At 34.9% G+C, this 72,089-nt stretch overlaps 3 protein-coding genes and 1 long non-coding RNA gene across 5 annotated transcripts; 3 read left to right on the top strand and 1 right to left on the bottom strand.

The window, feature by feature from the left end:
- The first annotated feature begins 8,341 nt into the window (after positions 1–8,341).
- Positions 8,342–10,528, top strand: LOC117342947. Its single transcript, XM_033905251.1, has one exon. It carries the CDS (start codon positions 8,344–8,346, stop codon positions 9,913–9,915), a length of 1,572 nt encoding a protein of 523 aa, XP_033761142.1. The 5' UTR covers positions 8,342–8,343; the 3' UTR covers positions 9,916–10,528.
- Positions 10,529–16,741: 6,213 nt separating this feature from the next.
- Positions 16,742–19,748, top strand: LOC117341651. Its single transcript, XR_004535685.1, has 2 exons — positions 16,742–18,242; positions 18,519–19,748. It is a non-coding gene; the product is annotated as an uncharacterized LOC117341651 (long non-coding RNA).
- LOC117341650 (putative uncharacterized protein CXorf58) lies at positions 18,559–46,947 on the bottom strand. Of its 2 annotated transcripts, XM_033903512.1 has the most exons (11): positions 46,828–46,947; positions 44,960–45,286; positions 40,791–40,890; positions 40,551–40,645; positions 38,418–38,529; positions 38,069–38,200; positions 37,318–37,393; positions 36,809–36,962; positions 34,399–34,549; positions 33,753–33,773; positions 18,559–20,734 (listed from the first exon to the last, which is right to left on the bottom strand). In XM_033903512.1, exons 2-11 carry the CDS (start codon positions 45,238–45,240, stop codon positions 20,516–20,518), a joined length of 1,341 nt encoding a protein of 446 aa, XP_033759403.1. In that variant the 5' UTR covers positions 45,241–45,286; positions 46,828–46,947; the 3' UTR covers positions 18,559–20,515. The 2 variants fall into 2 exon arrangements, with proteins under 2 accessions (XP_033759403.1, XP_033759404.1); XM_033903513.1 differs by lacking the exon at positions 33,753–33,773.
- A 33-nt stretch (positions 46,948–46,980) lies between these two features.
- LOC117341648 (intraflagellar transport protein 80 homolog) lies at positions 46,981–67,454 on the top strand. Its single transcript, XM_033903511.1, has 19 exons — positions 46,981–47,105; positions 47,709–47,930; positions 49,459–49,569; positions 50,772–50,840; positions 51,282–51,391; positions 51,976–52,065; positions 52,222–52,359; positions 52,583–52,707; positions 53,010–53,183; positions 55,246–55,320; positions 57,569–57,732; positions 57,972–58,036; positions 58,272–58,407; positions 59,606–59,753; positions 60,082–60,253; positions 61,912–62,001; positions 63,430–63,602; positions 64,513–64,636; positions 64,971–67,454. The coding sequence occupies exons 1-19, from the start codon at positions 47,069–47,071 to the stop codon at positions 65,094–65,096; spliced, it is 2,349 nt and encodes a 782-aa protein (XP_033759402.1). The 5' UTR covers positions 46,981–47,068; the 3' UTR covers positions 65,097–67,454.
- Positions 67,455–72,089: the final 4,635 nt, after the last annotated feature.

Raw genomic sequence — 72,089 nt, 5'->3', positions numbered from 1 at the left:
TGTTGAATATTTGCGTCTGTGGCCTCCTCGTCCGCCCTTTACCAGACTGTACGCCACACGCATCCACCCAGCAGTCAGACACACGAGGGAGAACTTTGGAGAATGATACGACTATCATAAAGCAAGTTTTGCGTGGTGTCATTGATTTAGAATGGCAGCTTCTCAAACAATGGAACAGCGTTCTTTTATTTCTTTTAGTATTTTTCGCAATGTTTGGATATAATAGTTTATTTAATATTATTCCTCCATTCATTAACGATATTGGCTTGTCCAAAGAAGATGGAGCATTCGTACTTTTTGTATTTGGGTTTACAGATCTAATTGGGAGGATTCTATTCGGATGTATCATGCATGTATTTCCAACACATCGTCACTGCTTATTTACCATGACGATCTTTCTGTTTGGATCCGGTATCCTTTGTACATCGTTTATTCGAAAGAAGCTCGACCTATGTGTGTTGATGGGGTGTTATGGTTTGTTTGCCGGTGGGTACAATGGTACATTGATGGTCATGGCTGTGGAGTATGTCGGCCTTGACCGCTTTCCTAGTACCTGGGGCTTCATCTGCTTGTTTGCCGCCATAGCATTCTTGATGAATCCAGTAACAACAGGTAGCCACTTAAATGTTTCGATTAACTATAGATGTAATGAATATATAAGAATATTTTCATCACTGACAGTTTTGCTTTGGAATTGTTTATTTGTTGTCTGATGTGATACTTAAAAACAAGCGTCGATACCTTCATATACATCTTTTTATTTGTGATTTAAGGTTACATTTTTTGTCATATGGTAATTTATTTTAATAGCAGTATTTCAAGCGTTCCAACAAAGATAGAATATACATGTTTGTATGTATGTCCCTGTTTCCATACTGATTGTGTGTATATAGTTAACGCCCTCGGATATGTTATCTTTACAGGCGCCATTAGGGACAGTACGGGAACCTGGACACATGCATTTCAGTTATCGGGGGCGATGGCATTGACAGCAGTTCTTATCCTGGTGTTTAAATGTCTAAAAGACAGAAAAAAGTCTAATCATGAATAAAGACTTTTTCTGTGAAGCAATATACGCAGCAAGGAAAGGAGACAAATTAACTAGACCTCAAATTATTTATCACGAATATTTACACTATGATCGGTATACTATGAACATCATAACTGGATTAGTTAGAGTACACTTTAATTGTTAAACAGCAAAAGTTTTGTCGAATAGCATGGCAGACGAATTGATATCCTTTTTCAAATAAGTTATAAGTATACACATGTAATCAGAGACTTGGTATATATGTCTCTGATGTAATCTTCTTGAAAATAGATTTAATATCGACAATCTCTTATTTCTGTAATATAATACTAATTCTAGCTTTTTCAGTTTTGAAATCTTTTTATTCATCCTTTTGCATATTGTGAGTACATTAAAAACATAGAAAAAGGACCAGTTATAGATACAGTTTTACAGCAACACAAGAATTAGATCGGTTTTTTGTGTGTGTTTTTTTTGTGAAGAGCATCAAGGGTGTCAGTGATAAGGGTGTCACATTTTAGAAAATGTGTACATGTATATATATTGAACAATGTTTAATGACTAATAAATTTACAGTATTGATCAATTAAGATAAAGATGAAATGGAGTACAATTAGTTTGAAAATAAATGGTCTTTATAAAATTGATTTTTTTTCTCAAACTTTTAATACACCACTTATTTGTAAAAGTATATATATATATATGCATTGAGTAAACGTGTGAAAGTGAGTGTAAAAGCTATATTAAATGTTGTAACCAATAAGGGGAAAAAAAACTTTCATTACTTGCCATATACATGTACATGCCATAAATTCAATAATTAACAATAGCTACTTTAAATACCTTTTTATATTATATGCAGCTCTAGATGTAGCTATTAAGCAAAGGGAGATAAGTCTCAAAAAATAGTACTCGGGAAGCTTGCATTTCTGCCGTTTCTTAAAAACCATTATTCTATGCTATACAATCATGCAATATCGTCAGCTTATGCAAGGGATGGTCAACTATACATATATATGTCATAACTCTTCAATACTATATATGTACAATTATCAACTTCTGTCAGCTATATATAATTCAACATTGGTATATCGTTATCTTAATTGTTCAATTCTAACTTATTGATCAAAAAGAGATTGCTGAATTGGTGCCCCCTTCCACACCCAGTCAATTTGAAACAATGTCTGTTTGTAGTAGCTGATCGCTAGCTGAACAAACAGGAAGCTTGTCGTATGTCTGACACAAAGACGCAACGAGAAATATATTAACATAATTTGTTTTAGACTTCTATTTCATATTGGCCTAATGACATCGGCTTTCAAGCTTAACAAAGGGTAGAGAACAGAACAAATTGATGGCGACATCCAATGATCAGTTTTTTATGTATCCAGTTTTATATATACTTAAACAGAAACATTAGTTTGGATTGGACGTTGTTGAACTTGTATAAAATATCTTCTTGTGTTCAGGTTATGTATCAAACGAGTTTGAATTTTTAAAATGAGTTTTAATACAGTAACAACAATAGCTCAGTCAAACTAATTCATAATCCATTTGAAACAAATTGCTTTTCATATCTAATATCATACCATACAGAATAAACAAAGACGTTTATCATTGCTAATGACTGCACAAAGAAGCTTGTTATTTCATTTAATATAATATGGTACTGTTATTATAAGGGGGAAAGTAGGTGAAATGAAAGAAAGAGAAGCTGATGATCAGATCGAGAGAATTGATACAGAAGAGGAGAAAAGTTACGGACAGACATCAGAACAAACATGCTATGATAGGATTTGTTTGTTTGTTTGTTTGTTTGTTTTTGTTGTTGTTGTTGTTGTTGTTGTTAACGTCCTATTAACAGCCATGGTCATTTTAGGACGTGTCAGGTTTTGGAGGTGGAGGGAAGCCGGAGTACCCAGAGAAAAACCACCGGCCTACGGTCAGTACCTGGCAACTGCCCCACGTAGGTTTCGAACTCGCAACCCAGAGGTGGAGGGCTAGTGTTAAAGTGTCGGAACACCTTAACCACTCGGCCACCGCGGCCCCCTATGATAGGAACTCCAAACAGTACTAGGTACTAATGTGGGTTATATCACAGGATAGTTACTGAATAATTACATCATAGTTGAGTTTACCTATCCACATACTGCGAAAGAGGATTTTATCAACATGTATGCTTTATACATAAGAGTAAATACTGTACACGCATAAATACCTTTGTTATAACAAGGCTCCATTGAAATGTTTGAGGCTCATTGGTATACATGGTGGCTCAGGTACCGCTAATATTTAGGGAAAAAATTAGGGTAATATTACATAGACTTTACTTGGTGTTACATTGTTATTTTGAATACATTATCTCAATTTGTTAAAAAAAAAATTTTCAAATTGTATCCGCGCGGGGGGATGTTTAAGTTGACAAACTCAAAAACATAGTGAATACAATATTTCATAGATTAACAACGTTTAACGAAAAACAAAATGTTTGACATCCAAAGCATACCTTTCCTTATTTGCGTTATTAGCTATCACTCAACATGTAAACTTGTGTACATGTAACTTAATGCGTGAATACTTACACATTTTAATTCTCCTTCTGTTAAAAAGAATATTTGTATCGATTAAACTTTACGAGAATATTAATATATCAAGATGAATGTAAGGTAACTGATCCACTCCCATAAGGCTGAAAGCTAAGCAGCAGTAGCAGACAGACCCCGAGATTTCCTAACGGGCTGTACGTTCACCCATCTAAATGGGCTCAAAATGAGACAGTGTCAAGGGAGACATAAGGAAGAAGAAAATTGTTTAGAAAGAAGAAGAAAAGATAAGATCCCAAATTTAGTCAACTCTTATTATCAAGCAATTAGTTTCTGTTTATTATCATTATTTGTGTTTTTGAGTCACGAGGCACAAAATGTCACAATTTTGGTGGTCATTTACATACCATAGTGTGGCCTGAGTTTTCTTGTTATGAGTGTAGAGCATATACGTTATATAACGATATTGAAAATAATTAGAATAATACATTGTATAACTCGAATGTACATTAAGTCTTACAATATTATATCATGCTAAATGAAATGGCTCTGTTAATATAAAAAAAAACCGTCTCGTTTGTTCGGGTGTCTTCATGTTTCTATATATTACAGAAGATTGTGACGTCATTATTTTATTTGGAAAGTAACTTGTTTCACTCTAGTTCTTCTTTTAATCCAGTGACACTGTTCAGAATATACATAGGCACTTAATGTGCTTAAAAAAAGCAACATTGAAAATTATCAATTATAAAACTCATTAAATGATCCATTTGATCTATTTCAAATTTTTGATTAGAGTTACCTCCTATCATCATCACTTCTAAGCCCTTTACTTCAAAGACGAGTCCTGGAAGAGTGAAGCAGCTGTATGATGTCCCTGGTATCACAGACGAGTCCTGGAAGAGTGAAACAGCTGTATGATGTCCCTGGTATCACAGACGAGTCCTGGAAGAGTGAAACAGCTGTATGATGTCCCTGGTATCACAGACGAGTCCTGGAAGAGTGAAGCAGCTGTATGATGTCCCTGGTATCACAGACGAGTCCTGGAAGAGTGAAGCAGCTGTATGATGTCCCTGGTATCACAGACGAGTCCTGGAAGAGTGAAACAGCTGTATGATGTCCCTGGTATCACAGACCAGTCCTGGAAGAGTGAAACAGCTGTATGATGTCCCTGGTATCACAGACCAGTCCTGGAAGAGTGAAACAGCTGTATGATGTCCAAAGTATCACTGACCAGTCCTGGAAGAGTGAAACAGCTGTATGATGTCCCTAGTATCACTGACCAGTCCTGGAAGAGTGAAACAGCTGTATGATGTCCCTGGTATCACAGACCAGTCCTGGAAGAGTGAAACAGCTGTATGATGTCCCTAGTATCACTGACCAGTCCTGGAAGAGTGAAACAGCTGTATGATGTCCCTAGTATCACTGACCAGTCCTGAAAGAGTGAAACAGCTGTATGATGTCCCTAGTATCACTGACCAGTCCTGGAAGAGTGAAACAGCTGTATGATGTCCCTAGTATCACTGACCAGTCCTGGAAGAGTGAAACAGCTGTATGATGTCCCTGGTATCACAGACCAGTCCTGGAAGAGTGAAACAGCTGTATGATGTCCCTGGTATCACAGACCAGTCCTGGAAGAGTGAAACAGCTGTATGATGTCCCTGGTATCACAGACCAGTCCTGGAAGAGTGAAACAGCTGTATGATGTCCCTGGTATCACAGACCAGTCCTGGAAGAGTAAAACAGCTGTATGATGTCCCTAGTATTACTGACGAGTCCTAGAAGAACGAAACAATTGTATGATATCCCTAGTATCACTGACGAGTTTAGAAGAATGAAACAACCGTATGATGTCCCTAGTATCACTGACGAGTCCTAGAAGAACGGAACAGCTATATGATCCCTACTATCACTGAAGAGTCATGCGGATTTTCACGGATATTTTTTTATGTGGCTTTGGACTTGCCCTAAAATTATCAGCAGGGACAGCCTACAATTTATAGATAGTACCACATTTCTGCTACCACTTTGGATGGTCGGGTGGTAGAGTGGTAACACACTTACCTTCCACCGAGACTGCCGGGGTTCGATTCCCCAATCGGACGTGACAAGGTATGGGGTCACCTGCCCGACCGCGTTTGGTTTTGTCCGGGAACTCCGGTTTCCTCCCACAGCACGATCCCCCGTGCGCTTCAATCCGGGCAAACCAGGTTGGTTAAAAATAATTGTTTTGTATATATTGTAAAATAAACTTAAGTTTTGCATTTATTTTCTACTTCCATAACATACGGTATTTACATGTCTCAATAAATCCAGTGTTCAATGATATCACGATTTCTCTGAGAAATATGCTATTTCGCTGTGAGATATGAAGTTATACTTAAACGATACTCATGTAATGGTTCCGATGACATCACCCTATACTAGGTCATATTTTGAGGATGTAACATATTCAACATTTTACCAAAATTTGCCCGGCGAGTTTTGCCGACAAAGCACAGGACAGTTGATAAATCTATATTTTGTTCATATTTTGAGTTTGATTTATAGTTTCGTTTGAATGTCGCTGTTCTTTGTTTGTCCCTGAAATCCAGATGGTTGTAATGGTCATTTGAGAACAAACTCTTCGCATTTCCAGTTTCGGGAAACATATTGTAAGGATATGCAAATGTCAAGGCAAACACCCTTTAATGTCAAACTTTGTCTCGACGTATATTAGAAGATTTTGTTTATTCTATTTTATTTTTTTATTTATTCATTTTATTTTCATTTTTGAGGATCGGACATAGGACAATATTTACATTTGCTCCGTTGCTGCCATATCGACAATAACAACACCGCTGTTCATTGCTTAAATGACACTGTTGTACCGACAGTCAATGTTTCTACATGTTACCAAGGTATTCAGTGTATTTTAACCCCGCCTAAAACAGAATGATCTGTGCATTGCATTATCGTGGTTATTACATATCAGCAAAAATAGTTGTTAATAATAAAGGCTAAGTTCATGGTATACCCAATATTGGATGAATCCGCAGGCACTGCTTGATGACAGTTACAGGCTAGGGCTTGCTTTGATATGATGGGGACTGGCTGCCGTAGGACGTTACTAATCCATACTCTCTTTTGGCTAATATCTCTCCCATATCGCTGATAATGGTAGACCAAGAGATGCACAAATTGCATCTTGATGTTGGTGATGGCAGGCAATTTGATAAATTATGGACTTCTCTTTATTGTGCAGTTTTATATACATTATTCAGTGTGTTTAATATTCAAAATTAGCTATTCAACTGTGTGTTTTGTACAGTCTCTTGCGAATGCTGGGTGGTAAGCTGATTTAAACTTTCATGGTATATTTTATTTCCTTTACTTCCTGGTTAGAAAATATCAACAACCTATATAGGATATGAAAATAAAAATAAAAACGAAGAAATCAAGATACTTACAATCCAGATATTTAGCCATGATATTACGGTTTTTATTAACGTAAAAAAAATAGCCCGATGATGACACTTTATTTAAGACTATTTTTAGATTTTTTATATCGTGTCAGATCTAGAGGTGTGCTTATATGTAGCTTCCTGTGTTACACCGCAAACTACTATTGTGTGTGTGCCGCCCTGCAAATAGAATACCTTGTCATATCTAAGTTTAAACCTTGATCTACATAAGTTGTGGTTTTTCCAGACTCGTATCCCTGGTTCTCGTAGTTGTTGACATTGTATTTGGATGTCTACACAGGGAGGACCATAGTATTCTGACAAAGAATGGAAAACGAAACGATCAAAGGTAATGATTTAGATATACAATAACACTTATTTATGGTCGGTTTTAATTCATTTCTAATGAAGACAGTAAATGATAAATAGATGACGTCATATTGCACATATACAATGTCATTTTACACTACAGAAACACACGTGTATGGGTAAGGTAATAAAGCGTCGAGAACAATGATCAAACAGTTAACAAGTGATACTATTATACCATGTTTGACATTGTTTGTTCCTGTAATACTATACATAGTGTGCTTGCTGTAATACTATGAATATATTTTACATAGGTTGTTGCTGTTATACTATAAATATGTTTGACATAGGTTGTTGCTGTATACTATAAATGTGTTTGACATAGGTTGTTGATGTTATACTTTAAAGTAATACTATAAATATGTTTTTACATAGGTTGTTGGTGTAATACTATAAATATGTTTTACATAGGTTGTTGTAATACTATAAAGTAATACTATAAATATGTTTTACATAGGTTGCTGGTGTAATACTATAAATATGTTTGACATACTTTGTTGCTGTTGTACTATAAATATGTTTGACATTGATTGTTACTGTTATACTATAAATGTGTTTGACATAGGTTGTTGATGTTATACTATAAAGTAATACTGTAGATATGTTTTACATAGGTTGTTGCTGTATACTATAAATATGTTTTACATAGGTTGTTGCTGTATACTATAAATATGTTTTACATAGGTTGTTGTAATACTATAAATATGTTTTACAAAGGTTGTTGCTGTAATACTATAAATATGTTTTACATAGGTTGTTGTAATACTATAAATATGTTTTACAAAGGTTGTTGCTCTAATACTGTAAATATGTTTTACATAGGTTGTTGCTGTAATAATATAAATATTTTTTATGTCTTACATATGTTGTGGCTGTATCACAATTCTCGTTAAATATTCATATAGTTATTTCTTTTTTACTTATTTCTTAGGTTGTAGATTATAAGATAATCCCATTCATGGCTACAGAAACTAGCAGTGATAAGTGTGACGTGTGTGCGGTGTTTGACGAATGTTACCTGGCTAAAGTGGAAGAGGTCATCCTGACTCCTATAAAAGACAGAGGGATCACTTGTTGTGATATTGAACGGGACATATCTCCGGGACAGCCTCGTCTGGAAGGAATATATAATCTGTTAGCACGCTCAGAGTCCGTCCTCGTCATACATCCAATTCCAGAAGAACTCCTCAATATGTTGAAACATGTTCAGTCACGTGGTATCATGTTCAAACATTGCATTTCTCTCACATTTGGGAGAAAACACAAAAGTTACCAAGAAGGTATAATAGATATTTCCAGAACGCCAAACTGGCTGGACGAGGTCTTGCATCGCATGTCGTCACCTACCCCCACAATCGGTGAAAATAATACTGCTGCGATACTCTGCAGGAGCCCGCCAACAACACGTTTCCTGGACGTCCTCTTCACAACTGGATGCTTAAGCATCAGTTCAACAGACATGAACATTCTAGGAATACAAATACTGCCCTCAAAGAAAGAAGTTAAGTTGGATTTGAACTACTGTATGCAAAATATCGAGAGTCATGAAAAGTACAAAACTCACCAAGTAATAGAAATGCTCCGATCCATCCGGTCATTGAGCACAGAGGTGGAATTGAGAATCGATGCTGAAGAAAAAGACATGATTAACATTGTCAGCCGAAGTGTTGACAAAATATTTTCGACAATCTGCAGTTGCGTGTTTGACGTAAGAGACCGGAAACTGCACGAGTGGATAGTAGCATACAGACTAAGCGGGCCCCTAGTGTTCGACAGGCAATTCATTGCTAGGATTTACCATTCATCTAGACACGCTATCATAGGAAGCAGCTTTCCTGACAAAGTTCAATATCCAGACTTTTCTGATGAAGAAAAGCGAAAGGAGACCTTCAGTTCAACAATTTTTCACAATAAGGCGACGTTGATGGCCGAGGCGGGTTTCTTCTTTGATGGTCTAACTGACCGTGCGCGATGTTACCACTGTGGCGGAGCTCGGATTGGCTGGAAAAAATCAGATGACCCATGGGTCATGCACGCGGAAGGATTCCCAAAATGCCCTTTGGTCAAGGAAAACATGTCCGAAGATGTTATTGAGAAGATTGTCAAATCAGAGTTTGAAAAAACTCTTGCAGGCAATCTTGACTACGAGTCCGTAGACAAAAGAAAGTCAACACTTGACGATATGTTGATTATGTCTGCGTGTAAGAAAAACAATGTCTGTATTGAAAAGTATAGGCGTGATGTTGCCGAGGCCGGATTTTATTACGTCGGTCCTGAGGACAGGGTGCGTTGTTTTTCCTGTGGAATAATGATATCCGGAATACGTTCCCGTACTTTTCAAGAACTCCTAGTTGAGCATGCGTGTGTGTCACCGTCCTGTGCGCATGTGAGGAGTAAGCTTCCCCCAGATAAACTCCAGTTTGTCTTTGATACGAGGGCAGTCTCCAGCGAGTTCTTGTCTGTTATATTCTTCGTTAAGACTTATGACAGAATCCAATCAAATTGGCCGTCCAATATGTTGTGCTCATGATTTAATTTTTTATTGTACCTTAGTTGAACTTTGAGCTGGTCTCATTAAATTTGTAAAGGTCCTTTCTTTAGCTCCCACGGCACGAGAGCTGGTCTCATTAAATGTGTAAAGGTCCTTTCTTTAGCTCCCATGGCACGAAGTGCCAGTGAGCTTATATATGGTATGGTACATGAGTGGGCGTCCGTCGTCGTCAACATTTCCGTTGACTTTTAACTTCCTCTAGAAAACTAATAAGCAACAGAGAAGTGATGTTTAACCAGGAAGTTGATGGAGAAGAGTACATTCAATTTCCTCATATAAATCACCTAGGTCTATTTTCAAAGTCACATGTGTCCAATATATTCAAAACTTAAAGAATATTCTTCGTAAGTTCCAGAAGACCCAGAGGCCTGATATTTTCACAGCATGTACCAAGGACAGAATGGTATCAAGCTTCTTCATATAAATGACATTTACCCTGTAGATATTTTGCCAGTAAGTACCTATAGGACAGAGTGATATAATGTTTTCCTCATATAAATAAACATGACCTATTTTCAAGATCACAGGGGCCAAATCTTAAAAAACTGATTTGCGAATCTTATTTTCAAGTTCTAAAAGACCCAGGGTACTCGTCTTATAGGCCAGTAGGTTTCTGCTGTGGATTGATATCAGATTTACTCATATCAATGATGTTGACCCATTTTCAAAGTCCCTGGGATAAGATATTTTAAATGAAGACCCATATGCATTTTGCCAACAGGTAACGAGGATAGAGTGAAATAAAGATTCAGCATACAAATGACCTTTATTTTCAAGGTCACCATTGCAAAAATAAAAAATGTGATCATCTACGCTACGTATACTACACAGGATCAACAACATGCTTCACGTCACATTTCACCTTGCTTCACGTAATGGGTTTCGCATTGGTCATGCTTGATTTAATAAAAAGACAAACAGAGGTATCTTTCGGTATTTCAATACCATTAACTGAGGACTTGGACAATGCTTCGACATGAAAATTGAAAATAGCAATTTTGCCATAATTCCTAAATGGCCATGTGAGCGATTCAGGCCCTCTTGTTTTAGTTACATGTATATATTTTTTGTTTACGGTGATAATGCTGTTGTTGCCATTGTTTGTTTTTTTGGGGATTTTTTTAAAGTTTTTTTTTTTAAACCTTTTTTCAATATTCTGATAATGTTTGATGTAATTGTGACATTCCTTTTAATATGTAATACCATGCTGATCTAAATGAGATTTGGAGGCAGTGTATACTGAAAGATCGTGCAGCAGTTTCATTCTTCCGTGGCTTTTCAGTAAGGATAGCGGCCAAAATAACACTGGAGGCACAGGGACATGTCTAGCCTCATATTATAAAATTAGCCAGACATGCTTAAAAACCAGGTATATCTGGCTCATTTTATAGTACAAGACCAGCCATCGTTCCTGTGGTTGAGATTTGGGGAAATTATCACGTGATCTCACAGATATCTTCCACATTTTTAACCATGTCGAAAGCGAATTGCATTTCTTTTTCGATATTTTTGTTTTCATCTTTACTTTGTCTTAGAAAAACTCCGGATATTCGTTGTTTGCTGAATTACACTTTGGTTTTATCATTGTCTTAGTTTTCGACATTGTCTTTTTATGTAGATATTATGGTGTAATTTATATCTGTCTCGAGATGTAACTACATATGCATATCAATAATGTATTGTTGCAGCTAAATACATGTACATTTGTATGTATATGTATATGTACATTTACATTATATGTATTGGCAATGAATTTATTTCTGATAGTACACCTTTATTATATATTGGTAACCTTACTATTGATGAATTAATACGATTTCTGACAGTACTCCTTCGTTATATTTTAGTAACCTTACTATTTATGAATTTGTTTTAAGTTCTGATGATACTCCGAAATTATATTTTGGTAACCTTACCATTGATGAATTAATACGATTTCTGAAAGCACTCCTTCAATATATTTTGGTAACCTTACTATTTATAAATTAATACGATTTCTGACAGCCCTCCTTCATTATATTTTGGTAACCTTACTATTGATGAATTAATACGATTTCTGACAGTTATCCTTCATTATATTTTGGTAACCTTACTATTGATGAATTAATACGATTTCTGGCAGTACTCCTTCGTTATATTTTGGTAACCTTACTATTGATGAATTAATACGATTTCTGACAGTTATCCTTCATTATATTTTAGTAACCTTACTATTGATGAATTAATACGATTTCTGACAGTTATCCTTCATTATATCTTGGTTAAATTACTATTGATGAATTGATATGATTTCTGACAGTTATCCTTCATTATATCTTGGTTAAATTACTATTGATGAATTAATACGATTTCTGACAGTACTCGTTCATTATATTTTGGTAACCTTACTATTTATGAATTAATACGATTTCTGACAGTTATCCTTCATTATATTTTGGTAACCTTACTATTGATGAATTTGTTAAGAAATTTGACAGTTCTCCATCATCTATATTTAGTTAGCTTTTACTGTTTTTCCCCGTTTTTTGTTTTGTTTAAATTATTTTTGATCTAACATCAGTTTTGAGACAAACACTTTCTTCTACAAACCTGGAGCCAGTTCCATCAACATTTCTTAATTTGCAGGAATTCCTTAACTACATAAAATTTCCCAAAGGAAAGCATTTCAAAGCTTAAGGAAAGTTCATTTAATTTTATATTGTTTTTGATACACCATAATAAAACAAAACACTTCCACCCTTCATTGATAATGACAATCCCAAAACAAATTCTCCATATCAGCATGTACCTGAATGAAATACCTTCAATTTAGCCACACAGGGTCAGGCCAAAGGATGGAAATGATGAATGTAGGTTTGGTGAGGGGATTACTAGAAATCAAATTAATTGGGTTTTTTTTCCTTTTTTTTGGTGTGTATTATTTTCAATGGAAATATGGGTGGGTTAACTGTAATATTTTTTTTACGTTATTGAGCAATATAACACAAAAAACTGGAGTGTACTCTGAATAAACCGCGAAGTGAAGCGTGAACGATAACTCCGCTGACGTCACAGTTTATTTTTTTTATGTTATGAGATGATAACATAATTTTTTGAGCCAATGAAAATGCTTGTTACAAGCAAAATTAAATTATTCACATTTTCATCATAGACATGTCCCTTGTGGGCTAATATACAAGAGGCCCAATGGGCCTGTATCGCTCACCTGGCTCTATAGCAACTTTGAAGTTGGTTGAGGTCATTTCTACAGATACTATGCTGATTACTTCTTTATTCAAATATCAGAGTAGGCTAAGGTTATTCATATTAATAAATTTTCTAGTCCTTTATTCCAGCATTCTATTGGCCTAATATCAGGTCTCAAAGGCTCTTGGCTATCGCAAAATTATTATTTACAGATCTAAGCCGATTTCACCCCTGTGACCTTGAATGTAGGTCAAGGTCATTCATTTGAACAAACTTGGTAGCCCTTCACCTCAGCATGCTTAAAGCCCAATATCAAGTCCCTGGGCCTCTTGGTTATTGCGAAGAAGTTGTTTGAAGATTATAGCCTATTTCACCCATGTGACCTTGAATGAAGGTCAAGGTCATTTATTTGAACAAACTTGGTAGCCCTTCACCCCAGCATGCTACAGGCCCAATATCAAGTCCCTGGGCCTCTTGGTTATTGAGAAGAAGTTGTTTGAAGATTACAGCCTATTTGCCCAATGTGACCTTGAATGAAGGTCAAGGTCATTTATTTGAACAAACTTGGTAGCCCTTCACCCCAGCATGCTACAGGCCCAATATCAAGTCCCTGGGCTTCTTGGTTATTACGAAGAAGTTGTTTGAAGATTTTAGCCTATTTCACCCATGTGACCTTGAATGAAGGTCAAGGTCATTTCTTTGAACAAACTTGGTAGCCCTTCAACCCAGCATGCTACAGGCCAAATATCAAGTCCCTGGGCCTCTTGGTTATTGAGAAGAAGTCATTTGAAGATTATAGCCTATTTCACCTCTGTGACCTTGAATGAAGGTCAAGGTCATTTATTTGAACAAACTTGGTAGCCCTTCACCCCAGCATGCTACAGGCCCAATATCAAGTCCCTGGGCCTCTTGGTTATTGAGAAGAAGTCGTTTGAAGATTATAGCCTATTTCACCTCTGTGACCTTAAATGAAGGTCAAGGTCATTTATTTGAACAAACTTGGTAGCCCTTCACCCCAGCATGCTACAGGCCTAATATCAAGTCCCTGGGCCTCTTGGTTATTGCGAAGAAGTTGTTTGAAGATTATAGCCTATTTCACCTCTGTGACCTTGAATGAAGGTCAAGGTCATTTCTTTGAACAAACTTGGTAGCCCTTCATCCCAGCATGCTACAGGCCCAATATCAAGTCCCTGGGCCTCTTGGTTATTGCGAAGAAGTTGTTTGAAGATTACAGCCTATTTGCCCAATGTGACCTTGAATGAAGGTCAAGGTCATTTATTTGAACAAACTTGGTAGCCCTTCACCCCAGCATGCTACAGGCCCAATATCAAGTCCCTGGGCTTCTTGGTTATTACGAAGAAGTTGTTTGAAGATTTAAGCCTATTTCACCCATGTGACCTTGAATGAAGGTCAAGGTCATTTCTTTGAACAAACTTGGTAGCCCTTCACCCCAGCATGCTACAGGCCCAATATCAAGTCCCTGGGCCTCTTGGTTATTGAGAAGAAGTCATTTGAAGATTATAGCCTATTTCACCTCTGTGACCTTGAATGAAGGTCAAGGTCATTTATTTGAACAAACTTGGTAGCCCTTCACCCCAGCATGCTACAGGCCCAATATCAAGTCCCTGGGCCTCTTGGTTATTGAGAAGAAGTCGCTTGAAGATTATAGCCTATTTCACCTCTGTGACCTTGAATGAAGGTCAAGGTCATTTATTTGAACAAACTTGGTAGCCCTTCACCCCAGCATGCTACAGGCCTAATATCAAGTCCCTGGGCCTCTTGGTTATTGCGAAGAAGTTGTTTGAAGATTATAGCCTATTTCACCCATGTGACCTTGAATGAAGGTCAAGGTCATTTATTTGAACAAACTTGGTAGCCCTTCACCCCAGCATGCTACAGGCCCAATATCAAGTCTCTGGGCCTCTTGGTTATTGAGAAGAAGTTGTTTGAAGATTACAGCCTATTTCCCCAATGTGACCTTGAATGAAGGTCAAGGTCATTTATTTGAACAAACTTGGTAGCCCTTCACCCCAGCATGCTACAGGCCCAATATCAAGTCCCTGGGCCTCTTGGTTATTGCGAAGAAGTTGTTTGAAGATTTTAGCCTATTTCACCCATGTGACCTTGAATGAAGGTCAAGGTCATTTCTTTGAACAAACTTGGTAGCCCTTCACCCCAGCATGCTACAGGCCCAATATCAAGTCCCTGGGCCTCTTGGTTATTGAGAAGAAGTCGTTTGAAGATTATAGCCTATTTCACCTCTGTGACCTTGAATGAAGGTCAAGGTCATTTATTTGAAAAAACTTGGTAGCCCTTCACCCCAGCATGCTACAGGCCCAATATCAAGTCCCTGGGCCTCTTGGTTATTGAGAAGAAGTCGTTTGAAGATTATAGCCTATTTCACCTCTGTGACCTTGAATGAAGGTCAAGGTCATTTATTTGAACAAACTTGGTAGCCCTTCACCCCAGCATGCTACAGGCCCAATATCAAGTCCCTGGGCCTCTTGGTTATTGCGAAGAAGTTGTTTGAAGATTATAGCCTATTTCACCTCTGTGACCTTGAATGAAGGTCAAGGTCATTTCTTTGAACAAACTTGGTAGCCCTTCATCCCAGCATGCTACAGGCCCAATATCAAGTCCCTGGGCCTCTTGGTTATTGCGAAGAAGTTGTTTGAAAATTATAGCCTATTTCACCTCTGTGACCTTGAATGAAGGTCAAGGTCATTTATTTGAACAAACTTGGAAGCCCTTCACCCCTGCATGCTACAGGCCTAATATCAAGTCCCTGGGCCTCTTGGTTATTGAGAAGAAGTTGTTTGAAGATTATAGCCTATTTCACCTCTGTGACCTTGAATGAAGGTCAAGGTCATTTCTTTGAACAAACTTGGTAGCCCTTCACCCCAGCATGCTACAGGCCTAATATCAAGTCCCTGGGCCTCTTGGTTATTGAGAAGAAGTTGTTTGAAGATTACAGCCTATTTGCCCCATGTGACCTTGAATGAAGGTCAAGGTCATTTCTTTGAACAAACTTGGTAGCCCTTGATCCCAGCATGCTACAGGCCTAATATCAAGTCCCTGGGCCTCTTGGTTATTGAGAAGAAGTTGTTTGAAGATTATAGCCTATTTCACCCATGTGACCTTGAATGAAGGTCAAGGTCATTTCTTTGAACAAACTTGGTAGCCCTTCACCCAAGCAAGCTACAGGCCCAATATCAAGTCCCTGGGCCTCTTGGTTATTGAGAAGAAGTTGTTTGAAGACTACAGCCTATTTGCCCCATGTGACCTTGAATGAAGGTCAAGGTCATTTCTTTGAACAAACTTGGTAGCCCTTGATCCCAGCATGCTACAGGCCTAATATCAAGTCCCTGGGCCTCTTGGTTATTGAGAAGAAGTCGTTTGAAGATTATAGCCTATTTCACCTCTGTGACCTTGAATGAAGGTCAAGGTCATTTCTTTGAACAAACTTGGTAGCCCTTCACCCCAGCATGTTACAGGCCCAATATGAAGTTCCTGAGCCTCTTGGTTATTGAGAAGAAGTTGTTTAAATGAAAAAGTTGACGCCGGACGGACGGACAGACGGACGGACGACGGACGCCGCACCATGGCATAAGCTCACTTGCCCTTCGGGCAGGTGAGCTAATAATGATGGTAGAGGGAAATTGTTGTGGGCTAATATATAATGATGGTAGAGGGAAATTGTTGTGGGCTAATATATAATGATGGTAGAGGGAAATTGTTGTGGGCTAATATATAATGACGTTAGAGGGAAATTGTTGTGGGCTAATATATAATGATGTTAGAGGGAAATTGTTGTGGGCTAATATCTAATGATGGTAGAGGGAAATTGTTGTGGACTAATATATAATGATGTTAGAGGGAAATTGTTGTGGGCTAATATATAATGATGTTAGAGGGAAATTGTTGTGGGCTAATATATAATGACGTTAGAGGGAAATTGTTGTGGGCTAATATATAATGATGTTAGAGGGAAATTGTTGTGGGCTAATATATAATGATGGTAGAGGGAAATTGTTGTGGGCTAATATATAATGATGTTAGAGGGAAATTGTTGTGGGCTAATATATAATGATGTTAGAGGGAAATTGTTGTGGGCTAATATATAATGATGGTAGAGGGAAATTGTTGTGGGCTAATATATAATGATGTTAGAGGGAAATTGTTGTGGGCTAATATATAATGATGGTAGAGGGAAATTGTTGTGGGCTAATATATAATGATGTTAGAGGGAAATTGTTGTGGGCTAATATATAATGATGGTAGAAGGAATGCAGTATGACATATGTGTTGAAAAAGTAAATTATTTAGAAAAAACAGAACTCTACTTCAGATAATATAGATAAGTATTTTATCAGTTATCATTTTACAATTCAACATTAACAAGAATATAAGAGACTAACAAATGGCTATCCTCATAACATACACTTACCAACCCAATCACATGCCAATCTGGCTGGCACAGATTTTGGAACAATATACGTAGATATGAGGACACCTATGGACATAGATGATTACATTATATATATCCATATAGACCGTGTGTTTTTAACTATTACCTAGTCATTATGTTGAGGACTAACGGATGTGATATACACAAGACCAGAGTCTGATATTGTTTGAAGGATAGGTCTCAAAGGAATGTACAGTTAGTCATATCATATGATAAATTGTTATCTTTACTAAATATATTTTAGATATTTCCTGGAGAGTATCAAATAAGAGGTATAATATATACCACATTATCAAACCGTCCAACTGACATTTGCGATGAAGTGTGATAAAGAGATAGGGTGAATGATCAAGCTTTTTGATAAAACACCCCACTGAGGTATTCCTCCTTGTTAAAGTATCCCATAGAGTGGTTGCTATTTGTTACAGGGGCCCATATAGGTATTCTTATTTGATACAAGGACCATAGAGGTATTCCTATTTGATACATGGACCATAAAGGTATTCCTATTTGATACATGGACCATAAAGGTATTCCTATTTGATACATGGACCATAGAGGTACTCCTATTTGTTACAGGGGCCCATAGACGTATTCCTATTTGATACATGGACCATAGAGGTATTCCTATTTGTTACAGGGGCCCATAGAGGTATTCCTATTTGTTACTGGAGCCCATAGAGTTATTCTTATTTGAAACATGGACCATAGAGGTATTCCTATTTGTTACAGGGGCCCATAGAGTTATTCTTATTTGTTACAGGGGCCCATGGAGGTTTTCCTATTTGTTACAGGGGCCCATAGAGGTATTCCTATTTGTTACAGGGGCCCATAGAGTTATTCTTATTTGAAACATGGACCATAGAGGTACTCCTATTTGTTACAGGGGCCCATAGAGTTATTCTTATTTGATACATGGAGCATAGAGGTATTCCTATTTGTTACAGGGGCCCATAGAGGTATTCCTTTTTGTTACAGGGGCCCATAGAGTTATTCCTATTTGTGACAGGGGCCCATAGAGGTATTCCTATTTGTTACAGGGGCCCATAGAGGTATTTTTATTTGTTACAGGGGCCCATAGAGTTATTCCTATTTGTTACAGGGGCCCATAGAGTTATTCCTATTTGTTACAGGGGCCATAGAGGTATTCTTATTTGTTATATGTGTCCTTAGGAGTATTCCTATTTGATATAGGGGCCCATATAGTTATTCCTATGTGTTACAGGGGTCCATAGAGGTGTTCATATTTGATATAGGGGCCCATAGAGGTATTCCTATTTGTTATCGGTGTCCATAGGAGTATTCCTATTTGTTGAAGTGGACATAGAGGTATTCCTACATTTTAAGGGTGAAGTTATACAACTTTCAATAATCACTGATAAAAATCATTCAACTGCCAAAAAATTGAAAGTTACAGTTAAATCCTTGCGTATACTGAGAAAGGCCAAGTTAAATCTGTACGATCTGCTAAAATAAATTATAATTCACCCATTTAGCACAACATGACTTAAATATATAAATGCCCTGAACCTCAAGTCTATATGTTTCAAATGAAAAATCATCTGGTAACTTAATTGTAGATATTTCTTTTCATAATATTAGAAGATTCATAATCAGTGATTATTTTTCAATAGCTAAATATATCCAGGGTGTACAGTATGTTGTATGCATCTATAGCATGTTATCTTACACTGAATCTACTACCTTTGTACTGAGTAAATAAAGGTCCACTTAATGTTACAAACAGTTTAATAAACTTAACATTACATCATATAGCTATGATGATATTACAACAGTGTTCAAATTCATGAAACACTTGTACTGAAACTCAATTTTGATTCCAACAGTGAAGGAATTGTTCATAATTAAAACACAGCATGTGTTATGTCTTATTTTCTTTGTGTTTAATTGTGTATTCAGTAAGTTTTCTTAGGTATGCCTGAGTGTGTGTGGGTGTGGATGTTAAATAACATCAGGACCAGTTAATGCAGCAGTTCTCTCTAACAGAATTATCTCCCTTGGCTTACTGCCTATTTCACTGTAGAGACCTGAGGGTCTTAATTAATACATTTCACTTTGGTATATTGTGACAAAATAATTTGGAAATGAAATGGATTGGTGTGATCATGCCAATTAAAATTCTAGTTAAAAGAGTTGAGAAATATCTTCATTTTATAGGTTATTGGAGAGGCATGTCCTAGGAACAATGTAGCCTTTGAAGATAGATTTCTTCTATTTCAAAATAAAATAAGGACTCTATTTGGTGTGGAGGAGATTGAACATCTTAGTTGTTGACAGAAGTTGGTGATAATGGGAATCGGGGAGACCTAGCTAGCTGAAACTGATGATAAAATACAGAATCTTGATATTGATGCTCTTTTATATATGTTAGGAAAAGTGGTGATTGCACTTAAAGTGAATTATATCAAAATATTTTATACAATTAAAATAATCCTGTCACAGCACTTCTTCTATAAATATAAAACATAATACAACTTTGAAACCTGTGATTTCATGATTATGATAGGACAAATAAATGTGTCTAAGACAAGCAAACACTCACATGTTACTCATGAGTGTGACACACATAATGGAAATTACATAAATAACAAACTTACTCAACAATTCTTTGTTGTTAAGGATCAAAAGTGACACAGCCATAAAAATGTTTCCTTCTCCAGAGTTAGATTGTCATAATTCTGTTCCTTAAAAACCTTGATGTCCTAATCTTTTACTAGAGAACAACAATATTTTAACATTTCTTAATGTTCCTTTCAAAGAAGAAAGTCACCTCTGTGAGAAATAAATGCTCTGCAGTATCGTCTGTTTGAGGTTCAGAAATATATAAAAATTTCAACCTCAATAATCACACCATGATTTCCTTCCTCATCAGATCTACACCTGTGGTCCATGAACAAGATCGTGCTACGTTGTCACCGGTAAATAGGGTGTACCAATGAGCTCATCGTTGAAGGATAACTCTTGTGTCCATTCATACAGTTTTTCCGCCTCTTTTTCCCACGCCTCAGCACCAGCTTCTTCCTCCTCCTCTCCATCCTCCCCAGTAATTCCCAGCTTGTCCAAGTAGTCGTCCGGCTCCTCAGATAAAGCTGTTGGTTCCCGCGAGTCAAGACGACTACCAAACTGTAGAGGAGAAAGGAAATATTACAGAACAATGCAATTAAAAATCATCAATTTGGATCAGGTTATGTGTGTTGAGGGATTTCCATTACGGATAATGAATGTTGCTCCGCAAGAGAAGGAATATTTCCATTTCCAAATGTAAATCTACAAGCATACATGAAACAGCTATAGGTTATTTCTGTAGAAAAATAAAATTTTCCAATTTTGTCTTCATCTACATTAAAACAAAAAGAAAAAAAACATGGTTCCATTAACACTGAACTCTAACACTCGACTGGGTTTTCATAGAACACAAGGCTGTAGTGGGACACTAATTCAAAATCAAATTATTTGCGATATACACGTCAACAGTTTGAAAGCCTTTTGGTAACACTTTCAAACTTCCTAAATTAGAAACACAATTTTAACTCTGTATAATTGAATTCATGTAACCGGAAAAACCAGCTCCATGTCAATCAGATATACTGAAACGATATCTTTTTTTTTGTTTTTTTCCAGACACAATGTTATATCTGACCAATTCAGCCCCATTGTTGTATATTATAAAGACAACATCAGTATCCTAAAGTTCAAACATTAAGTGATATTGGCAAAGTAAAAGATTAAAATTTTTCCAGCATAATGATTTCTTACTGAATAATAGGTAATAGTTAATAGTTTTTAAGCACAGTGAATCATTATGAATTATTTGAAATATCACTCTTAGTGGAGTGAAGTTCTGTTCCAGTCTGAAGGCTGAGTGTTTTATAAGACCCTGGCTTTAATTTATAGATAGTATACAATCATGGATATGAAATACTCTGGTACATGTCCTTTTAGCAGGTGTTTCCTCCTCTGAAATCAAATGTTTTTTTTTTTTTTTTTTTAAACCCTCAGTAAAAACAATGTTCAATAAAAAAAAATCAAGAATATAATAATGTTACATTATCTACAATTCAAACAATACTTGGTCAACCTTTAATTAAGACAAAATTACAGTATCTAATTCTGAAAGAAAAAAAGATATATATCTGAGAAATACATCAATGGTGTGTATACATACATGTGTAAAAAGAATGAGTCAACTGATAACTGTGTTTGTAACAATAAACATCAGCATATATGTACAGTGTACTTGCTATCTCTACATACTCGCAAAGGAAAAAATATGTAAGCATTTTCATGGGACAATATAATTTTCAGGAACAAACAGAAACAGTTTGCTTCACATAGACTTTTAATCCATTCAATGTTGACAACCAAAAGGTTACAAGGTTGAGTGTTGATTTATCTGACATCAGGTTACAAGGTTTAGTGTTGGTTTATCTGACATCAGGTTACAAGGTTTAGTGTTGATTTATCTGACATCAGGTTACAAGGTTTAGTGTTGGTTTATCTGACATCAGGTTACAAGGTTTAGTGTTGATTTATCTGACATCAGGTTACAAGGTTTAATTGATTTATCTGACATCAGGTTACAAGGTTTAGTGTTTATTTGTCCGACATCAGGTTACAAGGTTTAGTGTTGATTTATCTGACATCAGGTTACAAGGTTTAGTGTTGATTTATCTGACATCAGGTTACAAGGTTTAGTGTTGGTTTATCTGACATCAGGTTACAAGGTTTAGTGTTGGTTTATCTGACATCAGGTTACAAGGTTTAGTGTTGGTTTATCTGACATCAGGTTACAAGGTTTAGTGTTGATTTATCTGAAATCAGGTTACAAGGTTTAGTGTTGGTTTATCTGACATCAGGTTACAAGGTTTAGTGTTGGTTTATCTGACATCAGGTTACAAGGTTTAGTGTTGATTTATCTGACATCAGGTTTACAAGGTTTAATTGATTTATCTGACATCAGGTTTACAAGGTTTAGTGTTGATTTATCTGACATCAGGCTACAAGGTTTAAATGATTTATCTGACATCAGGTTACAAGGTTTAGTGTTGATTTATCTGACATCAGGTTACAAGGTTTAATTGATTTATCTGACATCAGGTTACAAGGTTTAGTGTAGATTTATCTGACATCAAGTTACAAGGTTTAGTTTTGATTTATCTGACATCAGGTTACAAGGTTTAGTGTTGATTTATCTGACATCAGGTTTACATGGTTTAGTGTTGATTTATCTGACATCAGGTTACGAGGTTTAATTGATTTATCTGACATCAGGTTACAAGGTTTAGTATTGATTTATCTGACATCGGGTTACAAGGTTTAATTGATTTATCTGACATCAGGTTACGAGGTTTAATTGATTTATCTGACATCAGGTTTACAAGGTTTAGTGTTGATTTATCTGACATCAGGTTTACAAGGTTTAGTGTTGATTTATCTGATATATATATAGATTTTAATATACTACCTTTGATGGTGACCGTGAGAATATACTAATAGTCTGAAACACAAAATCTCTGAATATTTCTACTGCATAAACATTTCTTAAAATACCTTTTTTTTCCTTTTTCCTTTTTCTTTTTGATCATGTAACACTTACAGGAAAACTGGTTATAATAGAGAGTGATTCCTTTATTACCTGGTAACCACATTTTTAATTGATAATCCAAAAGAGGATCCACTTTCTTTTAAATCACTTTAAAGTTATTGTTTTCTTAGAATATTTACCAGATGTTTTGTTAGAATTTACCTTTGTTGGTGAAGAGTAATTGTAACTGCTCTGAAATAATAATTTTCAAAAGAATTTATTATTTTGATTACATATTGTATTTATTAATTAATTTCTTCTTTTCCATTTTTTTTATTTCTAATTTTACAAAATAACAGATTATGAGAATTTATAATGCATACACATTATTTAGAGGGAAAAAAATATAACATTATCTATTATTACATTTCTCTGACATGATATCAATCTTAACTTAATGGTTGAATATATTTTCTTCATGTTAAAATCATTGGCATATCTTAAGTTGTTATTTTTTTATAAAAATGTCCCTAAATAGGTACATTACCTGTGGGGAATATGAAAAAGGACTTATCTGAAAATTGAAATTATGTAAAAAGTGTCAGGCCAACTTCTGATTTACATGTACAGTACATACCTACATATACTTGTAAGAAATTAACAAGTAATTATCCATGTATACATTTAAAACAATTAATCTACCTACAGATGTATATTACAAAGCAAACAGACACCATTCGAACAGATGACCATAATTATTCATTTTTGTTTTTAAATTTTACTTGAATCACTAAATACCAATATAAAACAAATGTCCAACACAACCCTAAAAGAATGCATGGTTTATTTGCATTATTAACCATGTCTACATACGATACCTAACCAATTTCTATTCTAGGTTTCTTACTTTCATTTTACAAGTAAAATACATGTGTACATTTTTTATCTGATATTCAAACTTTCAAATGTAAAAGTATATATACATAAGTAATGTGATAGGAATGTTACAGTCTGTATTATTAATGATCACCTTTTTATAAATTTTATATATAATTAATTCAGTATTATGATAATGTTATAAGATTTCTGATGTAATGCCTGTAGATTTCTGACTCTTACATCATTCATTGAAATCTTCCTGATACACTTGCACTAAAGGTTACCGTTGTATCGTTCTATTTGTTATGTAAGTTATATTCTTTACTTTGAATTGACACTAATTTATTAACACTGGTTAAAATACAAAACCTTTCCTGGCGAGGAGAAAGCACTCAACTGTCAAAAGAGATTGTGATCGGTATTTTACACGACGTTTTAAAGACTGAACAAGACTATTACTGGGCTGAACAATATACACTCATCCCATGACAAAGAGTAATGCATTATGGTACAAATTGTATACAAATATTGAAAAGCAAGATTTATATATATATATATATAATTGTCTGATTAAAATACCATTGAGAGAGTACAGTTCCATTTTATACAAGGTCTACAAAGTTTAATAAAACTGTTGGAAGGTGAAAATCTACAAAGATAAGTACGTAAGAGTAATAAACAGTCAAACTAAAATGCCACTATATATCATGGTCATTAAAGTCTATTAAGAGGACATATCACAAAACTTGGAGAAACAAATACTTACTGCATTACGTGCTTATCAACTAGTGCATGAATCATTATTTGTAGCTTGATTTAAAGTGTTTTCGTTTTATACTTTAAAGTATAATGAATGTTATAGTAATTTACAGAAATTGGTGGTACATGTACTTTCTTCTGTCTATACTACCAGATGGCACAGTGGCTGAGCAACTCTCTACTACCTAAAACTCAATAATATACCACCAGATGGCATTCCCTCCTTCCTAAAACTATAAACCATCAGATGGCACTCTCTCCTTTCTAAAACTATACCACCAGATGGCACTCTCTCCTACCTAAAACTATATACCACCAGATGGCACTCTCTCCTACCTAAAACTATATACCACCAGATGGCACTCTCTCCTACCTAAAACTATATAACATCAGACGACACCCCCTTCTACCTAAAACTGTACACCACCAGCTGATCCTAACCACCAACAAGGATCACTTCTTACCTGCAGTGGAGAAGGAGAAAGACTTATCTGTGGAAAAACCAAAGATTTACTAATGAATCAAAAACCACTTAAAAAAAAAAAATTTCAGACTGCAGGTGTAAAAAATAAATAAAAAAATGTTGTATATTTATCTCTAGATAAAAGTATTGTATGCGTAATGATGTAATTTTAATGCCCTAATTTCTTTGTTATAGTTGAAATGTTATTCTATTATATATTTTAAAAATATTCTTCGACCTCAAGACAATGTTTCAACTGATAACTCTTATACATATAAAGTTTTCTTTTGACATTGTTAAGGTATTAACGTTTAGAAATATAAGGTTACATAAATTGGCATGAGGAGGTTATAAATGAATTATTATAATAAAAAAAAAAAATTACGTGATTTAATATTTCACCATCCATCAAAGTAATTCTAAATATAATTTGCATACATGGGCTCCCTAAAAACAGATATGTTATTTTTTTAACTCAAATTTTAAATGTCTTTAAATCTTATCAACTTCAGATCTTTCTAGCTTTTATAAGTTGAACATTCAGCTAAAATGTGGAACAGAAGTAATATGACATCAGCAGGTTTGGTGTGATACCTGATAACACAATCTGTAAGGTAATATGACCCCGGCCTCACCTCTTTACCTTGTAACAAGTACAGTAATGACTGTTAAGATTTTATGTATTGTCAATATTAATGCAATCTTGGTGACATATAAATAGAATGGCTCCCACAAGTGTTCCATGAATATTTATTTCATTATATATCTTATCAATCAGGGATAACAAATTCCAGAAATAACAAAAGGATTTTCTTTGTTCCTAGAAGTTATGTAAGGTGACTATTTATATCTGATGATATCATCAGGCACCTGGGAGACATTCTAAAAATAGACTGTTTAGATTTGCTTGTTAAATTTATATCAGCTGATTTTTGTTTGGTTGGTCCCATTGGAACACTTATGATTGAATATTTGTTATATTTACTTATCACATTATAATAATGAGTAATATTTATTAAATTTACTTATCACATTATAATAATGATTGAATATTTATTAGATTTACTTATCACATTATAATAATGATTGAATATTTGTTAGATTTACTTATCACATTATAATAATGATTGAATATTTGTTAGATTTACTTATCACATTATAATAATGATTGAATATTTGTTAGATTTACTTATCACATTATAATAATGAGTGAATATTTATTAGATTTACTTATCACATTATAATAATGATTGAATATTTGTTAAATCTAATTATCACATTATGATAATGAAGCAGAATACAGATGAGTCTATCAGTTCATGATCAATACCAGGTAATATTGATTATTTATAGAATTATGTTTTGAGTTAAAAATATGAATATAACAGATATATTACCATTTCAGGGGAGGACATAGCACTTATCTATAAAATGTAGCAAACAATTCCATATTATAAATACTATCAATGTTAGATATCATATTATAGATACTGAAAATGTAGGACTATCTTATTATAAATACTGTCAATGTCAGATATCCTATTATAAATACTGTCAATGTTAGAGATCATTTCATAAATGCTGTCAATGTACTATGATCCTATTATAAATACTGTCAATGTAGGACTATCCTATTATAAATACTGTCAATGTAGGATGATCCTATTATAAATACTGTCAATGTAGGATGTCCTATTATAAATACTGTCAATGTAGGACTATCCTATTATAAATACTGTCAATGTAGGATGGTCCTATTATAAATACTGTCAATGTAGGACTATCCTATTATAAATACTGTCAATGTAGGATATCCTATTATAAACACTGTCAATGTAGGACTATCCTATTATAAACACTGTCAATGTAGGATATCCTATTATAAATACTGTCAATGTAGGATGATCCTATTATAAATACTGTCAATGTAGGACTATCCTATTATAAATACTGTCAATGTAGGACTATCCTATTATAAATACTGTCAATGTAGGACTATCCTATTATAAATACTGTCAATGTAGGACTATCCTATTATAAATACTGTCAATGTAGGATATCCTATTATAAATACTGTCAATGTAGGACTATCCTATTATAAATACTGTCAATGTAGGATATCCTATTATAAACACTGTCAATGTAGGATCATCCTATTATAAATGTCAATGTAGGACTATCCTATTATAAATACTGTCAATGTTGGATATCATATCATAAATACTGTCAATGTAGGATCATCCTATTATAAATACTGTCAATGTTAGATATCCTATTATAAATACTGTCAATGTAGGACTATCCTATTATAAATACTGTCAATGTTAGATATCCTATTATAAATACTGTCAATGTAGGACTATCCTATTATAAATACTGTCAATGTTAGATATCCTATTATAAATACTGTCAATGTAGGATCATCCTATTATAAATACTGTCAATGTTAGATATCCTATTATAAATACTGTCAATGTAGGATATATCCTATTATAAACACTGTCAATGTAGGACTATCCTATTATAAACACTGTCAATGTAGGATATCATATTATAAATACTGTCAATGTAGGACTATCCTATCATAAATACTGTCAATGTAAGATATCATATTATAAATACTGTCAATGTAGATGTCCTATTATAAATACTGTCAATGTAGGATATCCTATTATACATACTGTCAATGTAGGATGTCCTATTATAAATACTGTCAATGTAGGATGTCCTATTATAAATACTGTCAATGTAGGATGTCCTATTATAAATACTGTCAATGTAGGATGTCCTATTATAAATACTGTCAATGTAGAAAATCATATTATAAATACTGTCAATGTAAGATATCCTATTATAAATACTGTCAATGTAAGATATCATATTATAAATACTGTCAATGTTAGATATCCTATTATAAATACTGTCAATGTAAGATATCATATTATAAATACTGTCAATGTAAGATATCATATTATAAATACTGTCAATGTAGGACTATCCTATTATAAATACTGTCAATGTAGGACTATCCTATTATAAATACTGTCAATGTAGGATATATCCTATTATAAATACTGTCAATGTAGGACTATCCTATTATAAATACTGTCAATGTAGGATGATCCTACATTAAAGAGTCCATCAAGTGCACATACAATGTTATACATACATTGTACATGTTTCTTATAAATGCAGAAAAAAATCATGGAAAATACAATGTAACAGTTCATTGTGAACAGTGTTTGGTGGAAAGATTGATTCAGTTACATTTAAAAGTCCCAATATGTAATGAACTTCCATAGAATTATTGTTTTTACTGTTATTGTAATTTTGTAGCAGGATTGCTAAACTTTATCATAATTTTTTAGCCCACCATCATCAGATGGTGGGCTATTCAAATCGCCCTGCGTCCGTGGTCCGTGGTCCGTCCGTCCGTCCGTCCGTCCCTCCGTCCGTCCCTCCGTCCGTCCGTAAACAATTCTTGTTATCGCTAATCCTCAGAAAGTACTAAAGAGATCTTTCTCAAACTTCATATGTAGGTTCCCCTTGGTGCCTAGTTATGCATATTGCATTTTGGGACCGATCGAAAAACAACATGGCCGACAGGCAGCCATCTTGGATTTTGACAATTGAAGTTTGTTATCGCTATTTCTGAGAAAGTACTGAAGGGATCTTTCTCAAATTTCATATGTAGGTTCCCCTTGGTGCCTAGTTATGCATATTGCATTTTGGGACCGATCGAAAAACAACATGGCCGACAGGCAGCCATCTTGGATTTTGACCATTGAAGTTTGTTATCGCTATTTCTGAGAAAGTACAGAAGGGATCTTTCTCAAATTTCATATGTAGGTTCCCCTTGGTGCCTAGTTATGCATATTGCATTTTGGGACCGATCGAAAAACAACATGGCCGACAGGCAGCCATCTTGGATTTTGACCATTGAAGTTTGTTATCGCTATTTCTGAGAAAGTACAGAAGGGATCTTTCTCAAATTTCATATGTAGGTTCCCCTTGGTGCCTAGTTATGCATATTGCATTTTGGGACCGATCGGAAAACAAGATGGCTGACAGGCAGCCATCTTGGATTTTGACCATTGAAGTTTGTTATCGCTATTTCTGAGAAAGTACAGAAGGGATCTTTCTCAAATTTCATATGTAGGTTCCCCTTGGTGCCTAGTTATGCATATTGCATGTTGGGACCGATCGAAAAACAAGATGGCCGACAGGCAGCCATCTTGGATTTTGACCATTGAAGTTTGTTATCGCTATTTCTGAGAAAGTACTGAAGGGATCTTTCTCAAATTTCATATGTAGGTTCCTCTTGGTGCCTAGTTATGCATATTGCATTTTGGGACCGATCGGAAAACAACATGGCCGACAGGCAGCCATCTTGGATTTTGACCATTGAAGTTTGTTATCGCTATTTCTGAGAAAGTACTGAAGGGATCTTTCTTAAATTTCATATGTAGGTTCCCCTTGGTGCCTAGTTATGCATATTGCATTTAGGGACCGATCGAAAAACAACATGGCCGACAGGCAGCCATCTTGGATTTTGACCATTGAAGTTTGTTATCGCTATTTCTGAGAAAGTACTGAAGGGATCTTTCTCAAATTTCATATCTAGGTTCCCCTTGGTGTCTTATTATGCATATTGCATTTTGGGACCGATCGGAAAACAAGATGGCCGACAGGCAGCCATCTTGGATTTTGACCATTGAAGTTTGTTATCGCTATTTCTGAGAAAGTACAGAAGGGATCTTCCTCAAATTTCATATGTAGGTTCCCCTTGGTGCCTAGTTATGCATATTGCATTTTGAGACCAATCAGAAAACAAGATGGCCGACAGGCAGCCATCTTTGATTTTGACAAATGAAGTTTGTTATCACTATTTCTGAAGAAGTACTGAAGGGATCATTCTCAAATTTCATATGTAGGTTCCCCTTGGTGCCTAGTTATGCATATTGCATTTTGAGACCAATCAGAAAACAACATGGCCGACAGGCAGCCATCTTGGATTTTGACAATTGAAGTTTGTTACCGCTATTTCTCAGAAAGTACTGAAGGAATCTTTCTCAAATTCCATATATAGGTTCCCCTTGGTGCCTAAATCTTAAATTTCATATATAGGTTTCCCTTGTTTGAAAAGTACTAGAGGTTTCTTCTGAATTTACACAGACTAGTAAGACTTAGAAGAAGAGAAAAGTAGAGAAAAGATCAATCTGACATGGAACCTATGAAGAACATTCAATGGTGGGCGCCAAGATCCCTCTGGGATCTCTTGTTTTAAATACCTGTCCACGAGATGAAAACTGGCTCAACTGAAAATGACAAACTTCTGATGTTATCATCAATTAAAATATAGAAATTCATTAAAACAAATTTAAGCTTGATTCAAGCACTTCAACCATAACATAAGGCAGGTTTTCTTATTATCATTTACTAATAATCTTACTTTTTTATAAACCATTTTCTTTTTCGCAGTTGCTTAATCCACAATAGTAGATTGTATATTTCAAATAATTAATAATGTTTCTTTGACTGAGGAATCATTTATATACAGAAATTTACTGTTTCTTTGACTTGAGGAATTGTATATTAGTACTGTCTATTTACCTTTCCCAGAGATGGAATTGTACAAGAACTGATCTGTAATAAAATTCTCATTGCTGATATACATATGTAAATTGAAAATCATTCTCTTCTCTATAGAATTATCATACAAGGAACCATTTACATTAGTTAAATATACACAGGGAATTTCCCAAAGGGTATATCCACATTGTAATATCTTAAGGAAAAAGGTAAAATGTTTTTTCACCAATTCAGATTCTATCATCAATGAAGAAAATCAGCATGCTACAAAAGCTGAGGTGAAACATTTAATAGCTTAAATTGTTTGTAACTGAATGTTTTAATACATTTAACGTTTACTTTGAAGCAATTTAATTGAGATATATGAAACTATGACATCTATTCTGCTCAGACCAGTTAATATGATGGACAAGTAGCTGTGATAAACATCAATCTAAACAGCATGAATATAATTAACATTATGTAATGAATTCTGATTGTAGAAAAATACAATACAATGGATTGAAGACATTTTAATTTTTTTTTTTACAAGATTGCTGTATTTACCATAAATCAACTGTGTTACAAACAATACCATACATGTTATATTTACAGGGTATTAATTTTGAAATTCCAAAATCATTCCATCAAAATTCAATTATTACATCAAGCTAATGATTAAATGAAAGGACTCCCCACTATCAATATATAATACCTTGTACATACAAACTGGTCTGGCTCAATGTGTGTATTGTTATTTCACACCTATGAATAGGTAATTATTTTTGCTAGTTTTATCTCTGTGATTTTTAATGACATTTTTACTAGGTTATTTCATGCATGGCAATTACAATGTATTTGACTGAAATTTTAACTAGGCTATTTCATGCATGATAATTATTCTAATGAGTTATACTGAAGTTATTTCATCAATGGCAACTATTTTTTAGTGGTTTAAAGTATTAACACAATATAAGATACTTGTGGGTAATTCTATATTTGACAACTAAATTATTATGCTGTACTTTCTTTTCATCATTCACAAATATCTGTGATTTTATTGAGGGTAAATGTTTTAAAGAATTGTTAGCTAATTAGTTACTTATTTTGATAGGATTATCACTTAAAATTTTTGCCATGCTTTTAATGGGTTTTTAATTTAAATGTTTACCATGTATTATCAGTTATATCAGTGTTATCATCCCGAGATTGATTACAACAATGAAATATCTGTTATATTGTGATTAACTCAAATTGACAAAGATTACCACTGCTGGTGATACTTGTGGTGTTTTCACCACATGTGGTGATGGTACCCCTAGTGATGATGGTACCACTGGAACCACTTGTGGTGACAGTACCACATCAGGTGATGGTACCACAGGTGGTAGCTGAAAAAGGAAACATTCCCTGAGGCACACATCACATTATGTACTTTGATGAAACATAACAGGTGTCTCTGTGTCTAAAATGTGAATGCTGCAATATATTCCTTTAAAACATTATATATGTGTACAGTACAAAGAGTATCATTAATACTGCAACAGAACATGTACATGAACCAAAACTAAAATGTGAAGTCATTCATTCCTAAATCTTTAAATTATGCAGTGACTGAAAAAAAAGTTTTTAAAAAGGTTCTGTTGACAAAAACACAATACATATTAAAGAAACAATTATAGGAACAGAGTATACTTTTCTTATTCAAACAATATTGCATTCACCTAGAAATAAGCACCTGCCTGAAAATAATCCCATATCTGGTAATAAGTCCATGTCTGGTAATAATACCCATTGTCCCCCTACATTGAAAAAGACATCAATTGTTGAACTTCTGGGATAAATGCTGTTTGTTTGTTTGGTTTATTGCCCCATGAACAGCTAGGGTAATTTTGAAGTGGGGTCTCCATGTAGTAGTTGGTGACTACCTCACTGAACAACATACAGAAGGCCCATCACATGCCATTCAGAGTAATCCGGGTAAAGTGTCTTGCTCAAGGACACAAACATGACTGCACAGACTGGTCTGTTTCTCAGCTTCCCAAGGAACACAAACTGACATGTGTAGCTAATGTTGAACTGTGCACCTTGGATCTTCATCTGAGGTTACGTGGCTGGTGCTCTAACTAACTTATTGCAGGAGAAACACTGATACATACACATTTATGCTGTATAATGGTAAAACTTTAAAACAAATATTATCTGGTCCAAATCAAACATTTAATATCTACATTTGAGAGTCTCGCATATGACATTGCCTTTACTTAACCAAGTTCTACATACAGTATACTGGGTTGAATACAGAAAGTCTGGGTGAACAAATGAAAATGTGATCAATATTAAAACCATTTCAATCTGAGGTGAATATGGTGTTGAAATACTGTTAACACTCACCTGTGTTAAAGAGTGGGGTACTTTAAGGATAATACAAACATTGATTACAAAGAGGTTACAGATATTTGACAGTTAATGATTAGGTGTAATGGGGTGTTTAAACATTTCTTGATTAACTGTCTAATCATACTAACATACAACCATGAATACTTCAGGAGCTTGGCCAGATTGTTTTTTTTTTTAAATGAACATTTCAAAAGGAGACTCCCTCTGATTGGCTAATACATCATTCAGAAAACCTCTATTGTAGGCCATAATAGAACAGGTATAGAAATACTGCAAAGAAAAAAAGAGTTCAACATTGGCGACCTTAGATTCTGACATCCCTCTAGGGAATCGGTCAATAGGAGGAAGGAGGTTAATGTTTTTGCGGTGATGATATTGTACAGGCAACACAAAAACATAGACAAGTGGTAAGTTTCTGGATTTTAAATCTGGCCAGACTCTTTTTGACTTAGAATCTCTGGAGTACATGAGAGGCATAATAAAGAGGAATTAAATGACAACAAGGGATGGCAGTGTACTAAGTGTTGTTAGGTAAACCTCCTTACCTCAGAATACAACTCCGGTGCCTAGGTAAAATTGCAAATATTATTCTTTAATTAAAGAGGTTTTTTTTTTAGATCTCAAAAACAATATGGAAGAAAATCTGTCTATAGTATTTTAAAAATAAAATCGTGACCTGACTTTGAGTTTTGTTTCAACTGATACTAAGTATAAGAGAGTTATACTTTGAGCTGAATATGACGTACACTACTTACAGTAGCCAAAGAAAATGTACATAATATGCCAATTCCTATATATGTTGTTTACTTCATTTCTTTTTCTAAACTATGTGATAAGTTAGATACTTGATGATGATCACACATTTTATAAAATGTTTTATCATTTCAAGAAACTACACACCCTGAGGTAGTGAAATAGTATGAATTTGATTAATATAAAGTGTGTCGTTGTCAATTTCATATCTGTAAGCATGTCCATAACAAATAAGATTACTTAACAAAATCTAAACTCATTTCTCAGAGCAATGATTATATTATTGGCAACTTATTCAGAATTATGTCTACAGAGCTGTGTTATTTATCTGGACCCAGAGAAACAATAAGTACTGTGGGTCTACGTATCTAAAATCTACATCAGGATAAACTCCCCTGCTATACGATCAGACATGTATATCACTAATAGGAAACTCACCTTATCCATACCATACATCTTCCTCATCTTCATCGCTCTGATCTTGGCCTGTCGGGATCGTCGACTAGATTGTTGACTTGGGCCATTGATGAGTCCCGACATCTTGGACTTCGGGGTGGGTAAGGGTGCATTCAGTATCACAGTCTCCGACCTATACAAACACAACTATGTATTAAACTGTAATATCTTAAACCTCTGGCATACACTGTACAATAATACATTTGGTGGTTGTTAATCTCAGAAACATATTCTTTGTAGTACTGATCTTTCCAGTCATGAACTAGCAAACTCTGGCACCAAATTACCTACTGTATTCATAAAACTAGTTTCAAGATAAAGCATGAATTCAAACCAGTTTACAGAAAAATAAGTCACTTAACATATATAAAATAGATAAAACTAGACATTCAAAACAGTTCTCTGCCTCAAATCTCATCAGAACTCCTCCACATCTCTGACAACATATACTATTTATTGTACAACAATTGCGAAACACATTATAACAACTTAATGTGGAAGGAAACCAGAGTACCCAAAGAAATCCCATGTGGTTGGCCAGGTGACCCCATACTTTTTCGAGTCCAATGGAGTAATCGAACCCCTGCCACCTAGGTGAAAGGCAAGTGTGTTACCACTGTGCCACCCGACCACCCAGGGAAAACTTCATCATTGAAACAAGACAATAGACTCCAGTGCAGAATTTAAGATTGAGCATGAGAATGGTTTGATAGATCCATTCCACAGAAACCACTGGGGTTCAGAAGCTGCAAAAATGCTAGAATGCAATGAACTTTAACCTATCTCCTCAACATCAGGCCACAATAGAGACTAAGCTAATGACTCACAGTTTTGGGTGGTTTTAAGTGTCACTGTATACATCAACACATAAGTGTATAATTAGAGGTTAGCTTTACCTGAGTTGTGATATAGTGTCTGGTATACATCAACACATGTATAACTAGAGGTTAGCTTTACCTGAGTTGTGATATAGTGTCACTGGTATACATCAACACATGTATAATTAGAGGTTAGCTTTACCTGAGTTGTGATATAGTGTCTGGTATATATCAACACATGTATAATTAGAGGTTAGCTTTACCTGAGTTGTGATATAGTGTCTGGTATACATCAACACATGTATAATTAGAGGTTAGCTTTACCTGAGTTGTGATATAGTGTCAGTGGTATACATCAACACATGTATAATTAGAGGTTAGCTTTACCTGAGTTGTGATATAGTGTCAGTGGTATATATCAACACATGTATAATTAGAGGTTAGCTTTACCTGAGTTGTGATATAGTGTCACTGTATACATCAACACATGTATAATTAGAGGTTAGCTTTACCTGAGTTGTGATATAGTGTCACTGGTATACATCAACACATGTATAATTAGAGGTTAGCTTTACCTGAGTTGTGATATAGTGTCACTGGTATACATCAACACATGTATAATTAGAGGTTAGCTTTACCTGAGTTGTGATATAGTGTCAGTGGTATACCTCAACACATGTATAATTAGAGGTTAGCTTTACCTAAGTTGTGATATAGTGTCAGTGGTATATATCAACACATGTATAATTAGAGGTTAGCTTTACCTGAGTTGTGATATAGTGTCTGGTATACATCAACACATGTATAATTAGAGGTTAGCTTTACCTGAGTTGTGATATAGTGTCACTGGTATACATCAACACATGTATAATTAGAGGTTAGCTTTACCTGAGTTGTGATATAGTGTCACTGGTATACATCAACACATGTATAATTAGAGGTTAGCTTTACCTGAGTTGTGATATAGTGTCTGGTATACATCAACACATGTATAACTAGAGGTTAGCTTTACCTGAGTTGTGATATAGTGTCAGTGGTATACATCAACACATGTATAATTAGAGGTTAGCTTTACCTGAGTTGTGATATAGTGTCACTGGTATACATCAACACATGTATAATTAGAGGTTAGCTTTACCTGAGTTGTGATATAGTGTCTGGTATACATCAACACATGTATAATTAGAGGTTAGCTTTACCTGAGTTGTGATATAGTGTCAGTGGTATACATCAACACATGTATAATTAGAGGTTAGCTTTACCTGAGTTGTGATATAGTGTCTGGTATACATCAACACATGTATAATTAGAGGTTAGCTTTACCTGAGTTGTGATATAGTGTCAGTGGTATACATCAACACATGTATAATTAGAGGTTAGCTTTACCTAAGTTGTGATATAGTGTCAGTGGTATACATCAACACATGTATAATTAGAGGTTAGCTTTACCTGAGTTGTGATATAGTGTCAGTGGTATATATCCACACATGTATAATTAGAGGTTAGCTTTACCTGAGTTGTGATATAGTGTCTGGTATACATCAACACATGTATAATTGACAGGTTAGCTTTACCTGAGTTGTGATATGGCCCTGATATGCTGAATTTTGATTTCCTGTGACAGAGGGCGCTGTATCAGGATCGGAATCTCCCCTGCAAGGCGTGGACTAATTCGCTGATTGTACAAGAAATCCACTATGTCATAGAATATTGTCCTCCTCGACAGATCTGTAATGCCAAATTAAAAGATATCTAACCCCCAAGTACAAGAAGATAGCATTGTCTGAAGACTTTTTTATTTGCACAGGATATCAGTGACTTTCTATCACTTTTCTTCCATTAATCTATTATATTTTTGTTAATTTTATCACTTGAAAATAATTTTTTAACCCATATTTTACAAAAGAAAGTTCATCCATCTGGATTCATCCTTGAAAAAAAATTTATAAAAACAACTGTTTGTTATCAGAAGTTTTTTTTTTTTTATTGAGATAAAAAAAAGAGATACTTTTCTTTTTCCTTGCACAATGATTTGATAATCCCAAATGGTATAAGACATGGTTCAAACTCAATCCACACTCACCATCCAGTGTTAGCTTCCTCCAGTAGTTTTCCTTGCCTCCCATACTGGCAGGAGTTTCATCTGTATTAGCTAGGTACTGAAACATTTATACCATACTAACACAATCATATTACAGATTTTGGAAGCTAGCCTCAAGTGAACATTAAACATATTGAATATTTGTACTAGCCCTAAGAATTTCTGAGCCTTAGAAATGGAGCTATTGACATTGTATCTCTACACCCCTATTAAAGTGTTAAAATCATTCAGGGGAGATAATCACTACAACGATTAGAAATAAAATGAATCAATTTTCCTTAAAAAAAAAAAAAAATAGAATTTTTTAAAAAAATATGTTATTGCACAAAGCTTTACTAGGTGAAGTACTACCCATGAAAAGTATTTACTGAGAGCCAAATTAATATCTGGCCTTGGAGTTTGAAATTTTAAATGCTGTTTAATTCAATCAGTCTCCCCATAGAAATACTGAAGCATGATTACACTTCCCCGTGAAAATACCACATCCAATACTCTCATGCAAGCTTACTATTTTATACTTTTTGTTTATCCTTTTGAATCAAACAGTTTCAAGAAAACTTAATTCTTTTTAATCTCCTTTTAATTTGAAAATGTATGTTTAAGAAATTTTACATTTGTTAATTAAAGGATTCAAATATATATATGTATATAATTATATAAAGAAAAAATCCAATCCCATTGTTATGAGATTTGATCCATCAACCATCCATTCAATCAAACATCTGTGATTTACCTGCATATAATCTTTGAGAGTTGTCACATCTATTTCGTCCGTGATTTTATATTGTTGCTGAAAAATGGCATCTCTCAACATCTGATCATAGAACTGCCTGTTACCCATCAACCGCAGGGAATCCTCGGAGGCCTGAAGTCACCAACCACACATTTTATGTACCATTTTGTACCTCTATCTTACTGGTACATTACATAACACACCTTGAATTCAAAGTCAAAACATGAAAACATACAATATCTAAGACTGATGTAGGGAACAGATTTGTCTTGAGGTTACACTGTACATAATTAATTCATAATTATACTTAAAATCTTAATCACAAGTACACAACGAAATCTAAACTCACCTCTGATGCCGGTTTGATTAGCTTGCGACCGCTCATGTACTTAACTCCTTTCCCAGCTGTGTGTATGAATACTTTAAAGAAAATCATAGGAGGGAATTCTCCACCGCCAAACCTGCAAGAGGACAAAGAATTTTTCAGATATTACAAGGAATGATATTCTATATAGAAAACAGACAACAAGGGGGGTTAACCTATGTACAAAACTGACAAGAAGAGGACAGTCTATATAGAAAACAGGCAACAAGGGGGATAACCTATGTACAAAACTGACAACAAGGAGAAGATAGCCTATATAGAAAACAGGCAACAAGGGGGGATAACCTATGTACAAAACTGACAACAAGGAGAAGATAGTCTATATAGAAAACAGGCAACAAGGGGGGATAACCTATGTACAAAACTGACAACAAGGGGGGATAGTCTATATAGAAAACAGTCTGACAACAAGGGGGGGATAACCTATGTACAAAACTGACAACAAGGAGAAGATAGTCTATATAGAAAACAGAAAACAAGGGGGGATAACCTATGTACAAAACTGACAACAAGGAGAAGATAGTCTATATAGAAAACAGACAACAAAGGGGGATAACCTATGTACAAAACTGACAATAAGAAGAGGATAGCCTATATAGAAAACAGACAACAAGGGGGGATAACCTATGTACAAAACTGACAACAAGGGGGGGATAACCTATGTACAAAACTGACAATAAGAAGAGGACAGTCTATATAGAAAACAGGCAACAAGGGGGGATAACATATGTACAAAACTGACAAGAAGAGGACAGTCTATATAGAAAACAGACAACAAGGGGGGATAACCTATGTACAAAACTGACAACAAGGAGAAGATAGCCTATATAGAAAACAGACAACAAGGGGGGATAACCTATGTACAAAACTGACAACAAGGAGAAGATAGCCTATATAGAAAACAGACAACAAGGGGGGATAACCTATGTACAAAACTGACAACAAGAAGAGGATGGTCTATATAGAAAACAGACAACAAGGGGGGGATAACCTATGTACAAAACTGACAATAAGGAGAAGATAGTCTATATAGAAAACAGACAAGGGGGGATAACCTATGTACAAAACTGACAACAAGAAGAGGATGGTCTATATAGAAAACAGACAACAAGGGGGGGATAACCTATGTACAAAACTGACAACAAGGAGAAGATAGTCTATGTAGAAAACAGACAACAAGGGGAAAGTGGGGACAACTACATGTATATACAAAACTTAACTGACAACAAGAGGATATCCAACATACAAAACAGACAACAAGAGGATATCCAACATACAAAACAGACAACAAGAGGATATCCAACATACAAAACAGACAACAAGAGGATATCCAACATACAAAACAGACAACAAGAGGATATCCGACATACAAAACAGACAACAAGAGGATATCCAACATACAAAACAGACAACAAGAGAATATCTAACATACAAAACAGACAACAAGAGGATATCCAACATACAAAACAGACAACAAGAGGATATCCAACATACAAAACAGACAACAAGAGGATATCCAACATACAAAACAGACAACAAGAGGATATCCAACATACAAAACAGACAACAAGAGGATATCCAACATACAAAACAGACAACAAGAGGATATCCAACATACAAAACAGACAACAAGAGGATATCCAACATACAAAACAGACAACAAGAGGATATCCAACATACAAAACAGACAACAAGAGGATATCCAACATACAAAACAGACAACAAGAGAATATCTAACATACAAAACAGACAACAAGAGGATATCTAACATACAAAACAGACAACAAGAGGATATCCAACATACAAAACAGACAACAAGACAAGGTTAACCTACATCAATAGCTAGGAGATCTGTATTCTTTTACACAATTAACAACATGGGGAGGTAATTTGAGTAAATCAATAAGGGGAGGTAATTTACTTATAGTAATAGCAACAAAAAATTCAACAAATAAGACTCTTTACATAATAGACGATATGGAGGAATAACATACTTAATTAATAATCAACAAATGGACATTGTAAAGGGTATCAAATGTAAGAAATCAAACAGGTTCATACTTAAACATTTTGCATAGTTAATATATATATCTTTACCTGAATCGAACCCGTACTTGTACACTTTTATCACTCAACAGCTCAGCTTCTTTCGGACAAACTTTTCTCAGTATTTCTTTTGATAATGAATTTTCCTGAAAATTAAAACTGTGATTTTAAATAGTGACATCATTACTTGTACAAACAACACTGAGAGTCCTGATTCTAAATCCTTTTTAATATCAACAAAGGCATAAAGATGTTAGATTTAATCCGAACGGTCATATCAAAGATACTTACAGCGGCACACACAGCATGTTTTAGGAGCCGGAACATCTGTTTATCTCGGTAGGCGATCCATGCCCTTTCTATAATAGTCGCCGCAGCTTGTCTGATCAGTCTGAAGAAAAGAAAAAATTCAGTCAATCAAATATAACTTCATCCCATGAAATTTCATCTCACAGAAATTGTGGATAAAAAGTCCTTAACACACTAAAAAGTATGTAACTGAGGTTTACTGAACAATAAAGAATTCTTTACTGAAATGTCATCAATACTAGTTAGCAGACCACAGACTGTAGTATTCCTAGTCATTAAGTCAACCTCCATCAGACAAAGTCAGATATGAGGACAGTGATGAGGGACTTTCAACAAGATGTGAACACAGAAACAGTTATTTCAGGGACAAATGGAGCTTGTCATAAACACAAAGATAGACATCTAATTGAACATATTATAAAAGTGAAAAACACATAATGTATCACAGTGTTTTAAATTTGTGCGTTCTTATATATATGTATAAAGAAGTAAAATTACATTTTTCGATCTTTTCACTACCCCTAGGTATGGCCCATCCTGAGACGAGCAAGAACAACCTCGTCTCGTTGATTGTCTCTGTAGCAAGGAGACCATTCGCCAATATTTCCTTTGATTAAGTGTAGTTTATTAAGTAAGATGATCATGTTTTTTGTATCTTTTTACCACCCCTCGGTATGTACACTGTATGTTTATATATGTATAAAGATAATTTCATTGTCATTCTTGTAATATTTATGTCAAACACATGTAACCTGCCCCTTTGTTGATTATAAAACATTGAAGTAGGAATATCCATTGAAGACACCCTGTATTGTTTGTCAAAGATGGTTGGTTAAAATTTTCTAAAGAAATTCAAACCAAATGTATGTCCAACATTCAAAGAGTGAACTGCACACCTCCCAAACAAAACACATTCACCAAAATCAAGTTTTTGAAAAATTACATATATGATTAAAAGAAAAAAAAATAAAGAGCAGATTTCGAAAAAGTGTCATGAAAACAAAGGGCAATTCTATGATTGATAAAATCATAATAATGACATCTGATAACCAAGATGTTGGAGCAGTTGTAAAACTTTCATATGATTCTGATGTTTTTCAAATAATTTGTTCATCAAGATTAATCTTGTAATTTGGAATGTGTGAAAGAATTATAGTTCAAACTTGCATTATTTTCTGAAGCATAATTACATACAATTTGAACAATTTCGTAAATATTTATTTTTAATTTTGTTCGAACTGACCGACGCTGTACAACAACTGTTTAATCCCTTTACTAAAGTATATCAAAGTAAAAATACTGTTGAAAAAACCCACATTTATCTATTTTGAAGCTCTCATAATAAAACTCTCATTAATTCGACCACAATACCAGCCTCGTTAATACATGTATTGTACGATGACAATAATACATTTGATTAATCTATATAGAGATGTCTATGGAGTTACTTCCCTTGGGTTTGTCTATAGTATCTATAACTTACTCTAGGAAAGATTGCTACATATGTAGCACCATTATCCTGATGACCACAGTCAAGTGGTCAAAATGAAGATAATTTTCTTGGATTTTTAAAAACCTTTATTTTTGGGGAATATGATATTGTTGTACCTTAACCATTTACAAACATGTAACACCAAAGCACATTCAATACAAACATACCATTCTCCTTGTCTTTATATCATATTGCTAGCTTAATAGATTGTCAGGGGTTTTCCTGTGTATTTACAGAACTGCCAATTTCAGTTATCATGCCAGGTGTATATCTGTAAGTGTCAGAAACAAATTTTCTTTTTACGGTACTTTTATTCAATAATTTAATGAATCAAAATATATCACAATTGCTCAGAAGCAACATAATCACGAGTCTTAGTTATATTAATGTACAGTCTCTCTTTCTCTCTCATATGCCATATTATTTTCTTTGTAAAATGTGAAATCCTCTGAAGAGCTTCTTTTATATATCATCAGCTGTGCTGAAAGTTGGGCAATAAAACTGCATTCTACATACTTAAAGCAAAATCTAAAAAACAAAATATGCTTGCACTTTTTTTAATCAGCTTGAAATTAGGACTAAATGTTCTAAAGTTAATCTACTTTGAACATGTATGTATATTTAAACAGGAAAACCCCCTGAACTCCTTGAGTTCCCAAAAACAGAAGCAACCCTCCTCCTTGCATTTCAATACCATGATATTACTCACTCCTTTTCAGACTTTTTTACAGGTTTTTCTTGCAACTTAAACCTTTCAAACAAAAGCATCATTACAAAATATAAATAATTTTCCCTTTGATTCATAAATATAATTCTTATAATCAAACATTAACCACATTATTCATATAAGTACATTTTGTATAATAATGTTTCATGATAAATGTCAATACATATATTTGCTTCTTGAGAAACAGATTCTTAAATAAAATAATAAAAGAAAACAAAATACTTATTCTATATGATAAAAATAATTTGCTTTTAACTTTCAGTGCATAAAAGCTCAACAAAGAAGATAAAATTAACATAGTTTTAGAGGTTACTTTCTTTGACTTTAGAAATTGATATCATTTTTCACATAATTTTACCTGAAAAACATTTGATTTAAAAGTACTAATAAGACCATACTGGAGACTTCTCTGCCAATAACACAGATTTAATTACCTAGGAACTGTATCTTAAGAGTGTATTGTTACCACACCCAAACAAGTTGTATATACATTTTTATGCATGTACATCAAATGCAAAACAAACAAAAAACAATAAAATGAATTGTCGCTGAACAGTGCCAATTCCCATACATAAATATGAATATATAAATGAAGTTATTAACTTCTAAGGTTCAAAGTGGTGTATATATCCTAGTCACCTAGGTGACCAGAAATTACACATCTAGGTAAGTTAGCCCATCACTTACCTCATTGGAGATTGATGTTTTACAGATCCCCCCCCCCCCCCCCCCCCCCCTCCCCAATATTTATTTTACAGTATTTAATACTATTAAAAGGTTCTTTAATTTCAATTTTCAAAATATACACATTAAAAAAAAAGAAACAAATAAACATATCAATTTGACTCCAAATACTTTTTTGTCTAGTTACACATGCTTTCAAAAGTCACTTTGAATCTCAGATGTGTGTAGATTATCTTTCTCCATCAATTTTATTATTTAATAGGTAATGTTTAAAAGTACAGTAGAATGCCACATATCCAAACTTTCCATTTTCCAAAGTACTCTCCCATGCAGTAATAATTATAAGGTTTCTTGTTAAGAAATCACACATGGATCATCATTACATGTCCCCTGAATGGCATCAATATTTTGTGTTCTGCTGTACCATCTTTCTGTTAGTACATAAGCATAACCTTTATGTAGATATTTGTATGTTAAGGAATCATTTTGCAAAAGCTTTTCAAAATAGAACACAAACAAAAATGAAACAGAAAAAAAGCAAAAACGGACAATAACCTGAAAATATATGTATATACCTGTACCACAATCAGTGAAATGTTATGATTCAATCACCTCAACCTTATGATTTTATGAACTTATATGACCATCATATTCATTAGAGATGACCTTTCACCTTAGCAAAGCTCTATCACCATAGATACCAGACTCACTGTGCTAGAGACTTTTGTACAGTCGTTATCACAGCCTCAACCTCAAGTCCAGACTTTGGTTTATTAGCCTCGACCTCAAGTCCTGGTTTATCAGCCTCAGCCTCAAGTCCTGGTTTATCAACCTTGGCCTCAAATCCTTGTTTATTTGCCCCAGCCTCAAGTTCAGACTTTGGTTTATAAGGCATATCAGGTTCTGACATTTTTTCGCTTGGAGACAATTGTTTACCTTCTTGTAACTTTTCAACCTCTGAAGACTCTGCCTTTTTAATTTCAGCTAAATCTTCCCTTTTAATAATCAAATATATTATCAAAAACAAAAACAGAAAAAATCAGAATTTAATGTTTTTTCCATGTATTCTATCAAACACGGTTACGCATCCATATTTTCAAATAAAGTCAATGTTGACCATTATCAGTAAATCCTACTGATGTTTGTAATGATACATAAGAGTTCACTCTATTAACTAAAGATAGGTTTTTTACAACTTTCTTGGGCTTATTATAGGATCAATACGGTAAATTACAATACAATACTTACTCTTTCTCCGACCGATTGGGTTGTCGCATCATTTTGGTCGGTGACCCAGAGATGAGGTATTCCTTTGAACTGACTGGTGTAGTTGTAAGTGGGCGAATACCATAATCTGGTGTGTGAGATGGGAAGGCATCCTGCTGTACTGGTGGGCCGGCCTGACTATCCGCTGTAGACAGGTTACGCTGTAGCTCCTCCTGACTGGGTACATGGTCAGGAAGTTTTACATTTATTGAAGTCTTGCTTGCAACACTTTTGGAATCTGCACTTCCAGTTGGGGACTGCATGTTTGCCCTCAGAATATGTCCTTCTTTATTTTATTTTAATCACAGGCTGAAATGAAAAATACAGGCAATTATATGAAAGTAAAATGATTAATGTGTAAATACATACATAGTTTATGTACATGTATCATGTGATAAACAAAAGTGTATACATCTGTTTCCAATACTTTTTGAGATGCATGATCCCAAGTTGATCACCAACGACTGCCTATAATGAATTGTGTGGCCTCGGTAGTTGTGATAATGTAAGAAAAAGAAATGTAAACTTTATTTATTTAACTAATCACTCTTGTTAGCTTGGATGGAAGTGTGTGAGGGGTCTAACTGTGGGAGGAAACAGAAGTAACCGGGGTAAAAACTAAAAACCCATGTGGTTGGGCAGGTGACCTTTTCACTTCCGATTGGGGAATTGAACTCAGGTGAAAGGCAAGTGTGTGACCACTGTGACCCCTGACCACAGCTTATGTAGAATTGATGAGTACAGTTACATGTACGCATGAGCTTCAGACCACTCCCCTTTGAACATGCATTCGAGGTGCATAGGCGGCGGGGGATGATGTTTGTATAGGGTTATAAAAAGTTCTACAGAGCTAGATATGTTGTTTGTTTGTTGAACTTGTAAACCAATCATCAATGACAACATGAAATAGAATTAAAGGTTCATTTTCAAACTGAAAACATTTTTTACTTCTATATATGTTTAAGAGGTCTTAGTCTGATGGACTGCATTAGTGAGTGTGCATTACAGGGGTCTGTCAAAGTCCTTGTTGAACCTCTACCATTGTTCGAATACTAAATCTTATATGAAATTGAAACTTATGTCAGATCCCCTATATCAAACTATTTGTAAATCAATGTTTTGAACAGTATAATATGTAAATGAGGGAAAGCGATAGCTTAGTTGCTAGTATTTTGTTAAATATGTTCAAGCAAGCTGGAACCTCATGCAATGCAAAATTGCATCAAAATAACCAGATGCAGCAAAACAACAACTATGTCTATATAGGCATGTTAAAGTCGAACCCCCCCTCTCTCTCTCTCTGCTTGATCTCGCTCTCATCCCTTTTATACAGAAACCTACAGGAGCACTTCTGTGAACGAGCAGTCAGCTCTGTTTACTTGAAAATTAATTACTTCACGGATTAACGGCCTGGGGTTTCCCCATCTAAATCACCAATGGTCAACAGACAGATGCGCTATGAACATACATACAGTAATATAAATGCAGAGTTACAGAAAAATACCAACCTACAATATACCGGTAGTTCCAAGATTTCTGATTAAAATGAGTGGGTTTTTTTGTTTGTTTTTTACTTCAGTATATAGATACCCTTTGACACTAAACTCGAGTAACGATGAAATGGAAAGAAAACATAATAATAAATATTTATCAAATACAACTGTTGACATCAATCTCCATTCGATATCTTAAGACGATTCGTCTCCTATTTTCCGCATGGACAGTATGTATTTTAATCATGTAAGACATTTCGGCCATCATTCTGTGATGACTTGTGACATTTAAAAGAGAAATACTCTCTTTTTAATTCACCATAATCGTTTTGATGAATGCTTAGATATGAGACTTACTTAACATGTCGTAAATGTGATAACAAAATCATTTTCAGTGCTACAGAAAAGTGACTTTTGCCGGTAAAATCCGGTAACATAGGTCCGTCTCCAGTGCAAACAAATATGGCGAACTTCCGTAGAAACATATCCCACAAAGCACTTCGAATATCCTGTAAGCATGCGCAAAAGAAACATTCCTTGCTCTAATGTTTGAAGTTGACAGTGATGTTTTGGAATCGTATTTGACAGAACCGGCAAAATGAGATTGAAAACAAGTTTACAGAAGGAAACAAAACATATCCTTTTCTGACAGTTTCAGAATGTTGTCAATTTGCTCTGAAATGCAGTTTAGAATTGTTCTGTATTAGAAATTCGAAAACTTGAGATGTTTTTATTTGGTACTCGCTTGACAATGCAGGTGGTTGTTAGCATCAGACATTCAGATCGTCTGGAGATGGTAACTGCTTTATTAACTTGAAATTAAATTTTTTAAGTTCAATTTTAACTTAATTAAAGACTTGCGTGGATTTTTTTTTTTTTTTACATTTTTTCAATATGATTTTATGGAATTCTTGATCAATTATGGAATTCTTTATCAATATAGTCTAACGTTATATCCCCCTTAAAAAAGGGGGTCGCACACGTAATTGAATTGTTTTATTGAACATTGTTCAATAAATTATGCATGAAAACTCATCCTCACTATCATTTTTTTCATCGAGTCATAATTCTGTTGAAATAGCGATGTTATTTTACTATTATTTGGTGTAGAATTAGATTTCATAGTAGACCTAGCTGTATATTCTGTCCTTTTATTAACATCAATTGCAATAACATGGAATTTGTCTAACAAGCATGAATCCATATTTTTGATAAAAAGGATCTTTAACAAAGCTTACATTCTGAATTGGTGAGCTGTGTTGGATGGACTACACCTGAGGAACTGTTCTCCGGAGCAGATGACCACTTGGTGCTGAAATGGAACCTCAACACAAATGAGACAACAACACTGGTCAAGTTGCCTGATGAAGTCTTCCCTACAGATATGCATTGGTTCCCAAAAGCTGCTGGGGGAGGCAAAAAGGCAGTCTCAGACCTTTTTGTCCTTACATCAACTGATGGTAATTTAAAAAAAACCAACTTTAATTTGGACTAACGTCATCAAGTATGACACTAATTTAACTTCTGATTTCCTCTATTCTTATTTGCTGTCTGTACATTTTCTGTAAAAAATAAAAAAAGGAGTTTGACAATTTGATATCTCTTCTGACTAGAATAAACACGTACATCATCACATTTATGTTCAGTATAATTTCACAAGTTATGCTGTACTGATATAGAATATTATGAGCAGAATTGTTAACAACTGCACTGTTAGCATTTCAATATTTTTCTGTTAAATCGTGTTGATCGATCATAATATGATAGGGTTAAAGCTGACAGTGCAAGTTAAAAAGCATCCAATTGAAATTAAAAAAAAAATACCTGTACAGATTTCCAAAAATCGTTTCCGAGACAATCCCCAGTTATGGTAGTGTCGTATCTAAGGACGGGCAGACATTTTTCCTTTTTGTTATGCGTGGATACAACCAAGCCGCCGCTGCTATAAAAAGAACGTGCTTCGTCACACTCGCATTCACTCTAACCTCAGGTGTTCACGGTGACACACCTGTATCTTCTACACTATATCTGTACACCACGTGTTCTACAACTGTATTCACGAACGACACCAAGCAGAAGCACTTACCTGTAACTTGAGCAGAAAGATGGTCAGTGTCTGTCAATTATCTTTCAAATCTTGTTGAAAATAAAGTCTCCAAATAAATGCTTGAAAATGCATAACGAATTAGTCCCAAATACTCTATCCATCTTCTCACGTGTTTTTCGTGGGTGCAGCCATTTTCATAACAAGTAAACAGTCCGAGGAGTTCCGATTTTTACTTGTATCCTACACTAGCACTCCTCGGATGTTTTCTTATTGTCTACACTACACTAGGGCTGTTGTGCGGTTTTATCACGTTTTAATTGCGTTATGGCAGGTGCACAAATAATACATTTGTACGAAGACACGGAAAATATTTTGATGGAAACTATGGATATAATGATGTAACAGTTGTAAATTTCATTAGGTACATGTTTTGTTGGGGCCCAAATAGTTTGTGTTGTCAATACTTTCTTTTCTTTCTTTTATTGTAAAATAAAATATATATGTATATATATAAAGTTACCTCTTCTAATTCCATATTCAAGTTCCGTAATGTGAACAAAAACTCATTTGCGTTTGTATTGAGAACGTATACTATGTATAATGGAGAGATGTGTCGCTATGCGCGTGTATCGATAGACTGATACTTGTCCCAATGAACGCACGCGCTTTTATAGCGGCTCGTATCTACGCATTACAAAAAACAAAAATGTCTGCCCGTCCTTAGATACGACACAACCATAATTGGGGGATGTCTCGGAAACGATTTTTGGAAATCTGTACATGTATTTTTTTTTTTTTTTAATCTCAATTGGATGCTTTTTAACTTGCACTGTCAGCTTTAATGCTTACAACTTTTGTTAGATTGAGCATAAATATTAGATTCTGTAGGACTTCTTACCTTTTCTATTTTCTGAATTGAACCTTTTGATTATTTTGAACAGGCAAGTTTCACCTAGTCAGTAAAACTGGTCGAGTAGAGAAGAGTATAGAGGCCCACAAAGGGGCAGTGCTGGCAGGCAGGTGGAGCTTTGACGGGTCTGCCTTTGTTACAGGTACACCATATGAATTATTTTCTATAAGCAACGATATAATATCACTTACCGTATTTGACCTAATAAGGGCGCCTGCCCTAATAAGGGCGCCCCTACCTTTTTTCAAGGAAATAAATCTTTGACTGAGTTTCAAAATGGTGTCAAAATGGTGTTCAAAAGTAATAATTCATGTGAAATATTTTGCTACTTTATGTGTTCAATTTTCTTCAGCAAATTAAGTAACTGGAACACATGTTTTCGCCACATTTTGTGTATTCCTACAGGCTACAGATGACATATCAGTGCAAAGAGCACCCAAAACTAAACACACATACAAATAATAACTTACCATCTTTATTTGAAGATAAAGTAAAGACTTCATTCTTGTTGATAAATAACTTTTGTTCAGAACAGAAAGCTAGTAAAAGACATTGTAAATCAATTATTAGGTCAAAGAAAACGATGTCTGATATGATCTGGGAAATCACCTGTTTCTATAAATAGAACACAAAAGAGTTCCATTTGAACCTAAATGGTGGAACACACGTTCTCTGGTCTAAAGATCAGCTGGCATGGTTTACAAGTTTACATGAGTATTCAAGTGATGTTTAAGCTTAATATATGATAATGAATAGATATCTTCATCTGGAATATTTTCATGACTGAATATTTTACCGTTTCCACAACGTTAACCTTGGGTATTCTGCTATAAGGTATAGTCTGTTTCATAAAACTTCAGAATAACTAATCTTAATAAGGGCGCCCCCACTGTCAATTACCCGCGCCCTGCGCCCTTATTAGGTCAAATACGGTATTTTATTTATTATAACTATTATAAATCATGTTACATTAATTTATGTTAGTCCTTTTGGTGTGGATGGAAGTGTGTTGTTATGTGGGAGAAAACAAAATGTACCTCCTTAAAACCTGTTATCAGATGGATGACCCCTTACCATTTTAGGGATCTTAATTGTCATTGGGAAAGGCAAGGGAGCTTTCTATTGCGCCACCTTATACATGACCATCATTTCTGTATGGAGCAACACAGATGAGCTGAAAGATTATGACCTTTAATAATTCTGACTGATACCAAAATGTTGATTCCAATGAAAGTGACGCATAATGTATATTCCTATATATTATATAGTCCTATTTCTCTATTTTCGGGAAGGACTATATTCGACTGTCCTAAGTTTGAATTCAATCTCTTTTGCTAATTGCAGCTGGTGAAGATGGTGCTGTGAAGATCTGGTCTAGAAGTGGAATGCTGAGGTCTACTCTTACCCAGAACAGTAAGTAAACCAAACTCAAAAGTTACAAGGTACAGGTTACTGAAGAATTACTGTTAAGTCTATAATCTGGTGATAAATATCTGATGGGAACACCTAGTAAATGGATTTCTGATCGTTAAAAAAGACATGGAAATTATGCCCTTTATTTCTGCACAACACCTTTTTGATTGGCTACTAAATATTTGTTCTTGTCTCTGTTTGAAATGATTGAAACTAGCATCTTACAAAATATCATTAACAAAATTCAGAAAATAACCTAAAATTGACCCAGACTTTTTAGTACTAGACATGTAAAAAAAACAAAATGCAGAAGATGGAGTTATCGATAAAAATTTTGTCATATCTACCCTGTTAATCATTATTAAGTGTCAATGACTGGTTTATAAATGTATTGATATTCTTCCTTTCTTGATACATGTTTTTTGTTTCCTTCGGTAACAGGTATGTCTGTATATGGTGTAGCATGGGGACCAGACTCGGATTCGGTGCTGTTTACAAATGGCAAACAGTTGGTCATCAAGTCTATGCAAGCCAACGCTAAGCCAACCATGGTATGACTGATTAATGTCATGTTTAAACTAAATTGATTTTTTTTTTTTTTGATTTTTTTGTTACTTGATGAAACTACCAGGTAATCTCCTAAGTAATGAAACTTGTGAACCTGGAGATTACACTGGTTTTACACAGGTTGACTTGACTTGAGAAATTGGTGTCGTAGATAGATGACCATTTCATCCACATGCTTTTTACATGCTACTCTCGGTACTGGTATCTTAGTACTATGACTCTGTAACCTTACCACTACCATATGTTCTTCATGAGTGCTTGATAATGAAATTCTTGCCATTCTCAACGTCTGTGTTTGTTTTCCTAACTTTTATTAAGTTTTTGGTGCATGTGTTGAAAGGCACTAGACACGTCACTTTATAGTTGTTCTAGGGTACTGTTATTTGACATTAGTGTCACTGTGGGGTTAGACTATTCACTCCTCAAGTCAAACCGAAATTTTTCAGCTATTTATGAATGATGTTTATGAGGTTGATTATAACATGTTAATTCTGTCAAGTACACAATTTAAATCTTATTTGTATTGTTTTAAACATCAGGATAAGCTAGAAGTGTTCTTTTGTTATAGTGGCGAGCCCATGACGGCGTGGTGCTGGTAGTAGACTGGAATCCTGTCAACAACCTCATCATATCGGGGGCAGAGGATTGTCGCTACAAGGTGAGTAGCTGGGAGTTCATAATTCCTGTAGATACAGGATATTCTAGATGAGTAGCAGAACTAATGTATTATCTTTGTCACAAGTAGCAGAGCTACAAAATATGTCTTTGGTTTAAATAATGAGAAGCAGTCAAAGATGACTAATTACTTTGACAGGTATGGGATACATATGGCCGTGTGATGTACAACAGCTTCCAACATGACTACCCAATCACATCTATAGCATGGACACCAGACGGAGAACTTTTTGCCGTCGGCTCCTTCAACACTCTTCGACTCTGTGACCAGGCTGGGGTGAGTAACAGGCATGGTGGAAAACTGAAGTGACTACATTCAGGCAATGCTAAACTTTTAGAAACAACATCTTTATAAGAAGTAGTAAGAATATTTCAAATAACTGTTAGTTTTTCCTTCCATCTTTATCATAAAGCTGTGTTATATTTACAGACTGAACTGGTTTTCATGTAGTTATGTCATTGTTTGTTTATAGTGGTCGTATGTCATTGTTTGTTAATAGTGGTCGTATGCCCTGGAGAAACCAAATACAGGCAGTCTGTTCAAACTTGCATGGTCCAGTGATGGAACTCAAGTGGCCGGTGCTGGTGGGAATGGCCAGGTCCTCATTGCACATGTTATAGAGAAGTAAGTACCATCAGAAACTGTTATAGGTACCATCAGAAACTGTTATAGGTATCATCAGAAACTAGTATAATTTCCGCACACCCAACTTTAAACTTTATTTCAGTACAAAAAACCTGCGCAAATTACCCGAGTTTTATGGTATCTAAATCTTGTCTATACTGATACATCTTGTCTATGTTGAGACATTCAAGTTATCATTGTATCTAAATCTTGTATATGTTTAGACATTCAAGTCATTGTTGTACCTAAATCTTGTCTATGTGCTGAATAATGATGTATTGAAAAAAAATAATTCTTTGCAGACGTTTGGAGTGGAAGAATTTTGAGGCGTCAGTAACAGGAGGTAAACAAGTCCATGTTAGAAACGTGATGAATGATGCCATTGAATCTTTGGACTTTCGTGACAGAATTATCAAATTGTCACTAGCATTCAATCACCTAGTGGTGGCCACATCTACACAATGTTATATATACAGGTGAGTGTCTCGGTTTTATGACTTGCCATATCAGATTTCTCAGTCTGTGTTTTAGGGAACAATTTGGCCCTTTTCTATATAAAATCATCTACTGGTATTCAGACTATCCCATAATCAAGGCAATGGATGTGATTTGGTTATTAAGGTTTTACTGTAAAGGATTCAGTTCTGTAAGTGAAAGAGAGGGTATTTGAAAATTTATCTAACTTGACAAGTCATTATGTCTGGGTAAAGAGACCTGAGTTACAGCAGTTGTCCTATGTCTAGGTGTCCTAAAGGCTATTCCAGTAATATATATCCTGTGGGAGGATTAAAGAAAAACAAAATTCTATGCATAGTGGGTGCTGAAGACAATGCAATTATTTTAATGATAAGTGTTTTAATTAAATCACTTCTATGGGTGGTCCCTGTTGGACAAACATGGAGTGTTTGAATTAAATCACTTCTATGGGTGGTCTTTGTTGGACAAACTAGGAGTGTTTGAATTAAATCACTTCAATGGGTGATATCTATTGGACAGACATGGAGTGTTTGAATTAAATCACTTCTATGGGTGGTCTCTGTTGGACAAATTTGGAGTGTTTTAATTAAATCACTTGTATGGGTGGTCTCTGTTGGACAAATTTGGAGTGTTTGAATTAAATCACTTCTATGGGTGATATCTGTTGGACAAACATGGAGTCTTCTCATTTGGTAGATAGTTTACTGGAAGAGCCTGATGTATACCTGTCAACACATTCTAAGGATATATTCCAAATTTTGCACTTGGATGGTAAACTTTGATACCGAGACAATCTTGTGACATATCAAGTTACATTGGATATTACATTTAGTGTCTTACACTAATAACAGCCTTATATAATGATAGAACATATGATAGATATTACTAAACAATAAATAGAGAATACATGGTTAGTATCTTACAATACAAGGTTTATTTTGGCGAGGGTTAGGAAAGACGAGATGGCGAGCCTTTGGCGAGCCATCTCGTCTTTCCGTTCCGAGCCAAAATAAACCTTGTATTGTAAGATACTTACCATGTATTCTGTTTATCCTGCAACTATTTCACAGTAGCTGACATTCAAGTTAAATGGAAAAAACGTCATTTGTTTACCTTTTTGAACTGAAGCGATGCGTCCGCATTGTGGCGCAGGAATATTTCCATTCATAAGAACTATATTTACTTCCGCCTGTAATGTCACTGCGCTGTTACAATATAGTTCCGATCATTTTTGCTACCTCAAAGTGTATTTGCTTGCCCTTCAATAAAAGCTTCTACGTCCTCCATGTTTAACTCAACAAATTGTTTACTTTGTTCAACGGGATCATGTACTACCGGATCAGCCTTCTGGGATGGGGAGGGGGGTCGTGGCACGACAGACGCAGACTGAGTGGGGGGACGGACGGATTTTGTCGTTTCTACACTTTGTAGCTCATTTTCATTTCTCTCTATCTCTTGTACTATTTCCATTAATGTTGCATCGTATTCATCCGGAATTTCAACTAATCGTACGGGTCTAGGCACATGAGAATTTTCATCGTACACAGGAAGGGGCACAGGGGCTTGAGACGGGGCTGGTTCTGGGTTCAGTACAATTTCAGAGTTTTCATCATTTACCGTCATTTCTAGATCAATACAAGTAGACAAAATGTCAAAGTTAATATCAAAATTGCAATCCACCATTCCTGTTACACTGTTGTCAATTTCGTCATCGGATGAAGATTGTTGTGACATTTTTCTGGATTCTCGTACAATGTAGCAGACGCTGACAGCTGACGATTGTTGACAAACAATATGACGTCATCATTATCAGGTCAAAGTTTGTGCGCGTGATCATGAGGTCAACTTGAAAGTAGTTCCGTCAGAGTTGGAAAAAGTTCACGTGAATCCTATTGACGGATAAAGCACTTCGTATTGACGGATAAAGCACAAGTTTATCCGACAGTAGTTATCGGTCAGTGAGTGTGTCAGTTGCAGGATAAAGGTAAATATCTAACTTTGGTTGTAAGTAAATGATGTTAGATGCTAAATCTGATTATTTGCTGTTTCTTGTTGTCACAGTGTAAAGAACTGGAACACACCGATGATATTTGACCTAAAGGAAGGCAATGTGTCCCTCATTTTACAGTCTGACAAGTAAGTACACTATATAATACTCATGTTTGACCTCGTTACACACTACAAGATTCTATTTTTAGCCCACCATCATCAGATGGTGGGCTATTCAAATCGCCCTGCGTCCGTGGTCCGTCCCTCCGTCCGTCCGTCCGTAAACAATTCTTGTTATCGCTATTTCTCAGAAAGTACTGAAGGGATCTTTCTCAAATTTCATATGTAGGTTCCCCTTGGTGCCTAGTTATGCATATTGCATTTTAAGACCAATCGGAAAACAACATGGCCGACAGGCAGCCATGTTGGATTTTGACAATTGAAGTTTGTTATCGCTATTTCTGAGAAAGTACTGAAGGGATCTTTCTCAAATTTCATATGTAGGTTCCCCTTGGTGCCTAGTTATGCATATCGCATTTTGAGACCAATCACAAAATAACATGGCCGACAGGCAGCCATCTTGGATTTTGACAATTGAAGTTTGTTATCGCTATTTCTCAGAAAGTGCTGAAGGGATCTTTCTCAAATTTCATATGAAGGTTCCCCTTGCTGCCTAGTTATGCATATCACATTTTGAGACCAATCGGAAAACAACATGGCCGACAGGCAGCCATCTTGGATTTTGACAATTGAAGTTTGTTATCACTATTTCTGAGAAAGTGCTGAAGGTGTCTTTCTCAAATTTCATATGTAGGTTCCCCTTGGTGCCTAGTTATGCATATCACATTTTGAGACCAATCGCAAAACAACATGGCCGACAGGCAGCCATCTTGGATTTTGACAATTGAAGTTTGTTATCGCTATTTCTCAGAAAGTACTGAAGGGATCTTTCTCAAATTTCATATGTAGGTTCCCCTTGGTGCCTAGTTATGCATAAAGGGTTTTGAGACCAATCGGAAAACAACATGGCAGACAGGCAGCCATCTTGGATTTTGACAATTGAAGTTTGTTATCGCTATTTCTCAGAAAGTACAGAAGGGATCTTTCTCAAATTTCATATATATGTTCCCCTTGGTGCCTAGTTATGCATATTGCATTTTGAGACCAATCGGAAAACAACATGGCCGACAGGCAGCCATCTTGGATTTTAACAATTGAAGTTTGTTATCGCTATTTCTCAGAAAGTATTGAAGGGATCTTTCTCACATTTCATATGTAGGTTCCCCTCGGTGCCTAGTTATGCATATTGCATTTTGAGACCAATAGGAAAACAACATGGCCGACAGCCAGCCATCTTGGATTTTGACAATTGAATTTTGTTATCACTATTTATCAGAAATGGCTGAAGGGATCTTTCTGAAATTTCATTTGTAGGTTGCCCTCTGTGCCTAGTTATGCATATTGGATTTTGAGACCAGTCAGAAAACAACCTGGCCGGCAGGCAGCCATCTTGTATTTTGACAATTGAAGTTTGTTATCGCTATTTTACAGAAGGTACTGAAGGGATCTTTCTCAAATTTCATATGTAGGTTCCGCTTGGTCCCTGGTGTTGCATTTTGGGACCAATCCGAAAACAACATGGCCGACAGACAGCCATTATCGCTAAATCTTAAATTTTATATATAGGTTCCCCTTGTTTGAAAAGTACTAGAGGGCTGTTTCTGAATTTACACAGATTAGTAAGACTTAGAGGAAGGGAAAAGTAGAGAAAAGATCAATCTGACATGGAACCTATAAAGATCATTCAATGGTGGGCGCCAAGATCCCTCTGGGATCTCTTGTTAGTTTACTATTATTACCGGATACATGATTGATAGGTATTGGTTTGTATAGCACATCAAGTGAAATGTTTTGATTATCAAGATGTATATCTATGTACCTGAACAAAATTATCTATAATTAAGTTTCTTACTCTTATTTTGAAGTAAATCAAATTATCAATTGAATTCTATAAAAAATAGTAATCTTTGAAAATATCTGAAATGTTGAGGTGAGATCTTCGATAGCCTTTCAAGTCTTTGGTTGTAAAATCAAATTAAACATCAATTCAAGTATATTAACTGAACAAATGTTTTCAGTCTCTTTTTCAGGCAGGTTGAGATGATAGAGGTGAAATTTTAAACAAATGTACTCTAGGTTCTGTCTGAAAACTTAATCATTCTTTTGAAATAGACTTTAGTATATTACCACTTGTATAGGATTTTATGTGTGACGTTTCAGTGATTACACACTTGTCAACTTCCTCACTCAAATGACCAGTGAAGCATATCTGAGTTGTATACTTGTCAACCTAAATAAAATATTGCTTATTAATTGATCTATCTTTTCCCTACAGACATTTCCTGCTGGTAGACATTGCAGGCCTCTATGTATACTCATATGACGGTCGGCTTGTGTGTTCGCCACGGTACACGGGCATGCGAGCAGACATCCTCAACTACCAGACAGTCTCCATCAGTAATGACACAATAGCCATCCGAGACAAGGCTGATGAAAAAGGTAAAAAGGGATTCACTTTTTACATTGTAAAAATGTTTAGGTAAGAATATATGGGTTGTAGGATTCTGAATGTGGAACTGTCCGAAAGGTTAGAATTTGCATTATGAAAGATATGAAATCTGGAGGACATTGCTTCCAGTAAATTGTAAATAAAAATCATATAAATTTGTTTCATCCATTTATTTTTTTATTGTAAAATTTTGAGATTTGATACTAAGTTAAGTTGATTTGGATTTCAGTGATATATGTATTTGATGCTCAAAATGGAAAACCTCTTGGAGATGGCAAACCAATTACACACAAGGTAAAATGTTAGAAACATATTAAGTTTGAAGTAACAATTAATTTTTATCGGTAACTGCTTCAATGAAAATACCAACACTAAAAATAACAGAAAATCAGGCTGTGCTGAAGTAACTAATTATATCTACTGCAAAAAAAAAGTCTAAAACTTCATGTCTGATTCTTGAGATTAATATTTGTTGTTATATTCAATATTTTTGTATTGGGTTAGTAAACTAGTTACTGAATCTTTATAGCTGGAGGTGATGGAGATCGCCCTGGACCAGTGTGGCCCAGCCACCGAACGACGACTAGCCATTATTGACAAAAATAGAGACCTGTACCTCACCCCTGTTAGAGTGTTTGGTACAGAACGAAAGAGTAACAAATTAGGTAAGATGTTTGGTACGGAACAAAACAGTAACAAATTAGGTAAGATGTTTGGTACAGAATGAAAGAGTAACAAATTAGGTCAGATGTTTGGTACAGAACAAAACAGTAACAAATTAGGTAAGATGTTTGGTACAGGACGAAAGAGTTACAAATTAGGTCACATGTTTGGTACAGAAGGAAAGAGTAACAAATTAGGTAAGATGTTTGGTACAGAACGAAAGAGTAACAAGTTAGGTAAGATGTTTGGTACAGAACGAAAGAGTTACGAATTAGGTCAGATGTTTGGTACAGAACACATTAGTAACAAATTAGGTAAGATCTTTGGTACTGAACGAAAGAGTAACAAATTAGGTCAGATGTTTGGTACAGGACGAAAGAGTTACGAATTAGGTCAGATGTTTGGTACAGAACAAAAGAGTAATAAATTAGGTAAGATGTTTGGTACAGAACGAAACAGTAACAAATTAGGTAAGATGTTTGGTACAGAACGAAAGAGTAACAAATTAGGTCAGATGTTTGGTACAGAACACATTAGTAACAAATTAGGTAAGATCTTTGGTACAGAACGAAAGAGTAACAAATTAGGTCAGATGTTTGGTACAGAACACATTAGTAACAAATTAGGTAAGATCTTTGGTACAGAACGAAAGAGTAACAAATTAGGTCAGATGTTTGGTACAGGACGAAAGAGTTACGAATTAGGTCAGATGTTTGGTACAGAACAAAAGAGTAATAAATTAGGTAAGATGTTTGGTACAGAACGAAACAGTAACAAATTAGGTAAGATGTTTGGTACAGAACGAAACAGTAACAAATTAGGTCAGATGTTTGGTACAGAACACATTAGTAACAAATTAGGTAAGATGTTTGGTACAGAACGAAAGAGTAACAAATTAGGTCAGATGTTTGGTACAGAACACATTAGTAACAAATTAGGTAAGATGTTTGGTACAGAATGAAACAGTAACAAATTAGGTCAGATGTTTGGTACAGAACGAAACAGTAACAAATTAGGTAAGATGTTTGGTACAGAACGAAACAGTAACAAATTAGGAGTGGTTTTTTTCTCTCATCACCTAAAAATAAATATGCATTGAAAGGACAACAATATTGAAATGTGGAAGAAAGTATCATATGTATCATGCTTTATTAGAAAAGTTGTTAAGGTTTTAATATGTGATATTTTATATTCCACTAGGTAATATGATCCAATCATTGGCCTGGAACGATGTCTCTAACATGTTGGCCGCACTAGCAGATGGAAAATTCACCGTCTGGTATTACCCCAATACTATCTACGTTGACAGGGACCTCGCTTCCAAAACCATCTTTGAAAAAGAAGCAAGGTAATGCTATTCTGTTAATGTCATATTGTTTCAATTAATTGCAAGTCGGAATAAAAAAAAATTAAAAAAACATGAAAATCTTAAAAGTAATTATCGAGATTATTTAAAGAAAAGAAAATGAAGATTTTTAAGAGGAAAAAAAAAGAGAGTTATAACATTTAAAATCTAGAATTGAAAAATTCATGAACTATGATATAACCATATCTTTAAACTCAATACCAAATGGCATCAGGGCATGATAGAATAAGGTCTTATTTCATTTAATTTAATTTGGTACAATTCATATTTAAAGTCCAAATATCAGCATCTATCAACTTTATTTTAACAGTGAGTTTGGCAAGAATCCCCAGCTGACTCAGTTTAATGGTAATCATGTGATAATTCGGCGAGCAGAGGGATCGATCGTCAGCACATCAATATCTCCTCATCCCTGTATACTTCATTCCTATGTACAGTCTGGTCGCTGGAACGATGCAGTGCGGCTCTGTCGCTTTGTAAAGGTGAGGCTGATTTAGGACTGGAAAATAAATTACTGTAATCCATTTCTGTTCCCCAAATTATGAATTTGTGTTTTTATAAGAATAATATCATTGGATGTCTTGTATATTTTGTAAAGTTGTTCAGCTTAGTGTAAGATTGTTCAGGGATATGTAAGATTGTTCAAGCATTTGTGAGGTTATTCAGGGATATGTAAGATTGTTCAAGCATTTGTGAGGTTATTCAGGGATATGTAAGGTTGTTCAGGGATATGTAAGGTTGTTTATGGATTTGTGAGGTTGTTCAGGGATCTGTGAGGTTGTTCAGGGATTTGTGAGGTTGTTCAGGGATTTGTAAGGTTGTTCAAGGATTTGTGAGGTTGTTCAGGGATTTGTGAGGTTGTTCAGGGATATGTAAGGTTGTTCAGGGATATGTGAGGTTGTTCAGGGATATGTAAGGTTGTTCAAGGATTTGTGAGGTTGTTCAGGGATTGGGGTGAGGTTGTTCAGGGATATGTGAGGTTGTTCAGGGATTTGTGAGGTTGTTCAGGGATATGTGAGGTTGTTCAGGGATTTGTGAGGTTGTTCAGGGATTTGTGAGGTTGTTTATGGATAAAATATAAATAGATTGGTGAATGTTAAGTGAAATATTGCGTGTCTATTTATTGTTTTTGAGATGGTGGGCTGTTCAAATCACTCTTCCTCAGTGGTCTGTCGTCAGTCTGTAAACAATCATTGTTACTACAATTTTACAGAAAGTACTTTATGGATCTTTCTCTTTCTTATATATTTTTCATCCTTAGTTGTGCCAGTTCATTTTGAGTTTGATTGGAAAACAAAATGACTAACAGGCAGCAATTTTTTGATTTGACACTTGAAGTTTGTTATCACGGTTTCTTGTTCATGGAAAGTTGTTCTTAGACTCCTTTAAGATTTCATATTTAGGTTTCCCTAGTTATTAGATAATTAAAGGGAAAACGGTTACGAAGGGAAAAGTAGAGAAACAATCGGTCTTCCTTAAATTAAAACCAATTAATTTCATTTAATAGTGGGCATTTCTTGGATCTTGTCTTAATTCAGGAATCTGTGTATGGTACTTTTTGTCTATTAGAATAAGAATGATTCCATGGACCATGAAAACATAACCTCACTTATTTAGATGATTGAAGATGTTATATAGTAAGTAAAAGTTGCAGTTAGAAGATGTAAAACAGTGGTTCTACTTCATAGATAGGAGAATTTCTAATTATCAGGTTTGAATTAAGAACCATTCCAATGAAAAATATTCCCGTCCAAAATCAAAGTCAGTATTAGTTTATTAGGAGTATCACCAGAATTATTTCAAATTAGGAATCCTAATCATGGTGATATAATTTGTAGAACATGGAACTAGGTTCATGGTCTGGTCCTGTTGGTGAAATAATTTGTAGAACATGGGTCTAGGTTCATGGTCTGGTCATGTTAATAGCTAATTTTCACCCTATGACAAGAAATTGACTCACAGGTATCACACTTAGAGAAACAAACACTGCATTGTCCAAATTAATCAGTATTTATGTCTCCTGAAGCTATTATAAACTTGATTGGAGCAAAGTGTGAGATGTGTTGGTTGTAATACACCAATTTCACTGGAATTTCAAATGTGCTTGTTTGATTGAAGATATTTATTTCCCAATTTCTAGGATGAAAGTTTGTGGTCCTGCCTTGCTGCCATGTCAGCCTATGCTAAGGAGCTGAACACTGCAGAGATCGCCTATGCAGCCATCAAAGAGGTAAGGTGTAACTTGTGTATTATATTGGCACATCGCTGTAGGTGGATTTAAGTTGTACTGTAATAGTTGATGGACCCAGTTGTTCAAAGGGTGATTAGCTTAATCACTTTATCAGTGAAAATTTCATTTTCTCTTTACTTCAATTCTTGTACATGTATCTTCCTTAAGAGAGGCAGGTAGGGAGAGACTAAACAGAGCTATAGAGATTTGCAAAAATTGTCAAGTTAGTTGTGTCAGGAGTAAACTTATCAGGATTTTAAAATTGTTGTTAAACTGTGATAAACCCAATCACTTTTTGAACAACTGGGCCCTGGTGTGAAATACTGTCAATGACTTTAATTTAGAGAGTTTTTAACTTTTGCATAGTGACTCCAAAGAATTTCAATCTTCTGTAAACAGTAAATTCTTTGATAATTAATATTCATATTGTTAATTTTCATTTGAATAGTGATTAAATAGAGCTGTGTATTGCAAGGTGGGTAGCGATACGATTCGTATCACGATACAGGGGTCATGATACGATATGTATCGTGATACAGGGGTCACGATATGATACGTATCGGGATATATGAGCAGCTGATGACCTATTGTACAGTAGTCATGTTTGTGTTTGTGGTATTTCTGGAATATTTGAGTCTTTGTCTACATTTGTTACAAAAACATATGTTTTGTCCGTTTCCCACAAAGAGTTCTTGAATTCAGATAATTTGGATTTGAAAGAACTCCAACAGGCAGCTTTATAAGCCGCTGGAACGGCCTTGTCAGCCATGTTGTTTACTACAAAACGTAAGCTAATGTTGGTCAAGGGAGATAACTACAAATGTTCAAGTATGGCGATACAAATCAAGGATAGACGATGCACCACACTGCGATTCAATACATCGATGCATCGGTGAATCGTTACACCACTAATCCTGATCAAAAAGCAAACTGAAACGTAGCTGATGGAATGAAGTATACATGAGAAGAAGTTATGTACAACACTAGATTTTGCCCACTTTTATGCAATTGGATATCAAGTTACCAGATGATTATCTTATCTGGAGAATGTTAGATACACAATGTTAAATACACATGGATAAAAGTATTTCAGTACTAAAACTGGATTCAGTATTTTGCAAGTATGTTCTCCAATATATATTAATGTTAATATTTTTACAAAAACAGGTAATTCAGCATTTTGATATTCTGACACTTTCATCCATGAATACACACACTGTATATCAAATCCTAACTATAAGTAGTAAATCAGGAATGTTTAAACCAGACTCTTCATCTTTTTCTTCTTCATGAATCTCATAGAAATTATTAACACCATACAAATATCTCAAATGCTGTTAAGGGATGTTTTACTACAATCTTATTATCACTTGGTATGGTAGAATTTAAACTTTCAAGATCATCAACACAGCTTTATCATTTTTACAGGCGGAAAAAGTCCAGTTTATAGTGAACATCAAGGACATCCCAGTCAAGGAAGCTAGAAACGCTGAGATGGCATTGTTGTGTGGGAACCAGCAAGATGCGGAGGCTATCCTGTTACAAGCTGGGCTTATCTTCAGGGCCATCATGCTCAATATCCAGCTGTATAACTGGGATAGGTAGGTCACTTCAGGGAACAGTCATTCTCTCACCCCAGGTACACCTCATCATAGATTTTTATCCAATCTGTATGGAACTTATTTATGCAACTGTATTTACATTTGCGCCACATTTTCCCATTGACACAATACTAAGAAGCAGTTGCCACCGTACACCTATAACACCCAGTGCCTCGGGCTAGTGGAAAAGTTTTGGTGGTTCAGTTTTCAAAATTTACAAAAGTGGTAAGGCAATTTAAGTATAAGTATTGAACAGTGGTTTTAATATTGTTATAACTGATATGGCAGCAAAATTTATGATGGGCAAATGCAGCATGAGAGCCCTTTTAATGGTTCCTAGGGCATTTGCCCACCATACATATTGCTGTCATATCGGTTATAACAACATTAAAACCACTGTTTACTGCTTAAGTGGCGATATATATAGTCTGCTGTACTGTACAGCTGGGAATAGTTCAATATCATAGTTGTTTGGCCTCATTTGTCTAAAGCCTTCATATTTTTTATATTGACAACATGGGAATTATTTCAATTGATTATAATTTGAAATGTTGCCCGTCTAAAAAAAAGAGAAGAAAAACATGTAATTAATTCGGGAAAAAATATTAGAATTTTATTGAATACAAGGGCTATTCCAATAAAAAATGAACTCAACTGGAAGACTCCAGATTTGTTAAACAGGGACCATCAATTTCAAAAGAAGTGATTTAAATATAACAGTAACATATGATATTAAAGACATTTTCTCCATCACCCGCATTGAAACAATTGGTTTTTTTTTTGTCTTTTTCATTCCATATGTAGGACATACATTTTACTTGAATAGCCCTTAGAAATTTGCTATTGACTGGATTGACGCACACTGATATGGGATGGATTTTTATGTACATGTGTCATACTTTTGATTTAGGGCCTTGGAATTAGCAGTGAAGCATAAAACACATGTGGACACAGTACTAGGATACAGACAGAAATACCTCGTCAGGTTTGAAAAGAAGGAAAATAACAAACGCTACCTACAATATATGGAAGGGGTGAGTTAAAAATTGAAAAGTTTTACTTCCACTCAGAAAATATGCTTTGAGATTTATTATTACTTTTATAACAACAAAAAAAGCACATAATATATGATATCACCTACAACTACCAGATTTTGTGTTTAATTACCTCTTGGGATGAAAGTGTCTTGCACTGAAATGATACTACCAGCTAGCCATATACAGAGTTATTGCCGCTTGTTAAGTTTGGTTGGAAATTGAAAACCCACTGATCTCAATAAATATCATATATGTTTCTTTTTGTGGATTGTAAAATTTTAAAATATGTTGAACTTCTGACAGTACAATTTGTTGTTTATTGTATTGACAGATTGAGGTAGACTGGGAGAAAATAGAAGCTAAGATGGATATGGAATACCAAAAGGAAAGGGAACGTCCAACGGTGACGTCTACAACAGGGTCGGGCAAGCCTCGACAGCAGCGCCATGAAACATAGAAATAATAGGTTCAATCTTACACATGCGACACAGAATGTGGTTCATATCATTAAATCATAATTAATGAAAAATACATCAATAGTTTCAAGATATTCATTATAATTTCAAAAAGATGTAAAAGCAGTCTACCATTCTATCAAAGGAAAATTATTGACATAAACAAATAGTTTTAAAGAAACTATCCAGCTTAATGTACTTTTTATAAGGCAAGTGCTTTCGCTACATTGAAAGCTTGGGAAATTAAGAAGAGTAACCACAGGGAAATTGTTGAAATAGTATTCCATTGATGAATACAACAATATTAAAAGAGTTTGGTAGTTGTTGATTCCAGATACAAAAGGATTGAAGGATCTCCACTTTTACTGTATACTAGGTATTTTAAAGAAATCTTAATTCACTTATAAAGTGTGACACTGCCAGAAAATGATTATCATTTAAATTATTGTCCGAGGGTGACTCACTATACTGATTGAAAATCTCTGAACTTGATTATTCTCAATCAACATATAGTTAAAACATATTGCATATTGTGTGAGGAATACTCTCCATCGTTTCAGACAAATAAGATTTCTGGCTGTTTTCTATGTTTTTATTACAAGTTATCCATCTCTCATCCAAAAGCTACATTGAATGGAATTCTGTAATGAATTGATGCTTTAGAAAATGGTATTTTCTATTAGTTGTGTCATGGAAAATTAGATGTGCTATATAGAATGGGAAATGTTTGAAATGTTAATATTTATTAAATATATTAAGAACATAATGTAAATACAAAAAAATGTAAGAAATGGAACATTCCTTGTATTTTTGTCATAATGTACATAACTGAATTGATCTACTACATAACTTTGTGATAGTGTGTGATTCCGTCCTGCAGCCTGTACTGGAACCACAGGTACAATGTATATACATGTCTTACAATGTATGTATACTTTATTATTACATGAGGTAGTATTGAACATTTATTTATACTTAATTGATAAAGAACCTGTTTTTATATTGATACATGTGTTTGAATGTTAGTGACTTTAGTTGTTTGTTATATAGATATCCTTGTTAGTATGTACCCTGTGTGTATGAAAGTGTTACGTAATGATCTGAACAGGACTTACGATTCTCTGGTGTAGAGCCAAATCTCATCTTACAGCTGTTTGTTTCAAGTTTTATGAAAAGAATTGAAGATCATGACTATTGTCTAAAAAATACACTAATTATCACAATAAACTAAGATCTGAAATCAGGATATCAGAAATATACTCTTTCAAGAAAAGCATTGCTCTATAATCATTAAAATATTGTGAAATCTGTAAAATGTAATGATAAAATAATACTTCAATGTTAATAGGTATTTGATTCCCTTTGATTGAATTACCGGTATGCCACATTGTTAAGTGTGTAATATTTATTTCCCTCAAAGATTAAATTATGCCACATTATTATCATGTACAAATTTAGTACATGAACATTTTATATATACAGTCCTACACACATCACATACAACAAACACACCCACATACCACTCTCACACATACACCTTCATACAAACACCCATTCTCACACATCAAGTATGTATATTTACATACAAGTCCCACATATAATCCATTACCACTGCTAGAGTATATGATAAGGGAGATAACTCCAGTTTTACCATTCTTTATCATTTACTCTGATATCAATGTATATACAGTGCTGTCAAAATAAAAAAAATCCTAGGTGTGAATCATAGACATGAGAGATGAAAGGAATTTTTTTGTATGGAAGAAATAAAACTAGTAATTGAATGTATTCCGTCCGTTAAGACATGTATAGAGTATGTTGAAAGTATGTCCCCATAATGGGGATAACCTTGATACAGTAAAACCTTATCAGTTTATTAGATGCCCCTGTCATACATGGTCTATCGGTTCATTAGAATTTGTTTAGATTTTGTGTTTAGGTCCAGTTCTCCGGTAAAGGTTTTAGGATACATATTTCTTAAGTAAAGATCAAGTTTCTGTTTCATTCTACTGCTGATGTCATGAATTTAGATTATGAAATCAAGTTATGTTAATAGTTTTCTATCTCTTAATGCTGGATTTTGTTTTCTCTTTATAACTTTTACTCAGACCATCATTTTTAATCAATAGTTAGTTTGAGGGTAGAATTGCCATCTGTAGATGCTACAGTAAAGACACACAACAGATTAACAATAGACTAACAAGGTTTTACTGTATCATTGAGAACTACATACTCTCTTCTAAATTTTGGCAATTTAAATGTTTTCACTTCCTGAAGACTGTAAATTTTGAATGAAAGTGATCATTCTTTATTTTGTGAAAGATAGAAATGAAAAACATTAAAAACATTTCAAATTCATATTTTGCATGTTTGTTTTTATTTGTAAATTAAGGTTCCTGGTTTCAAATGCTGATGCCAGTGAGCTTTGGTATGGTGGAGGAATGGTCCCCGATTCCGTCTGACCATCCATCAACTTTTGACTCATAGAAAACCCTAAGCAACTGGGTACAGGTATTCGGCTAGGAGGTACATGTGCCTGGGGCAAAATACATTAAGGTTTCCTCATATGAATGACATTGACCTATTATCAAGCTACACTGGCAGGCTAAAAATCTTTCTTCACATTCTAGTTTTGCTATATAATCTTACCATTTAAACATTTTTCAAAGAATTTTACTGGATTTGTTAATGGACTGATTTTTAATCTACATTTCCTATGATACTATTTTCATTATTTTCCGTTGTCATTTATTTGAGATTGAAAAAAGTTGAAAATACAAAAAAAATATTGCAGAAATCGGTTGTACATAAAGACTTGACCTGAAATTATAGGTCATGCTGGTCAAATATGTTGAAACTTCGAGAATCTTCATGTCAAGTTCAGAGGACCCAGAGGCAGGAGTGATAACTAGGACAGTACAATGCAGGTTCCTGGTATAGATAACATAAGACTATTTTCTAGGTCACCAGGGTCAAATAGGGCCATTATCACTCAACTGAATATTTCCCTGATAATTGGAAAACACCAGTAGTAATTTAAAGTACTTGCCTCCATTTCACGATATTGCTCCACGCAAAAAACCAAGTCGCCATTTACACAAAATTTATTTCACTTCCCCCAAGGATGCTTTTGACCGATAAAAATCCATTCAATCCAGTATGACTAGCAGTAAAGTATACATGTACGTGTTAATGTAGGACCTTTAAAAGTCTCTTTCCCATATTGGACCCCATGCCCCAGGGGAACCCGTCACTAACTTTGCACAATGTGTTCTTCACTCATGGATGATACGTTTGACCGAATTTGGTGAAAATCCATTCAGTCGTCCAAGACTAGTAGCGATTTGATGAATTGTCTATTTCCCCTTTTGGGGCATGCCCGTCCTACCCCACGAGTAACCATTCAAGCAAAACTTGCCCCCAACCCCACCCCCACCCAACCCTCTCCCAGTGATGCTTCTCACAAAATTTGGTCAAAATCCATTCCATCGCTCATGACTAGAAGCGATTATTAGGAAAAGTTGACGGAAGGAAGGACGACCACGGCGTCATGCCATAAATTCTCTTCAAAATCTTCTTCAGTTCTATAGGATTCAGGGTACTTATTATTGGCCAGTAGGTTCCACACACCTTATGACCTTGACCTATTTTCAAGATCATAAGTAGAATACGTTAAAAGCTTCCTCAATCTTCTTCACAGACTGAATATTTTGCCAGTGGGACTTAAATTAATACAGAGCGCAATAAAGTGTCGTAATATAAATGACATCGACCTATTTTTCAATGTCTGGGGGGACGAAATACATGTAGCCTGCGCAAGTGTGTCTACGTGTGTAAACTGTTTTAGATGCATACGTTCTCAAACTTCAATGCAACCCGAATGAGCTCGATTCTCAGTAAAGACAGTTCTGGATACTAAATCAAATCTGTTGGTAAACGACAACATCACCTTAGCATCATAGATAATGGAAGGGAACCGATATTCTTTACCAACTTCTATTGTTTTTAATTTTGATCCCATTAATCCCGTATTTGACTCATGTGACGTTAGAAATGTCAAGGTCACTAATGAAAAAAAAAATCTTATAGAGGTTACCGAGATGATAACAACATATAAAGGTCTGTGTTCTGTTGGTTTACTGTCAGTGTTAAACGTTTAGCCTCGCCAATCACCCAAGGTTGACTGCCCTAAAACAATGCAATAGTAATCTATATCCGATTAAAAAATGACCGACCGAATTGTCGCTGATTTTGTCCTTAGTCATTTGATATTTTTCTCGAGATTTCAAGATTTGTGTGTGTTGCTGAAGGTTAAATATATGATACAAAACGAGTAAACGATTAAGATAAACCATTCCGTACTTTAAATGAGATACCATAGATGTACGTTTTTAAACAATTATTGATTTCAAGATTTTCAGTATACAGTCAAACCTTGATGATTCGAACTTCGTTGATTCGAATTTCTCGCTGTATCGAACTTTTTGCTTTTTACTAATAGTCGAGTACTGCAGATTGAAAGCTTTCCCTCCATTTTGTACAGATTCGGATAAGTAAAGTAAGAGCTAGGTATAAACCATTCTCTTCAAATAATTACAGTAATTAAAGTCGTTTAAATTTTTTGGAGTGAAATGACGGATATATGAAATGAAATACATGTATATTGGGAAAAGTTGAGTATGAACATGTGCATAACGCCTATCTAATTATGTTACCGGTAAAGTTATATAAGTACTGTAAAATCATCGGTGACTGCCCTTGTGTACAGTAAATCTTTTATATATACATGTATATATACATCATGTATTTTAAAGAGCTAGAAAATTTGCGACAGAATAGGCATCGTTTGTGGTGTCACGTGGCTGTGGTGGAAGTGACACTGCAGCAAAACGGCAAAATTTTGCGCAACTCAACACAATTTTATTGAAATTGTTGCCACGCGAGATGGATCACCCACAAGTAGTATCCCGAACACGAGAAGCAAAATCACTAGGCATTTTAAATAGATCGCCTCTTTAAAAATGCGGATAGGGAAAAGTTCCGTTCAGTCGTGGGGTTTTGAAGGAAACTACGGAAACAAGCGTTAATCATCGAGTAATCAAAGGTACAATGTATCAGATCTAGGCGTTACTCCATAACAGATATGTCCGTCAAAATGTCTAATGTCTAAGAGTGCATGGAACCAGAGTAAATCATTCTAACAAAGTCGGTTATGCTTGAAGAGAATGTTTGAAGAACGAGCAATGATATGCGGCAGCACCATATTCTCTGTATTTGGAATCTTTATAAAATCAAAACCCAGTGCGAAAATAAAAACATTCGCTCGTGCAAGGAAATTACATGTAATTAATTATACTATTTACAATGAAGTAGCTACCTTTGCAGGAGGAGATTTCGAAAAGAACAACTAACAGAAAAAAATGCAGAAAATTGAACCTATAAAGAGACTAAAAGATCGTGACATGAGGAACTCTATAAAGTTTCTGAAGTTACGGATAAATCAAGAGCAGCGATTTGATAAGAAACGCTTTTCGTCACATCTAAATGAAATGTAATAAATATTGTCTTTCTCTGATTTGTTAGATATTCTTGTCTCGGATGAAATTCTACTTTCACTTTCATTTTGAAAGCATTATCGCGTACATTGCATATTTTTTTGGACATTTGCATTTCCGTCACGCCTGCGCGGTAGTGTTCACAACACGTGCATGTTGACAACGTGCAACAGGACGCCTTCGTTTGGAAACAGACCTCTCTGACAGCACACTGTAGCGGGGTAAGTGACACATTGAGATGTTTTGCATGTTTGTAATCGTCTATTGATATATATCTTTTTTTTTATTTGGAACTTTGCATTTCACTTGCCCACGACGCAAATGTGGTTTAGTAACAAAAGCCTCGATCTTCTCCTATCTCGTTGGTTAATTTGTTTATCAACGTCATTTGAGCGAACCGACACGTTTTAAGTCACGTTCATGCATCCAAGTAAACGTTTATGTGTGACAGTTGCGATTCTTAGCAGTGTGTCTGTATTATAACCAATTTATAAGTGACTGTGAAGATTCTGTCATCTGTACACCAATGAGTCTCGGTTCAGATACACAGGTTAGACATTGCATCCTCTTGAAGAGAGGAGTTGCAGTGCATCCTCCGGTTTCCCATATGGGAGGTTTTCTCAACCCTAGAATACTGGTTGATCTCATGTTTCTGTTTACAATTATGCACCTCCAAGTTTTGGATGATTTGCCTCTTGTGTCTTTTCTGTAATCCACCCCTTTGATACTATTAAGCTGTTTAGAGCTAATTATAATACACACCCAATTAAGTTGGAATGGTAGCTTTTATCATGTCACTGTAGAAAAAATAGCAAATTCTCTTGGTTAAGTTTTAAAAAGATATCCATGAAAATCATTTATAATGAGTGGGCTATTGACTTAATGATTGAGCTTGTTTCTTTGCTTTTAATGAGTGAGCTGTCTTTTAAGAATGAGTGAGGTCCTGTCTGTTTATAATGAGCAAACACCAGTCCCTATTTATAATGAGTGCTTGAGTTGTCTGTGTATATAATTAGTGAGCTCATGTATGTGTTTATATTGAGTGAGTCCTTGTCTATATTTATAATGAACAAGCACCTGTCTCTGTTTATAGTGAGTGCTGTACTAGCTTTGTTGATAATGAGTGAGCTCTTTGAGTGATTGCCAGATTCTGTTCATTATAAGTGAGCTTCAGTCTGTTCATAATGAGTGAGCACCTATCTTGATGATAAGTGAGCTCTTGTCTGTTTTGATTATGAGTAAACCCTTGTCTTTGGTTATAATGGATGAGTTCCTGTGTGTGTTTATCATGAATAAGAGGTTGTCTGTGATCATAATGAGTTAGCTCCTGTCTGTTTATATGGGAGTTATTTGATGATAAATCTGTTTATCAGAGTACAATATATTAGGTCTTTTGGTGTCTTGTTACTATGTTGAGTTGTCGCCCTTTTGTCAATTGTG

This window comes from Pecten maximus, chromosome 14, assembly GCF_902652985.1.
Source record: "Pecten maximus chromosome 14, xPecMax1.1, whole genome shotgun sequence".
Classification (NCBI taxonomy): Eukaryota; Metazoa; Mollusca; class Bivalvia; order Pectinida; family Pectinidae; genus Pecten; species Pecten maximus.
The sequence above is the reverse complement of the archived record's forward strand: the minus strand, read 5'-3'. Positions and strand labels throughout refer to the sequence as shown.

Coding starts and splice junctions, on each gene's coding strand:
- LOC117342947 (XM_033905251.1), top strand. CDS start 8,344: ATGGCTACAGAAACTAGCAGTGATAAGTGTGACGTGTGTGCGGTGTTT.
- LOC117341650 (XM_033903512.1), bottom strand. CDS start 45,240: ATGCAGTCCCCAACTGGAAGTGCAGATTCCAAAAGTGTTGCAAGCAAG. Junction 40,646..40,790: donor AACATGCTGTGTGTGCCGCT/GTAAGTATCTTT, acceptor TTTAATTTTCAG/GAAAATTCATTATCAAAAGA. Junction 38,201..38,417: donor TAATCAAACCGGCATCAGAG/GTGAGTTTAGAT, acceptor TGGTGACTTCAG/GCCTCCGAGGATTCCCTGCG.
- LOC117341648 (XM_033903511.1), top strand. CDS start 47,069: ATGAGATTGAAAACAAGTTTACAGAAGGAAACAAAAC. Junction 47,106..47,708: donor TTTACAGAAGGAAACAAAAC/ATATCCTTTTCT, acceptor AACAAAGCTTAC/ATTCTGAATTGGTGAGCTGT. Junction 59,754..60,081: donor ATCTTTGAAAAAGAAGCAAG/GTAATGCTATTC, acceptor TTATTTTAACAG/TGAGTTTGGCAAGAATCCCC.